This window comes from Hyla sarda, chromosome 1 (assembly GCF_029499605.1).
Source record: "Hyla sarda isolate aHylSar1 chromosome 1, aHylSar1.hap1, whole genome shotgun sequence".
Lineage (NCBI taxonomy): Eukaryota > Metazoa > Chordata > Amphibia > Anura > Hylidae > Hyla > Hyla sarda.
Window position 1 is genome coordinate 447,016,167 of NC_079189.1, and position 72,089 is coordinate 447,088,255.

The window sequence follows — 72,089 nt, forward strand, 5'->3', positions numbered from 1 at the left end:
TTATGAGCATTGTAGTGCACCCGCCGAGCACTTTACATCCACTTTTGGGGTATTTTCTTACTCAGAAGAAATGGGGTTACAAATTTTGGGGGGCTTTTTTCCTATTTTCCCTTGTGAAAATGAAAAATTTAGGGTAACCAGTATTTTAGTGAAAAAAAATATTTTTTTTCATTTTCCCATCCAACTTTAACGAAAATTTGTCAAACACCTGTGGGGTGTTAAGGCTCACTATACCCCTTGTTACATTCTGTGAGGGGTGTAGTTTTCAAAATGGGGTCACATGTCGGTATTTATTTTTTTTCGTTTATGTCAGAACCGCTGTAAAATTAGCCACCCCTGTGCAAATTACCAATTTAGGCTTCAAATGTACACAGTGCACTCTCACTCCTGAGCCTTGTTATGCGCCCGCAGATCATTTTACGCCCACATCTGGGGTATTTCCGTACTTAGGAGAAATTGCATTACACATTTTGGGGGTCTTTTTTTCTTTTTACCTCTTGTGAAAATAAAAAGTAAAGGGCAACACCAGCATGTTAGTGTAAAAAATTTTTTTTTACACTAACAGGCTGGTGCACACCCCAACTTTTCCTTTTCATGAGGGGTAACAGGAGAAAATTTGTAGTGCAATTTCTCCTGAGTACGGAGATACCCCATATGTGTCCCTAAACTGTTTTCTTGAAATACGACAGAGCTCCGAAGTGAGAGAGCGCAATGCGCATTTGAGGACTAAATTAGGGATTGCATAGGGGTGGACACAGGGGTATTCTACGCCAGGGATTCCCAAACAGGGTGCCTCCAGCTGTTGCTAAACTCCCAGCATGCCTGGACAGTCAGTGGCTGTCCAGAAATGCTGGGAGTTGTTGTTTTTCAACAGCTGGAGGCTCCGTTTTGGAAACAATGCCGTACAATACGTTTTAAATTTTTATTGGGGGGGGGGGGGGGAGACAGTGTAAGGGGGTGTATATGTAGTGTTTTACCCTTTATTTTGTGTTAGTGTAGTGTAGTGTTTTTAGGGTACATTCACACTGGCGGAGGTTTACAGTGAGTTCTCTGCTAGGAGTTTGCACTGCGGTGAAAAATTTGCAGAAAACTTACTGTAAGCCAGCTGTGTGAATGTACCCTGTACATTTACATGGGGGGCAAACCTCCAGCTGTTTCAAAACTACAACTCCCAACATGTACTGATAGACCATGCAGGCTGGGAGTTGTACTTTTGCAACAGCTGGAGGCACACTGGTTGGAAAACCTTAGGTTCTGTTATCTAACTCAATATTTTCCAACCAGTGTGCCTCCCGCTGTTGCAAAACTACAACTTCACGCATGTACTGATCACCGAAGGGCATGCTGGGAGATGTAGTTATGCAACAGCTGGAGGGATTGCAACTACAACTCCCAGCATGCTGGGATTTGCAGTTTTGCAACATCTGGAGAGCTACAGTATAGAGACCACTGCAAACTGTGGCCCTCCAGATGCTGCAAAACTACAAATCCCAGCTTGCCCAGACAGCAAACAGTTGTGTGAGCATGCTAGGAGTTGTAGTTTTGTAAGATCTGGAGGGCTATAGTTCAGAGACTACCATATAGTGGTCTCAAACTGTAGCCCTCCAGCTGTTGCAAAACTACAACTCCCAGCATGCCCAAACAGCTGTCTGGGCATGCTGGGAGTTGTAGTTTTGCAACATCTGGAATGCTACAGTATAGAGACCACTATATAGTGGTCTCGGACTGCAGCCCTCGCGATGTTGCTAGGCAACTTACCGGCTTCCGTCGGATCCAGGGAGCCTGCTGCACGACATCGCCGCCCGCAGCCTCCGCAGATGGGTAAGTGGACTCCGGCGCCGGTCCTCAGTTGTTTCCCCGTCCTGCCCAGCCTATTGTGGGTGGGCAGGACGGGGTAAACGAAAGTTAACCCCCCCGCCCCGATCTGCTATTGGTGGTCACGTCTAGACCACCAATAGCAGGGATAGGAGGGGTGGCACCCCTGCCACCTCACTCCTATCGCTTCAGGGGGGTTGTGGGTGTCTTAGACACCCGCAATCCCCCTTATATTCCGGGTCACTGGGTCACCATAGACCCGTAATGACCCGGAATTGCTCAAATCTATGAATTCACTTGCGATTTGCGCCAATCGCCGACATGGGGGGGGGGTCTGATGACCCCCCTGAGCATTTGCGCGGGGTGCCTGCTGATAGATATCAGCAGTCACCCCGGTCCGGTCCCCGCCAGGCGCGCGGCGGGGACCGAAATTCCCACGGACGTATGAGTACGTGTCTGGTCCTTAAGTACCAGGGTGCAGGGACGTACTCATACGTGCCTGGTCCTTAAGAGGTTAAAGGGGTATTTCAGGCCAAAACTTTTTTTATATATATCAACTGGCTCCGGAAAATTAAACCGATTTGTAAATGACTTCTATTAAAAAATCTTATGGGGATATTTTCCCATCATGCACAGCTCCCAGGACGTGACATCATCATTGAGCAGTTAGACAGAAAACTTCAGAAGCTAATAACTATTGGAAGAATTAAGATTTTTTAATAGAAGTAATTTACAAATCTGTTTAACTTTTTGGAGCCAGTTGATATATATATAAAAAGGTTTTGCCTGGAATACCCCTTTAATGATAAGGCTCCATCCATTTTTAGTTTTCTTATGCACGCCCATTCATGTATACTGCACCCTCTTCATGTAAACCACACCCCCTTCTAGACCCCTTTCTATCTCTTTCCCTCTGCCTTGGCGTGAGTGGTAAACAGCCTCAAAAGTTGCACAAAGAAGAACCTTTTTAAGGAGAATATGCAAATGTTGAAAATATTAGCTGCTGGCGTGGCTTAATGAATGCCCCCCCCCCCCCCCCAAAAAAAATAAAAAAATAAAAATAAAATAAAAAAAAAGAATTATAGATATGTTTACATATGTATTAGGAAAATACAAAGATTAAGCAGAAACATTGAAAAGGACAAGGGTGGTGTCGGTTACGTGAAGGAAAGGATGTTTATCTTGTGGAATGCTTTACTGGGTAAAGGGACACATAGAAAAATCTATACCAATTAAAAAAGATAAAATGCTCCTATCTGATAGTATTAACATATATAATTACAATAAAGAAAGTCTGAAGTACGCTGCATTGATTTAGAGAACAATATGATTGTTTTTACTCTTGAGGGGCAACTAAGTTAAAGGAGTACTCTGGTGCAGAGTACTCCTGCTCCGTCCTGCCCGGCTGCAAAAAAAATGAAAATAAACCATCACTTATGTTCCTGGGTTCCCGCTGAGCGCCACTACAGCTGATTGGTCCTCCGGTCCATCTTCTTCATACTTCCGTGTGAACGAAGCGTCACATGACGATCAGCCTATTATGGGCCGAGGTAGAACATCGCGGCGGCCGACCATAGGCTGAGCGCCAAGTGATGCTTCGTTCACACGGAAGTATGAAGAAGATGGACCGGAGGACCAATCAGCTGTAGTGGCGCTCCGCGGGAACCCAGGAACGTGAGTGATGGTTTATTTTCATTTTTTTGAAGCCCAGGCAGGACGGAGCAGGAATACTTTACACCAGAGTACACCTTTAACCCCTTAAGGACTCAGGGTTTTTCAGTTTTTGCACTTTCGTTTTTTCTTCCTTATCTTTTAAAAATCATAACCCTTTCTATTTTCCACCTAAAAATCCATATTATGGCTTATTTTTTGCGTCACCAAGTCTACTTTGCAGTGACTTTAGTCATTTTACCTAAAAATTCACGGCGAAACGGAAAAAAAAAATTGTGCGACAAAATCGAAGAAAAAACGCCATTTTGTAACTTTTGGGGGCTTCCGTTTCTACGCACCCCCAACTCACTACTTCAGACTTCATTTCCTGAGTTTGGACTACAGATAGGCCAGCAGGAGTCCAAAGTCTGTGCAAAAGATGGGGGGAAATGTGCTCTGGACAAGTAGGGAGACAGCTAGTGGCAGCTTTTATAAACACAAATAAAACATATGATAGAAAGCTTCATATAGTTTAAACAAAGTACATTGGAAAGATTCTTTATTTACCTTAAGGAGTACAATAGTAAAAAAAAATTTTAATGAGAGTACCCATTTAAGTTGCCCTAAGGATTTTATTTGTCTTCATCTGAAACAAGTGGTTAGATGGGAATAAGGAAGAATTTGGTGGGCATAGGCATTTTAAAGCAAAATTAACAAAAATGTAAAAACAAAATGGCATTAGGAAAAAAACTAAAACATTTCATTACGCACATTGTGGGAGATTTATCAAAACCTGTGTAGAGGAAGAGTGGTGCAGTTGCCGATAGCAACCAATCAGATCATTCATTTTTCACAGGCCTCTTTAAAAATGAAAGAAGTGAGCTGATTGGTTGCTATTGGCAACTGCACCACTCTTCCTCTGCACAGGTTTTGATAAATCTCCCCCGTTATACATATTACAAATGTGTCTTTACTTACATTTTTTTATTGGCTCAACATTTCCTAATATTAGAAGCGCCAGATGACCAGCTGTAAAAAATAATATGATTTTTGCATTCTCTGTCTGAAGCAGTTTATGCCATGTCTCCATATCTGGTCTCCCACTGGTTGTGATGTGAGTAACATCCAGCCTGTCATGGTTTTGGTAGCATGTCACAATAATGACCCGGATTTACTAGTGAAAACTAAATCTCCATATCTGCAGACTGCCTAGTCTAGAAGTTTAGGACAACTATTAGTTAACTTACTTAAGACCAGAATCGTTGCATTCAGGCCATGTCCCTTTCCCAAAAGCCACACTGCCTTAACTGGGCCATGTCCTTTTGCCAGACCCAGGTGAAAAGTATCAAAGAGTGTCTAAGGGCTTGTTCACATGGGCGGATTTGATTTGGACTCATAGCGTGTTTCCTGCTGCAAGTCTAAATGGGGATTGTCTCTGTGTGGCAGATTTTCCATAGTGGAATTTCCACTACCGAAAATCTTCTGCAGGCCCCTTTGAAATAAAAGAAAACTTACAGATATAACTACCATAAATATAAATTGAAGGGATCATCTTGCTAGTTCATCTTGATCTGACAGTTTATTCAATGTAGTTGCTATGCAGCTGTTGAATTAATGTGGCTAAGGTGATCACAACGTTAGACCAAGCTAGTTTGGAGTAAGGATTTCTGATTAAGTTTCTGGTTAACTTTAAAAGGGTTCTCTTGCCTAAGCCTATTGATGACACCCCATCAATCAGTTATTTGCCAGAGCCGCAACACCGAAATGTACAGTAAACAAAGCTGATGGGTCTATACATTGCCAACGGGTCTATACATTAAATAGTGGACACTGAAGTAAATGGGAGCTGACCTGCAGTAACACCAGCAAAGCCACTGCACAATGGAGGAGACTTATCAAAACCTGTGCAGAGGAAAAGTTGACCAGTTGCCCATAACAACCAAACAGAGCTTCTTTTATTTTTCAAAGGCCTTGTTAAAAACGAAAGAAATGATTTGATTGGTTGCTATGGGCAACTGGACAACTTTTCCTCTGCACAGGTTTTGATAAATCTCCCCCATTGTGTGCACAAACTGCTACTCTTTTTCTGTATATATGAGCTCCATGGTTCTGGCTAATAGCTGATTGATGGGGTGATAAGTGCTGGTACCCCATTGATCTGTTAAAGGGTTTATCCACCATAAGGTCATTTTAGTAAGTACCTGGCAGGCGATAATGGACATGCTTAGGAAGGATCTGCGCTTGACTTTTCTTCTTTTGACTACAAATCCCATAATTTCATTTTCCTCCTTCCCACACATTGAAACATAAATCAGCTGCATCCATTTAAAAGACCTGTGGTTTTCAATCAGAGTGCCTACAGCTGTTGCATTAGTTGCAAATTGATCTCTCTCCCACCAAGCAATCCACCACCCATTGAAGCAGACAGGCTCCCAGTCATCAGCTGACTAGTGAGTTAGGTCTCGGCCGCATTGCAACCTGGGAAAAATCTGAGACAACAGTAATTTTGTATGCTGGTAAAAATAAATATTGGAGTGAAAAATCACAGAAGAATTGTGAGAAAACTGTCACATGCAGGTACAGACAATATATTATGAACTACAGTAACTTTACAGCCCCTGTAGCATAGTCAAATAAAAAAATAAAAATAAAGATAATCTATCCTGAGCAGTCTGTTCTGAGTTAGTCAAGTTGGTTTTTGATTCTTTCTTCTGTATATTATAATTGATTTTATTTCTACCAGTTTTATCTTAGATATATTTTCTGGGATAGTGAGGATCAATGGATTCTGGTATAAGGTCAACACTTAGGGATAGATTTAGAAGAATATTTAGGGAACATTAGCTCAGGCTAAATTTTGCATTTTTTTCTGTTCATAATCTGTGTGTGTTTTAAGTTATAACTAATATGCCATCTTCTTGGTTTATGCCCTCATCTGTTCTCTTAATCGTCCAGGTTTCATCCTCTATTGGTTTGTTACCACCTGCTTATATTGATACATACTTGCTTTATATTTGTTTTTGTGACTTGTTGAAACACAATTTGGTCCTACAGTAAGTCATGGGGATATCTCAGTACTGGGAGCTGTGTTATGACTCCTGTAGGTGAGGTCCAGTTGTGTCACCTTGAGAACAGCAAGCGTTGTTACACTGTGTAGCATTGGAAATCTGGAAATGAATCTTCATATGAAATTTTATACAGTTTTACATCATCAACATAATAATTTGAGAGTGAAGTTAAAGTTGAGATTTATGTGAAAAGCACAATATTATTTCATCTGTAGAAAACTTCTCTCTACTCATCTTCTGTCCCAATGACCAGTGGAAGTATCCAATCATGAGCCACAGTATTTATAAATATAGCTGAAATATTTAAGACTTTAAACTGTACTGGCGGATCCATAGCAGTTCACAATTAATAATTAAAAGGTCAATTCTCCTTAATCAAGTTATTTTGCTTGCTTGTGCTTAAAGCCATAATATATAATTAAAAGGAAGTCAAGTCTGTACTGTCTGACGAAAGATTTAATTAAGTGAAGTTCAAAATAACAAAACAGAACACTATTATAATAAATACCTTTTAGACTTTATGATTTTTTGTTCTCTAAGTGACACTGTTATGCATGGATAATACATGGATAAAAGTGTGTATATATATATATATATATATATATATATATATATATATATATATATATACACACACACACTACTATCATGAATCCTCAAATTTCATCAAAACTTAAAACTTTTATAATAAATAACATTTTAGACCTAGAAATATCTGTGTTTGTAAAGTTACATTTCCATATGTGGCACTGTTCTGCAATATACATGCTATTTACATTGTAAAGATGAAAGTGAGATTTAAAAAAAAATTATAAAAATAAAGTAAATAATAAAAATATATTTATACACAACTATCATGAATTCTCCCCATTTATAAAACCTTAAATTCAGCAAACTTTAAAATGTCTAACTGTCTTACTCAGATCTTCTGGATTTTAGGATTCCGCTTTGGCTTGGCACACTATTTTTCCATCAAAATTAAAGACACCTAGACCTTGGAGGAAAAAAATCCTGCTTGTAGTATTTTTATTTTTTTATTAGCTTAAAAGAGTACTCCTGTAGATTTTATTTTATTTTTTCAAATACACTGGTCCCAGAAGGTTAAACAGATTTGTAAATTACTTCTATTTAAAAAGAAGTAATGGTCGTCACAGGGGCCTGACGAAGCACCAAAGGGTGCGATACAGCTGTGGCCCTGACATCTGATTTCCCCCCGTAACATCTCAGCCTTCCCGTCCTTCTGTCGCCTGACCGCGATGTCACAGACCTGATCCCCTGGAATTGGTGAGCTGCTCTGCAATTTCTTTTTCTTATGTGTGTAGATCATTTACAAATCTGTTTAACGTTCTGGGACCAGTGCATTTGAAAATGTTTTTTTTTCCCTCTGGAGTACTATTTTAAGCTTAAAAAAAATACTGCAGATCTACAGATCTGTTTAACTTTCTGGCACTAGTTGATTTGAAAAAAACTATTTTCCACCGGAGTACCCCTTTAAGTTCTGTTATATATACGTATTCTGCCAATGAAGCTCTGGATGCGGATGGGAACCATCTCTAACCGTGGCTCTTATATGATATGCTGAGCCCATGTCAGCCTACATTAGCAACAGTGGGTTCAAGAATAAAAAAGTTATGCTTTCCTGTGCATCTTCCTTCTTTTCTTTCTTCCTTATATTCTCTTGCTCTCTATCTAGATTATTAGCTGCCCCTATGCCTATTATTTAGTAGTTGTGCGGAATATCTGGAAATTTTTACCCCATTTGAAGTATTAACTATAGTATGAAATAAACATTATCTAACTAGGTACTTCTTCATAATATTTTCTAAAAGTTGCCAGTTCATTTACAGTTGTAGAAAATTGAATAAATGTATTTGCCTGGCTTTAAAATCTATGATATACATTATTGCATTCAACATTATGACTATATGAAAAATTAATTTCACAGTCTCACAGTCACATCATGCCAGAGGAAAGCGCCATACACATGGCTGTACTAAGTCTCTGGTTTTTACAGAGCTTTAAGGCCGGGTTCACATATATCAGTTGTCCGGCATAGTTTCCCTCCGTTCACTTGAATGGGACAGTTCATAATCATACAGCATCCCAATTTTGATGCCGGATGGTTGGTCACGCTGGACAGCAACAATGGACGCCAGGTGCCATACAACTGATGACAACTGTCATAGGCTGAGTTCACCCATTCCGGATGCTAGACATATGTAAACCCAGCCTTATATGGATCCCATTAAACTGCAAAAGGTACTCTACCTGCCTACGCTTCTGATTTGCTGCTGTGATATAAGATGGCTAAAGTGGTGTATGATAGGCTATTTCCATCTCATAAAGTGATGGAACATTGCTGGAGGTTAGACCTCTGGGACCCTCACACACTGATTGTAAGAATGAAGGGGGCGCAGTGCTGCCTTAGTAAAACATTGAATGAACGTACTGGGCATATGCTGCATATATACTGTTTGCTAGAAACATTAAATGACTAATTACCAATGATTCAATCAATTGACAAACTGCAGTTTTATTTATCGACATAATAAAGAACATTTAACACTATGCTTCACCCAGGCTATGCTTTGAATATGATACATCAGAATTACAGAAAGCTGTGAATGCTTTTTGATTAAACAGCACGTGTATTAATGAGTCAATCATATAGATCATCATAGCAAAGAGCATAGAGCACTTAACCTATTAAGATCACAGACCATATGCACAGTAACTAATATGATTTACATATTAGCATGCCATTCTGCATTTCTGTGACTCAAGGCTAAAGAGTTTAACCTAACAGGTTGCCATAGCAACAAAGCGCCTCAAAGAGACACAGCAAGTTTTAGACAAATAATGCCTCTTGACCTATGTGAAGCGACTATTTTTTCTTTTTGCTTACTACAGTAATAATTTCCTTACTAGCCCATAATCAAAGACTATTCTGTTTCTGAGCTTAAAAATATATATTTTTTTTTTAATATCACACTACTAGCATGTCAAGGTTTAAAAAAAATTTAATTTGTTCACTTTAGTTTGGGTTACGATGTTGTGTTCCTGATACCAACCCAAAATACTGGGGCTGAAAGGGACTGATAGGCTGTATGAAGACTCATTTTTTGTATTGTGATCTGGAACTTTTTGATCGTTCACTTTTTCTGTATATGATCTTATCAAATATCTGCATTTCTGAAATTTTTGGTATTTTTTACGTTTACGCTGTTTAACGTGCTGGATCAGAAACATTATATTTTAACAATATGCCATGGAATAGAAAAAGCTGTTATCACTGGTAACTAAGTTGCGGAACACTCAGTCTAATTAGCAGCAAAGCGTGCAGTCTTGAGCTCCCATCATCGCAGGTGCTCTGTCTGGCTAGAGAAAAGACAATCTCATCTGAACACGGTAAGAAAGAAATACCGGGGACACTCACAGTTTAGGTGAAGGGACATGCTTCTGTATTGTTGCGGTATTGGTAAATTCAGATACAGCGGGACGCCAGGCAGAGTGTCAGGTAACAATAGCTATTTTATGCCGCTCCCGGCACATCTTCAGGTCACACTTACCTGGGCGCAGGGGGTGAGGTAAATATTTCCTGGTCACCTACATCAGCAGGTAAGGACGTTCCAAACACTAAACAGATACAACATATTAAAACTTCAGGAATAATTAGGTGGATTCGTACAAGAAAACACTGATAAAAACATAGCTCTGCTCACTTCATACATATAGTCAGCCTTACACAAAAACACTAAGGTCAAGGCGATCATTAAGACCCATCTTGCCTCGCTTTGCAGAAGTAATTTGCGTTTATCCATACCTGATACTGTATTTATTCTCTCTAAACCTAGAAACTTCAATATTTTAGCATTTACCTTGTGTTCATTAATAACGTTTGCAATTAATCTTGTGGAGCCTTTTTTTGTGGTTATTGAATGTATGCGTTCTCTAAACCTAATGTTCAGGGCTCTTTTGGTACACCCTAGATAGAATCTTTTGCAGGGGCAGATGATCGCATAGATTACATAGCTGGTTCTGTAACATATTGCATCTCTATGGATCATCTCTGCTGTTGATTCTCCGCCACGTTTTTCCTCCTCTTTAAAATTTAGTCATATAGCAAAACAGATTTACCCCTTAAGGACTCAGCGTTTTTACGTTTTTGCACTTTCATTTTTCCCTCCTTACCTTTAAAAAATCATAACCCTTTCAATTTTGCACCTAAAAATCCATATGATGGCTTATTTTTTGCACCACCAATTCTACTTTTTAATGACATCAGTCATTTTACCCAAAAATTTATGGTGAAACGGAACAAAAAAATCATTGTGCGACAAAATTGAAGAAAAAATGCCATTTTGTTAATTTTGGGGGCTTCCGTTTCTACGCAGTACATTTTTCTGTGAAAATTAAACCTTATCCTTATTCTGTAGGTCCATACAATTAAAATGATACCCTACTTATATAGGTTTGATTTTGTCGTACTTCTGAAAAAAAATCATAACTACATGCAGGACAATTTATACGTTTTAAAATGTCATCTTCTGACCCCTATAACTTTTTTATTTTTCTGCGTATGCGTGGTAGGCCGTGGTCCAAAGTTTTTAGCAGTAACATTTTTGTATTGATCGGACTTTTTGATCGCTTTTTATAAATTTTTTCATAATATAAAAAGTGACCAAAAATACACTATTTTGGAATTTTTTTGCGTGCACGCCATTGAGCGTGCGGTTTAATTAACAATACATTTTTATAATTCGCAAAATTTCCACATGCGAAAATACCACATATGTTTATTTTTCTTTTTATTTACACAGTTTTTTTTTTTTAAATGGGAAAAGGGGGGTGATTCAAATTTTTATTAGGGAAGGGGTTAAATGCTCTTTATTCATTTTTTTTAACTTTTTTTTACAGTGTTATAGCTCCCATAGAGAGCTATAACACTGCACACACTGATCTTTTACATTGATCAATGGTTTCTCGCAGGAAAGCATTGATCAATGATTCTGCCGTTTGATTGCTCATGCGTGGATCTCAGGCACTGAGCAGTCATTCGGCGATCGGACACCAGGAGGCAGGTAAGGGGACCCTCCTCGTGTCTTACAGCTGTTCAGGATGCCGCGATTCCGCCACGGCTATCCCGAACAGCTCTCTGAGTTAACCGGCAACATTTTACTTTCACTTTAGACGCGCTGTGTCCCAGTGTTATAGAACAGGAGCGGACTCAGGACATACAGGTACGTCCTGAGTCCTCAAGGGGTTAGGCCATACACGATAATTGGTTTCTGATCCAGAATGACGCAGATTTAGCTGAAACAGCGCGTCAGAAACCTATTATCGCGTTCAAGAAGTGTCGGAATTTAAAGGATTCTTTGGTACGGAGTGCATTAGAACTTAATCCCCGAAAAAGCAGCATGGCTGTAGAGAACAATATCCCCTGGGATGCACAAATGTGGCACTTGCAACTGGTGCACACAGGTTTGCACAGACAGAAATGTGGTGTTGGGGGGGAGAAAGACTGATCCATAGAGATGCAATATGTTGCAGAACCAGCTATGTAATCTATGCAATCATCTGCCCCTGCAAAAGATTCTATCTAAGGTGTACCAAAAAAGCCCTGAAAATTAGGTTTAGAAAACACATATGTTCAATAACAAAAAAGAAAGGCTCCCCGAGATTAATTTCACATGTTATTAATGAACACGAGGGAAATACTAAAATACTATAGTTTCTAGGTTTAGAGAGAATGAATACAGTATCAGGTATGGATAAACACAAATTTCTCCTGCAACGCGAGGCAAGATGGATCATTAAGACGAATGCAGAAGGGAACCTGAGTCTTTATGATTGCCTTGACCTTAGTGTTTTTGCTTAAGGCTGACTATATGTATGAAGTGAGCAGAGCTATGTTTTTATCAGTGTTTTCTTGTACAAATGCACCTAATTAGTCCTGAAGTTTTTATATGTTGTATCTGTTTAGTGTTTGGAACGCCCTTACCTGCTGATGTAGGTGACCAGGAAGTATTTACCTGATCCCCTGAAGGTAGACGTGACCTGAAGAAGTGCCGGGAGTGGCATAAAATAGCTATTGTTACCTGACACTCTGCCTGGCGTCCCTCTGTATCTAATTTTACTTGCACCGCAACAATAAAGAAGCATACCCGTTCACCGAAACTGTGAGTTCCCCCCGGTATTTCTTTCTTACCGTGTTCAGATTATATTTTAACAGTTTGGCCAATTTTAATCACAGTAATATCAAATATATTTATTTCTAACTAATAATTTGTGAATATATTCATTCATTCATTTTGTAATATGGGAAAACAGGGATGATTTTAATTTTTAATAGGGAAGGGATTTTTTTCATATTTTAAAAACATTGTTTTAATTGTTCATTTTACTATTTTTAATTCTCCATAGGGAACTATTAGATGCAGCCATTTGAGTACATTCACTGTACAATGCTATACTACTATATAGCATTGTACAGGGAGACATATTCTACTTTAACATAGTGGTAAATTTTCGTCGATACTTGCATCATTTCTTGGTGAAAAATTCCAAAATTTCATGAAAATGTTTAAAATGTAGCTTTTTTTTTTACTTTGAAGCTCTTTGCTTATAAGGAAAATGGATATTCCAAATAAATTATACATTGATCCACATACACAATATGTCTACAGAGGGCATCAGAGGGCTTCAGAGTTCAGCAGCAATTTTCAACAAAATTTTCAAAATCTGAATTTTTCAGGGACCAGTTCACTTTTGAAGTGGATTTGAAGGGCCTTCATATTAGAAATACTGCATAAATGACCCCATTATAAAAACTGCACCCCCTCAAAGTATTCAAAATGACATTCAGAAAGTGTGTTAACCATTTAGGTGTTTCACAGGAATAGCAGCAAAGTGAAGGAGAAAATTAAAAATCTTTACACTCGCATGTTCTTGTAGACCCAGTTTTAGAATTTTTACAAGGGGTAATAGGAGAAAGGAAATACCTCATATGTGTATGTAAAGTGTTCAGCGGGCGCAGTAGAGGGCTCAGAAGTGAAGGAGCGACAATGGGATTTTGTGAGTTTTTCTGAATTGGTTTTTTGGGGGCATGTTACATTTAGGAAGCCCCTATGGTGCCAGAACAGAAAAAAAAAAACAACATGGCATTCAATTTTGGAAACTACACCCCTCAAGGAAAAAGTTGGATGTGTAAATGAATTCTTTTTTCACTAAAATGCAGTTTTTCCCCCAAATTTTAAATTTTTTACAAAGAGTAATAAGAGAAAATGCACCCCAAAATTTGTAACCCCATCCCTTCAGACTCTGGAAATACCCAATGTGTGGATGTCAAGTGCACTGTGGGTGCACTACAATTCTCAGAAGAGAAGAGAGTCCCATTTGGCTTTTGGAAAGCAAATTTTTCTGAAATGGTTTTTGGAGGGCATGTCACATTTAGGAAACCCCTATGGTGCCAGAACACCAAAAAAAAAAAAAAAGAAAACACATTGCATACTATTTTGGAAACTACTCAAGTATGGGAATACCCCATATGTGGATGTAAAGTGCTCTGTGGGCGAACTACAATGTTCAGAAGAGAAGGAGCACCATTGAGCTTTTGGAGAGAGAATTTGGTTGGAATAGAAGTTGGGGGCCAAGTGCGTTTACAAAGCCCCCATGGTGTCAGAACAGTGAACCCCTCCACATGTGACCCAATTTTGGAAACTATACCCCTCACAGAAATTATTAAGGGGTGCAGTGAGCATTTACACCCTACTGGTGTTTGACAGATCTTTGGAACAGTGGGCTGTGCAAATGAAACATAAAATTTTTCATTTTCACGGATCACTGTTCCAAAAATCTGTCAGACACCTGTTGGGTGTAAATGCTCACTGTGTCCATTATTACATTATGTAAGGGGTGTAGTTTGCAAAATAGGGTCACATGTGGGGGTCCACTGTTCTGGCACCATGGGGGCATTGTAAACACACATGGCCTTCAATTTTGGACACATTCTCTCTCCAAAAGCCCAATGGCGCTCCTTCTCTTCTGAGCATTGTAGTGTGCCCGCAGAGCACTTTACATCCACATATGGGGTATTTCCATACTCAAAAGAAATGGAGTTACAAATTTTTCCTTTGCAAAATTGAAAAATGTAGGGTAACACCAGCATTTTAGTAAAAACTTTTTTTTCATCTTCACATTCAACTATCGAAAATTTGTAAAACACCTGTGCAGTATTAAGGCTCACTATACACCTTGTTACGTTACGTAAGGGGTGTAGTTTCCAAAATGGTCACATGTGGATATTTATTGTTTTGCGTTTACGTGAGAACCACTGTAAAATCAGACGCCCCTGTTCAAATCACCAATTTAGACCTTAAATATACATGGTGCGCTCTCACTTCTGAGCCATGTTGTGTGCCTGCAGAGCACTTTGGGTGCATATAGGGTTATTCTGTAGTCAGGAGAAATTGCATTACAAATTTTTTTTTTTTTTGGGAAAATTAAATGTTTGGGGCAACACCAGCATGTTAGTGTAAAAAATGTAATTTTTTTTAACATGGGGTGTAGACCCCAACTTTACCTTTTCATAATGGGTAAAAGGAGAAAAAGCCCCCCAAAGTTTATAATGCAATTTCTCCTGATTACAGAAATACCCCATATGTGGCACTAAACTGTTGCTTTGAAATACGACAGGGCTCCAAAGCGAGAGAGCGCCATGCGCATTTGAGGCCTAAATTGGGGATTTGCATCCTCCACCAAAATACCCCACGGCAGTGTTTCCCAAACAGGGTGTCTCCAGCGGTTGCAAAACTCCCAGCACGCCTTGACAGTCAGTGGCTGTCTGGCAATACTGGGAGTTCTTGTTTTTCAACAGTCGGAGGCTCCGTTTTGGAAACAGTGCCGTACAAGTCATTTTTTATTTTTATTGGGGGGGAGGGGACTGTGTAAGGGTATGTGTATATCTAGTGTTTTACTCTTTATATTGTGCATGTGTAGTGTAATGTAGTGTTTTTAGGGTACATTCACATGGGCGGGGGTTTACAGTGAGTTTCTCGCTGGGAGTTTGAGCTGCAGCAGAAAACTTGCTGTAAACTTTCGCCTCTTGTGAATGTACCTTGTACATTCACGGGGGGGGGTTGGGCAAACCTTTAGCTGTTGCAAAACTATAACTCCCAGCATTCACTGACAGACCATACATGCTGGTAGTTGTAGTTATGCAACAGCTGGAGGCACATTGGTTGCGAAACACTGAGTGTTTGTTACTTAACTCAGTGTTTTGCAACCAGTGTACCTCACCTCCAGCTGTATCCTGCTGACTGCACCGCCGCCACTGCCACCACTGCCACCACTCCTTCTGCTCCTGTCCATCGCCTCCTCGATTACCGCCTGATCACTGCCCAGCAGGGTAGTGATTGGTCGGCCGTTCTGACTGATCAATCACGTGATCGTGAGGTGGCACCCTTACCACCTTACTCCTGCTGGATAAGGGTGAATGGGGCGGTCTTGGACAGCCCCGTTCACCCTTTTTTCTGGGTCACCGGAGACCGGTTTGAGCCGGAATTGCCGCAAGTCCCCGGCCCCCATGGGTTTTTCGCCGGGTGCCTGCTGAATGATTTCAGCAGGCATCCCGGTCCATTCGCCGTCCGGTGAGCAGCAGGGACCTGAATTCCCACAGGCATACAGGTACACCCTTGGTCCTTAAGTACCAGGACGTCAGGGCGTACCTGTACGCCTGTGGTCCTTAAGGTGGTTAAGCTACCGATGCAGAAGTATCAGTGTCACCTGCTCCATAGCTGATGAGACCAGCAGGCCTATGTCTGGTTTGTTTTATACATGTTCTGGCCCCACCCCAGCTCTACTTTTCTTCGCTGACAAGTACCACTACTCTTTTACTCTGAAAACATCTCCTTCTCCTCACCTGGTTCTCACTTCCTGTCTAACACTACATTATCATCATCAAAATCCTTGTCATCATCCCGACAATCCTCTCAGCAATTTCTGATGTCTGATCACGTTTTTTTTCTCCTCCTCATCATATTCACCATGATACCCTACAGTATCATCACCCCACCCATGACCACAGGTCTCACTAGTGATATGCTCGGCCACTGCTTCCACCTCCACTTCCTCTGTAACACACTTCAAAGAATGACTGTCCTAACACAACTTTTCTCCATCACTTATGCTATACGTCTGCTTAGCACTGGGTGGTGACAAAGTAACAGACTGTCTAGGAAGGACATTTGCACTGCAACATGTAACTGTAGACACTGAGGAATCCACTGAACATGCTGAACATCATATTGTGCTGTACTGGGCCTGGGAAAATGGGTAATGCCCACAGTGCTGGTACTGCCACCAACATTCTTACAGACCGCAGGCATGGCAGAAGTGTTCTTTTCCCTTACTCGATCCTGTTCCAATCATTCCTTTTCTGGACATTTTTTATTTATTGGAAAAGATTTGGAGGTTATTATTATGTTTTTTGGGATGATTTTTCACCAGCTAGTCAAGTGGAGGAGAAACTGGCAGTCAGCCTTTACTCTCAATGCTAGAAATGTGTATAAATGTTAAACCAAGCTACAAATGTAATTTTCTTTAAATAATCCCAGAATATACTGATTTATTGGCATAAAATTCCTATTCCATGTTCACTTTCAATGCTATCAATGCATGTTTAATCCAGCTACAAATGCTATTTTTTTATTTTTATTATTATTCAGTAAACTCATGTATTTTGGAGTAAAATGGCTATTCCACATTTACTCTAGAAATGCATATTTATGTTAAGATACAGATCAGCCCATTGCACAATGCTGTGCTCAACTTGTTTATTATAGTGTGATAACTTTTATGGGCTCATTTGCCGTGCAAAACTGGACACATTAATGCCAGTCACTGCGGTCAGCCAACAATGTTTAGCTTAACTTGTTTAATATTGTATTTGTATAAGCTTTCTGGAATCAGTAGTTCCATAGAGAGTTCTTCTTTATCAGTCACTTAAACTTATCCCTATGCTGTCTAATGATTGGCCTAGGAGCTGTATGGCACATGAGGCAAGCAATGATTGGATAAAATGTGGTCATGTGATCTTGCTGCTAGCTGCAAAGTATGTTGGGCTACCCTGACATAATCTCAGTTTTACTTCCTCATCCTATCATGCATTCAGGCATTAAAACACCATGTGTTCCTCCTCCCTTCTTGTATAATAGCGCTGTTGCCAGACTCGAACAAGCCAAGCAAAGTTCTAATATTCGGCGAGACACTTTTCCCCCTAATGTTATGCACAAGATCGGGTTTTCCAGGCTTGGCTTGCTCCTCTCTAATCACATTGCTGGTTTGAGAGTCACCAATAATACTCTAGGACCAGGATGAGGAATATGTCAATGTATTATAGATGAATATTCTATCAAAGAAGATATGACCTGCAGAGAAGAGAAAGTAAAAAGGGTTTGAACTATGAAAAGACATCTACTGCCATAGTAGTTAAAGGCTGTAAGTTAATAAAAGGGAGATAGTGAGAAATCAATGTTCATCCCTTCAAGAACTAGGTTGTCTAGTTCATAAATCCATCACAGTTCTTTTTGTCTCAGTATCCTTCCCTTGTCCCCACCGTTCATCACTGGAGGGACCTGATCAATAAAGCAGAATTTTTGCTGGCTTTTACTGTGACAACTTTCAGAAAAATGTTTTGTAATGTATAGTTTGGTTAGACCACAACATTTTTTAAACTTATGTTTGTTAATCCTTTCTCTGCCTTCCTTGATGGTTCCTTTGGTGGTACCTATGGGCATTGATGTATGTAAATATGAGGTATGTACTGCATATAATGGCTGTAAAATAACAGCCCCATATAAGAGAATAATAGAATTATTATGTGCTACATGCTGAAGATATGACCCCCCAGGAGAACCTTGCTTGTCCCACCCACACTGCATTTTGTCCCAGCCGAGACAGATAGCCAAAAGCTACAAGGACAAGACAGCATTTTTCCCCAAAAAATAATAAAACATTTTTAAACAATGTATATTACAAATATACATGTAAGCTCATTATCTATGCTATATTAAGACTGTAGATATGTCCCTGCTGAAATGTTCTGATTCTAGTCTGAGAGTATAGGCATCCAGGGTCGAAAAGATTAGGGATCTGAACTCCCCTCTTGCTTCTCTCCCTGGATGCAGAAAAGGCATTTGATCGGGTGGACTGGGGCTTCCTACAAGCCACGTTTTCCCAGATTGGCCTAGGTAGAAACATGATGGGGAAGATCATGGCGCTTTACTTTTCACCTAGACCACAACTCCGAATCAACGGCCAATTATCTAGACCCTTCCTCATCCATAATGGCATGAGGCAGGGATGTCCCCTGTCTCCACTTCTATATGTTCTATGCATGGAACACCTCCTTGCAGACATAAGGCATAATCCTGACATACGGGGGTTGTCCCTGTCCTCGTCCCATTTTAAGTGCTCGGCCTTTGCAGATGATCTGCTCCTGTTTCTCTCCTCCCCTATGACATCCCTACTCTCCCTTATGGCTGCTATACGGACCTTTGCTGTCTATAGTAACTATAAGTTGAACACTTCTAAATGTGAAGCTTTGCCTATATTGCTACCAACCCGAGTCCTAGACTCCCTTAAAGCCTCCTACCCATTCCGGTGGCAATCACAATCACTGAAATATCTGGGAGTACAAGTGCCCAACAACCTTACAGATACTTACCGCCTTAACTTCCCCCCTTTCCTACAGACGCTGCGCTCAGACTTGGCCAGGTGGGAAAGCAGAGACATCTCATGGCTGGGCAGGATTAACATATTTAAGATGAACGTCCTCCCTCGTCTGCTGTATCTTTTTTCTGGTATACCAGTATTCCTGCCACGCTCCTTCTTCCGGGAGGTATCTGCGGCTCTGACTGGCTTTGTTTGGGCGCGGCGTCACCCACGCCTGGCCAGAAGGACGCTTTACAGATGTAAATTGGACGGTGGGCTAGCCCTACCGGACATCACTTCATACTATATAGCTACGGCACTCAACAGAGTATTAGATGGGTTCCACCATAGGCAGACCAAACAATGGGTATTCCTTGAATCTGCTACCTCTGAGCTTGTCATTAAGTCTATCCTCTGGATGCCGAAGGGCACCCTGCCTAGAAACCCAAAACCAGACACCCCCCCAGTTACATCTACCCTTATCAGGATATATCACTCTTACCTTGCTCGGGGATTGATTGTGTCTCCCTCGGGCCCGCTTACCCCCCTCTTTCGTAATCCAGTTTTTCTGCCAGCCTTCCGAACTTACACCTTCCTTTCCTTCCGACGGGATGATGCCCCCTCTTTCAGGGACCTCCTGACCCCTGAGGGATTACTACCCCTCCCTGCCCTGGTCAACACCCCTGCACCTACTCCTACGAATACATTCCAACATGCACAGCTCAATCATTTCTACAGAGCGCAGCGAGATCACTTAGACCTCCACAGACAATTGACACCCTTTTAGAGGCTCTGTTCCTCTTCTGCTCCAGTTTCTAAATCTATAAGTAAGTTATACTCACTCCTCTTAGAGAGGCACTCTGCTGAACCCTCAATGTTCTGTGCAGCTTGGGAGAAATAACTAAATTCCCAAATCTCGCTGGCGGAGTGGAATCAGGCCTTCTCTTGGTTCCACAGGTCCTCCACCTCTTGCAAAATTTCAATAAATAAAACTTTTGAAAAAAAAAAAAGATTAGGGATCTGGTTTTGATATTTTTCAGGCCTGTTTTGAGGTAACATATCAATGCTTAGCAATTTTTTACACAATTCCAAAACCTCTAGGGGTAAGGGCAGTCTTGTATTTCTTGTATTTCTATCCATGTGACTCGGCAGAAAAGTATATTCTTGCCTTAACTTTTACATGGAACTGGTAGACTTTCATGTTTGGGAGGAAAGGAAAGGGGGCATTCAAAACTTTGCCATGGGCCTAGCTTGTTCTAGTTATCATCCTGGCTGAACAGTTCTATGTGAGGTGTTTTTCTCTCAGAAGCATCAAACCTACAGTAGAACCATCATATGCCGCCCAATGAATTATGAAATGCATATGGGTCTAAATTAGAAACACGTGATTCATAATTATTATTTTTTTCATATTTTCTCCAATATATTTTGGGTGGTATCACTGAACTATTGGCAAATCTCAAATATTTCTCTATTGTTGTTTGGGCCATCTGCTATGAACCAAACTCATTTGTTCATAATGTGAGCCATAGCTTTAATATTCTGACCTCTTATTTAGTGACCATAATTCTTTCATAAAACAGGCCATAGGGCTTCACTTAATGTCCCTGCCTGTAATTGTTGGAGACAGTTTATAAAACAGTGTTCAGTATGTCTTAGTATTCCTACTTTATTGCTGTCATGTTGTCCCTGTGCTACTTTATTTATCACTTTGAATATCATCCTGCTTTATATTTTTCATCTGTTCTTCCACTCTTATTTTAATCAGTCACTGGATAAACTTAACAGAGAGTTATTGTTAGCCAGTACTTATTCATTTTACACGAATATGTGTAGTTTTGAAAACAACTTCTAAATTTAAATGTTTTTTTTTTATACTGACTGTTTAATTTTTGCTTTATGATGTGTTTGGTATTACTCAGGGCTATTTTATCAAAGTAGTGCTGCTTGGTGAATAAGCCTTTCCACTCTCATTGCTTATTTGCATATTACAAGGGAAGCTTTTCCTGGGGCATCAGAAGCTGAGAGACTTGTTTTTAAAACTATTTTTATGATTTTAAGGTCATGTACGGAGTGACCAAGTATGATATAGGATGTTACACTGCTGAAATGGGTTACAACATACATGACCTTAACCCCTTAAGGACAATGGACGTAAATGTACATCCTGATGCGCTGGTACTTAGCGCACCAGGATGTACATTCACATCATGCACATGACCCAGAGTGACGGAGTGGTGCTTGCGTCATTCACGGCAGGTATCGGCTGCTATCAGCAGCCAGGGACCCGCCAGTAAAGGTGGACATCGGCGATCACACTGATGTCCGCCATTAACCCCTCATATGCTGTGATCAATACAGATCACGGCATCTGGGGCAGTTCAGCTATTGTAATGGTTGATCTTATCGCCTGCAGCACGGCCACAGGGATCAGATCAGCCAAAATTGCAGCAGGAGGTCCTCTCACCTGCCTCTGGTTTTCATTAAATATAACTTATGGATTTTAGAAGGCAAGGAAGAAAAAACTAAAATGCAAAAAACAAAATTGGCCTTAACCCCCTTAACGGCCATTTTTTGCACATCTGAGCACTGTCACTTTAAACATTAATAACTCTGGAACGCTTTTAGTTATCATTCTGATTCCGAGATAGTTTTTTCATGACATTCTACTTTAACATAGTGGTAACATTTTTTGGTAACTTGCATCCTTTCTTGGTGAAAAATCCCCAAATTTGATGAAAAATTTGAAAATTTTGCATTTTTCTAACTTTGAAGCTACCTGCTTGTAAGGAAAATGGATATTCCAAATAATTTTTTTGATTCACATATACAATATGTCCACTTTATGTTTGCATAATAAAATTGACCAGTTTTTACTTTTGGAAGATACCAGAGGGCTTCAAAGTTCAGAAGCAATTTTCCAATTTTTCACAAAATTTCCAAACTCACTATTTTTCAGGGACCCAATTTTTGAATTTTTACAAGGGGTAAAAGGAAAAAATTTATACTTAGATTTGTAGCCCAATTTCTCTCGAGTAAGCACATAAAAAAAAACACATGCCATACCATTTTGGAAACAAGACCCCTTGAGGAACGTAACAAGGAATAAAGTGAGCCTTAATATCCCACATGTGTTTCACGACTTTTGCATATGTAAAAAAATAAAAATAAATTTCACTAAAATGTGTTTCCCCCCAAATTTCACATTTTTGCAAGGCTTAATAGCAGAAAATACCCCCGAAAATTTGTAACTCCATCCCTTCTAAGTATGGAGGTACCCCATAAGTTGACCTGAAGTGCACTACGGGCGAACTACAATGCTCAGGAGAGAAGGAGTCATATCTGGCTTTTTGAGAGCAAATTTTGCTCGGGGGGGCATGTCACATTTAGGAAGCCCCTATGGTGCCAGGACAGCAAAAAAAAAACACATGGCATACCATTTTGGAAACTATACCCCTTGAGGAACGTAACAAGGGGTACAGCGAGCATTTGCCCCCCCCCCCCCCGTGGTGTCTGTCAGATCTTTGGAACAGTGGGCTGTACAAAATTTTTAAATTGCACAGCCCACTGTTCCAAAGATCTGTCAGACACCAGTGGGGTGTAAATTCTCACTGCTCCCCTCATTACATTCCGTAGTTTCCGAAATGGCATCACATGTGTATTTTTATTTTTTTTGCGTTTGTCAAAACCGCTGTAACAATCAGCCACCCCTGTGCAAATCACCTCAAATGTACATGGTGCACTCTCCCTTCTGGGCCTTGTTGTGCGCCCCCAGAGCACTTTGCGCCCACATATGGGGTATCTCCGTAGTCGGAAGAAATTGCATTACAAATTTTGGGGGGCTTTTTTCCCCTTTTACCTCTTGTCAAAATGAAAAGTATAGGGCAACACCAGCATGTTAGTGTAAATAATTTATTTTTTTACACTAACATGCTGGTGTAGATCCCAACTTCTCCCTTTCATAAGGGGTGAAAGGAGAAAAAGCCCCCCAAAATTTGTTAGGCAATTTCTCCCGAGTACGGCGATACCCCATATGTGACCCTAAACTGTTGCCTTGAAATACGACAGGGCTCCAAAGTGAGAGCGCCATATGCATTTGAGGCCTGAATTAGGGATTTACATAGGGGTGGACATAGGGGTATTCTACGCCAGTGATTCCCAAACAGGGTGCCTCCAGCTGTTGCAAAACTCCCAGCATGCTTGGACAGTCAACGGCTGTCCGGCAATTCTGGGAGTTGTTGTTTTGCAACAGCTGGATGCTCAATTTTGGAAACAGTGGCGTACCAGACGTTTTTAATTTTTATTGGGGAGGGGGGCTGTGTAGGGGTATGTGTATATGTAGTGTTTTTTACTTTTTATTTTATTTTGTGGTAGTGTAGTGTAGTGTTTTTAGGGTACAGTCACATGGGCAGGGGATTACAGTGAGTTTCCCGCTGCGAGTTTGAGCTGCCGCGCAAAATTTGCTGCATCGCAAACTTGCAGCCAGATACTCACTGTAAGCCCCCTGCCCATGTGAATGTACCTTGTACATTCACAGGGGGGGGACCTCCAGCTGTTGCAAAACTACAACTCCCAGCATGCACAGTCTATCAGTTCATGCTGGTAGTTATAGTTGTGCAACAGCTGGAGGCACACGGGTTGGGAAACAGACAATGTTTCCCAACCAGTGTGCCTCCAGTTGTTGCAAAACCACAACTCCCAGCATTCTCAGGCATGCTGGAAGTAGTAGTTTGGCAACATCTTTAGAGCCAGATGTTGCCGAACTACAACTCCCAGCATGCTTGGAGTTGTAGTTTTGCAACATCTGGAGGACTACAGTTTGCAGACCACTAATACAGTGGTTCCCAATCTGTGCCCTTCCAGATGTTGAAAAACTACAACTCCCAGTACGCCAAAACTGTCCAGGCATGCTGGGAGTTGTAGTTCTGCAACATCTGAAGGGCCATATGTTACAGAACTACAACTCCCATCATGCCTGGACAGTAAGGGCATGCTGAGGATGTGTAGTTTTGCAACATCTGGAAGGTCACAGTGGTCTCCAAACTGTGGACCTCCAGATGTTGCAACTGTGGACCAGATGGAGCAGTCCAGATCGCTTTACTGCTGCAAAGGTCCCGCAACGCCGCCGAAGATCCACTCACCTGTCGCCACCGCCCTCTCCGCCACCGGAATCCGGGTCTTCAGGGACGAGGTGAGTACCGGGGCCGGGCCCCAGCACTCCCTTGTCCCGAGCCGCGTCATCCGGTCTTCCTCCAGTTCTCTCCGGACTTCCAGGGGCCGGGCAGGGCGGGAGGAAGTAACCCCCCCCTGCGATTGGTCGGTTAGCTAACCGAGAAATCGCAGGGGATAGGAGGAGGTGGCAGGCTTGCCACCTCGCTCCTATACTTCAGCATGGTCCTGGCTGTCTGTGACAACCGGGATCATGCTAAATTACCAGGTGGTCGGTTCCCAGAGATCCGATCAGCCCGCTATCGCCGCAGATCGCAGGGGCGATTTCCCTCGCGATTTGTGGTGATCTCCGACATGGGGGGCAGGCATGGCCCCCCTCAGCGTTTGCCCTGGATGCCTGCTGAAGCATTTCAGCAGGCATCTGCTTCCGATCTCTGCCCGGCGCCGACAGGGACCGGAAAATGCCAGGGCGTATGGATACGCCCTGGGTCCTTAAGGCCCAGGGTGTGAAAACGTATCCATACACCCTGGGCCCTGAAGAGGTTAAAGGGGTACTCCAGTGGAAAAAAAATGTGTTTCAAGTCAGCTGGTTCCAGAAAGTTAAACAGATTTGTAAATTACTTAGATTAAAAAATCTTAATACTTTCAGTTCTTATCAGATGCTGTATGCTACAGAGGATGTTCTTTGTTGTTTTTTTCTGTCTGACCACAGTGCTTTCTGCTGACACCTCTGTCAATGTCAAGAACTGTCCAGAGCAGGAAAGTTTTTCCATGGGGATTTGCTCCTACTCTAGACAGTTCCTGACACAGACAGAGGTGTCAGCAGAGAGCACTGTGTCAGACAGAAAATAACTCAAATTCCTATGGAGCATACAGCAGCTGATAAGTACTGGAAGGGTTAAGATTTTTATATAGATGTAATTTACAAATCTGATAATCTTTCTGGAGCCAGTTGATATGAAAAACCACCGGAGTACTCCTTTAAGGCCAAAATGGGCTTGGTCCTTAAGGGGTTAAAATCAAGATACTGAACGGAAATTTTAAACACACAAGAAAGAAAGACATTTGTGGACAAAATTATATTTTTCTATGATTCTAAAAACAGTGGACTCAATGTAGACTTGAGCTTCTTAGTGCATTATCAAAACTTTTTATAACCTGTACAGGATTGTCATCTCTCCTTTATCTCACAATGTCCTACCTTATTACTATTCACACTTCTGTTCCCCCCTCCCATCCTTATCTGTGTAGTCTATAGTCTTAAAGCAAGACAATTTTATGGCACATCTTAGTAATGATAATAATAATCCTAAGTCTTTAAATTTTCCACCTACAGACCCATATGAGGGTTTGTTTTTTGTGCTACCAATTGTAGGTTGTTATGACATCACTCATTTCACCCCAAAAAATTTTGTAGGACAAACATTTTTTTTCCTGTAGGTCCATACGCTTACAAAGGTACCCAATTTATATCGTTTGGTTAATTTGACTATTTAAAAAAAATTACAACTTTTTGTACAAACATTAGTATGCTTAAAATTGTCATCTTCTGACCCTATAACTTTTATTTTTCCATATAAGGGGCTATTTAAGGGATCATTTTTTTGTGGTGTGGTCTGTAGTTTTTACTATTATTGTTTTGATTGGATTTTTTTAATGCTTTTTATAAAAATAAAAATAAATTCTGCTTTATGAAGTGCCAAAAAATATGCCATTCTGGACTTTGGTATTTTTTTCATTAATGCCATTGACCATACGATTTATTAAGAGAATATTTTCATATGAGGGATTAATAAATTGACATATCCAATAAATATATTTCATGTATATTCATGATATTCTGGCATTAAAAAAAATCATATAATGCTGGGTCACTAAAAAAATAAAGCAAAGCTGTACTTACCTACCTCTGGTCTTCTGTTCTGTCTTCTGTCTTAGCCAAACACTGCATGCAGTGGTGTCGTGTGATTGGCTGAGCAAGTTCTGCTCCGATCTAGGCTCAGAAGCAGGCAAAACATAGAAGCTGTGGAGGACCAGAAGTGGAGGAAACAGGAGCTGCAGCAGGACTTGTGGGCGGTCAGGGGTAGATATGATTTATTTTTAAATGCCCAAATAGCCCTTTAATAAATAAATAAATACACCAGGAAACATGCATTGATAAAATGCCATTGTAGCAAAATGGTTCTGAGTCTGAATCCAACATGTTTTTCCTTTCTTTTTTTCATTTTATATAGCAGTGGCATTTTTGTTTTCTGTGTAGGCAATTGTTTTCAGGCAAGTAGAGCTTACTTTTTGGGTGCATTTGTAAAAAGGCATCATAGGAAACCACAGATTAAGTAGAATTTAAAAGGGATCTATCTTCACAAAAAACTGCTTCAAACATTTATTTCATCTATGTGAATTAATTTTCTTACACTTGTTGTCAAACCACATCAAAGTCAGACAGGCATCATTCAATGTTATGTCATTTCCACAGGCTCTCTGCCACCAGGGATGTATTTTGATGTAATGTTTATAAGATCACGTATCTTGTACATACAGTCAATTGGCATTCAGAGGCTAGCTGTTCACATAGGGCTGGTGACTCAGCGACATTGTAATACCAGCTAATTGTTAGATCTCTACTGCTAATCCTTATATTGTCAAATTCTGATGTGAGCCCTACAGCTACAGCAGTTCACTGAAATACTAATCTGAGAACTGAGTTCATATAGGCTGCTATTTTATTAGACTACCTAAGGCTTTCCTAAAATGTTAATAATATAAATCAGAAGTAAGACTAATAGAATCTGCTATAAAGGTAATATATATATATATATATATATATATATATATATATATATATATATTTTTTTTTTTTTTTTTTGATCTGTTTGACTGCATTCCTTTAAACTCTGTATTTGTTGACTTTTACACATATTATTTACAAACTAACTATTCCAACACAAGTTGAAATTTCATAAATATCCATTGAAGGCAATTTCCCATTACAATAAATAAGTCAAAACTTATTAATATTATACAATTGAACATATTTCAAATGTACAAGAGTTTTTGTGAGAGACATACACGTACTAATCCCCCTTGTGCCTGTCTTCACAATCTGTTACCCTTGCTTGCATCCACTTTAAGGGTATGTTCATACGTACTTCAGGGATGTATGAGGGCTGTAACACTCACGTTTCAGAAGACAGGAACCCCAGTGGATGTGGATTCGCTGGACCTGTGTGGCAGATGACTCGGATCGTACCAGGGAGTGGAGTCTAAGGTATCGCTGGTTTTCACCAGAGCCCGTTGCAAAGAGGGATGGACTTGGTGCGGCAGGCGGCACCCAGGTCGCTACCCCTGGCATGGCTCGACCACACAGGCAGCTGAGGAGATGCGAGGTACAGGAGGGATAAGACAGCTTCTAGTCAGGATAGCAGAAGTTCAGGGCAGGAGGCACAGTAGCGTAGTCAGGAACATAGCAAATGGTCAGTAGGCAGGCGGCAAGGAGCAAGGTCAGGTCACGGAGCAAAGGATCAGAATTTATCAATGAGCCACAGGTGAATTACACTAATGAGCGCACTGGCCCTTTAAGCCTTAAAGCTCCGGTACAAGGGTGCCGGAGCAGAGAGGCAGAGGCGGGGGTAGGAGAAGCACCAGGTGAGTGATGGACTGGGGCTCGCATGTGGGCGCGTTTCGCGATGCGAGTCCCAGCCCCGCCAGCAGCAGCAGGTAACGGGACCATGTGCTCACTGCCAGCAAGGGCTAATTTTTTGCACCATGATCTGTAGCCATTTTTGTTTTGATGGTGCCTTTTGATCACATTTTATTCATTTTTTTCCTAGTATATGAAGTGACCAAAAATCAACATTTCTGAACATTTCAGAAGTTTTTTTTTAAGCTTTTGCCTTTCATTGTGATTGTAATTTAATTTACATTATATTTTATTAGTTCATGCATTTATGCACGCGGCAATACCACATTTGTTTATGTTTTTTTTTTTTTTTACATTATTTTATTTGAAAAATGGGAAAGGGGGGTGATTCAAACTTTTATTATAATTTTTAATCCCCAAATGGGACTATAACATGCAATCTTTTGATTAGATACACTGATCAATGCTTATCGGTGCTTTATTGCTTCAGCCTAGCATGGCTGACTGCAAGTTTGGGCACCAATCAGAGGGCAGGGAGGAAGGTAAGAGACCTCCCGCCATCCTCTCAGCTGATCGGGATGCCGTGGCTTCGCCGCAGCAGTCCCTATCAGCCCGCTGAGCTAGCCGGGAAGGGGATTTACCATATTTAGAAGCCGCAATGAACTTTGACCCTTGAAAAAGGTTGGAACGCAACTTACGTTGAGGCGATACATCCTACACTGACATGGGTAAGCACATATGCCTAAATTGAGAGTTTACAATTCTATTATGGAGTGATTGCTGCATAAGGGCATCTGAGTTTTGTACGGTGGACAGAGTCATGGGTGTTATATTGAAAGCATATATAAGATTAGCCTAGGTTCCTCTGTACTGAGAGTACACATTTAGACCCATTACTTGTCTCAATATATTATATATTATCTCATCATAGTCGGCAGTAACCCTGTTTTTTGTACTAGTACTTGACCTTAATTCCCCTTCCAATTACTTTTATGCGTCTTTTCACACTGTTTTTTAATATGATACAATAAAACATGATTTTATTTAAGGTGTTGTCTGAACTCTTCTTTTTCTCTGTATACATGGTTTTGTGAGTTCCCCTGTATTCATGCAGGAATCAGTGTACCCCCGAATGTATGCCAGTAAGGCAAGGGGTTACCATACGCATTATATGCTAGAACCTGTATTAATAATCCTCTGTAATTGAGTACGTAAACCAGGAAGTTATATGCAAATAGGGCTATGTGCAATTGATCTGTCTTCTGTGGTGATGTGTCCCCTTATTTCCAATCATTTTCTCTGAAGCACTTTCTATTGATGGTACTGTATATATAATAAAAAAATTTGTAATCAGTTTTAATAAAATGTATTTGTTTAATTCTTAAGTGGTTTTTGGAACTCATTCTTTAGAGGTATACTAATCAACATTGATTGTGGCGTCTAAAGAGTTAATGCCGGATATCAGTCTGATCGGCGATGTCCGGCATTAGCCGTGGGTCCCCATTGCTGATATACCCACCGGATATAATGCATGCCCAGTTGCTGGAACCCGCAGTGGACGTACATATACGCCCATTTGTTGGACGGGATTAAAAACTGCTTAGAAGTCCATAGATAGGCTCCTAGGTGACCGAGCCGTGTTATACAGCTTTTAGCACTACCAGACAGTGTTATACACATGTTATTTGGATTGCTGGTGCAGTACAAGTTCAGACAGACCTAGTTCGGTCAGAAACATACCTGTGGTGTGTACAACTGCAGTCTTCTGTCATGAAAACAATGACAGTTAGTTTCCACTAAGCATTCAAGCAAGGTGGACTGTGGGAAAGTGTGTGCAATGTTGCGTTGTGCACAGCACAGACACAGTTCGAAGGAGAAACCAGGATATATTTGGGAGACAAACAGTGATGCAGTTTTACTTAAAAATAACACCTTTGTATTAAAGCATTCCAGTATAAAAATACCATCTTACAAAACAGAATTTTTATACATCTGGTAACTGTATTCCATTCTCTAGTCTCAGTGCACGTCATCCCAACTTAACCCTGCTACCTTGCATAAAAACATTAGGCATTATTCTTGGAGTCTACCTGACCAGTTCCCTCTCAAGCCTTTATTTCAATTATTGTGAATAACCATGACACTTAGGTGTTTCAGAAGACTAAGCTCTGTGCTCACTATTGACAGATGCAGTCAAAAGGAAGTCATTTGGAGCAGAAAAGGGCATAACACGAGTAAATGACTACAATCATGTTCAAGGCATATTTTATATGTTACCTAAGCGACATGTAATTGAATAGAGCGTAGCTTTACCCATTCCATTACATCAGAAAGTCATGGTCACATTAAGACATTTATACAAATGTTTTCTTTTTAGCACATACAGTACTTGACAAACAAACCTTTTGCTTCACATGTTCTTTCAGCCCTTTGTGGTGTCTCCCAACCGCAGAGCAATATGAGTAAAATATGAGTAATAACTGGAGCGCTAGCAATGGACCTTTGCAGTAATTGACACCTGTATGATTTCACATCAGAATATGTTGCTGCCCTTTTAGACAACCATTCTACCTCCATATAAATCTGAAACACTTTGACCTTTTGATTCACAACATAAAACTTAGCTAGAAGGTCAGTGAAAACATTCAAGGATCAACATAAATGTCATGCAACACTTTTTTTCAGTATTTCCAAGCTTGAAAATAGGGTCTAACATTGTAACAATAAGATTTTCAGAATAACTTTCACTATGAGACATTTTTTCATTCTGTACCTACATTCCCTCTAAAACTACATACAATTATGCAAAAGAAAAGAATGTAGCATTATTAAATATGGTTATTGGTCTTATAAAGAGTAATTGTGCACATTGATATAACTAGATGTTTAGAAGAAGAGTTTTCATAGTATAAAGTGATGACATGCTAGGTGAGTGTCCGATCTTTGAGATTCTCGATCCTGAGGAAGAGGAACTGGCATTGTGCTGCATCCTATTTTCTCTTTAATTATGTATTGTAGTATAATATCTTTGTACTTGGTTACTTCATTGGTTACTTTTTGTCATATGGTACCTGCTGTCTCATAATACAGAGCAATTAAAAAAAATTTGAGAACATGACACAAATATATTACCATGAAAAGACACACTATCCATGAATCTATCGACTACAAATGGTCAAAGTGATTTCTATTGGTGACACAGCAGATGTCTAGGCTGTAGTCCAGTTCTGTCACCCTCACACCAGTATATCCTCAAACATGGACTTCACTGTTTCAATGATGAGTTGTTTCAGGCCTTTCAGATCCTGTGGCTTGGGGAGCACATTAGTGAATCATTGTTTCCAACACAGCCAATCCAATGTTTTAGTAGAGTTTTATTCAGTTATCAGCAAACAGCCAAATGGAAATGTCTGTGAGTGGCCCAGACCTTTCCCAGTGTAAAATGCAGTTTCTATGTGCATGGGCAACTCAACTAGTTTTTCTTTGATTTTCAGTCACTGTAGACATCTTCATATGGGCTACCTAAGAGGTACAATCTCCTGAATCATCATGTTTCTGATATTGTCAATACTTTTTATGCTTTTAAATATCTGTAGCAGAGTTTGGGCCATTTTGCCTACACTCAAGATGGCGCCTGGCTTGGGAGCACTACTGTCAGCTTTTGTGGTGGGCATGGGCTGGGTGGGAGAGCATTCCCAGATTGCAGATGCTGTCACATGATGTCCTTTTCTGTGTTTGTCTACTTCTTCCCTGGGCACTTATGGCAGCAAAGAGTGCCATATACAGTACGAGCTGGGTAATTTGATTTTGATCTGTAGGTGATAAAGGTTTCTATGTGTACTGCACCAGGCCTCCATCTCAGTACTCTCTGTTGAAGCTCATGGAGCAAAACAGCGTTGGAGTTTGATTTGGAGGTCCCATTTTCCAGACCTGTAGTTCCAGGATATTGTTTTATATTAGTTTTTATTTTATAGACTACACTTTGGTTGTTGAGACTTTCTGAGTATTACTGTCTCTTTTACTGGTATCAGGGTGCATGCAGGTAGTTATCATATATATGGTGGTTATCATATCATTTATATACTTACATTTGCTCTACCATATTTGGCTTGTACCAGGTTGCTGGTTATTATGCTCTCAGTAAATTGTACCTGCACACCCAAGTCCTTATTTTCCATACACTTTGGCACTTAATTAATAACGATTAATAACATTTTGTAATTTTTTGCATTTTTGTGTGATGTGTCATACATTTTCTAGGCTTAATGCAGTTATAGGTATGAATATAATGATATGATCACTTAGAGCTGGGATCCCCTCTCTCCAAGGGACCCATAGATGTTGTATGATCTTCCTTGATGTTCACTCCTCTTCAGGGATGTGTTTAACTAGTGATTCCTTAATTTGCAGTTTCTGCAGAAAGAATTAGTAATGCTGTTTGCAGGCACTGTGATGTGGGTTACATGGTTCTCATTAATCTTTGCTGCCTGCATTTGTAATCAGTTTGTAGCATCACAATAACCCTGCCAAGTTTTTACTTATCACTTCCTCCTAATCGGAGACCATAGGAATGAACTTATATTCCCCTCCTTGTACTCTGCATGGAAATGTACATTATGTGAATCATTGCCAGAAAAATCAGGAGGCCAATAATGAGGAAACAGCTAATAATGCATTTTTATTATGAACTACACTAACTTTACAGCCCCTGTAGCATAATCAAATAAAAAAATAAATCCTGGAATACTCCTTTAATCTCGGGTGCACTTGTGTCCTGCAGCAGGACAATCATCCAAAACACACTAGACAGTCCACCTCTGAATCTATTTTGATACTACCATAAATTGTGCAGATTTTATGCATGGAAATTTTGTGCAGAAAATCTACAGCATATTTGCCAAATTAATACACTATTATCATTTATTTCAAATAGAAATGCAATTAAATGTGGATTCTCTTCCACAGAGCGCACTTCTTTTTATGCATTTATTGAAGTTGATAATCATACTTTATATCCTTTATCTTATGCAAATATGCTGGAGGAAGAAGACACACAGGCTTTTTGCACAGGAGTTTTCAATTTTCTGGGCATATAAAAGTAGAAGGGGAGGGAGTTAGAGAAGTTCTGTATACTAGCTCTGTCTTTGCTGTTCAGGGAATATTAGCAATGGTACCTATGTACAGCCTGAATCTCTGGAACTGGACCATTGGTCGGGGTGAAGTATATCTTTTATTAATCAGATTCACCTGCACTAGAACCCTGTTTATTGGGTTTAGTGCGTGTGAACAAAGTGTCTGTTTCCTTTTTTAGGGAGGGTTTTTATTATTGTGCATTTCTAACATTTAGTGATCATGTAACAATGGTCTGTCTATTTTGGTAGAAATGCCCTTTTATTCAACGATAAAAACACTTTACACACTCAGCTTTAAATGGTATTTGTCATTAGTAATAAAATTTATGTTATAGATTGACCTATTTAAAATACTTTTCTAATATACTTACTAAAATGTTGTAACTTTATGTGTTACATTAACCCCTAAATGTTTGGCCACCAAGGGTCCTTTTTTCTGGTTCTGCCTGCAGTCCTGCTTAGGCTGAGTTCACATATATCAGTTGTCCGACACAATTTCCCTCCAGCATGCACCGGAGGGAAACTGATGCTAGAACTGATCCTATTCATTTGTTTGTTTTCAAATCCTTTTTATTGAAATTTTTTAAAGTTATAACAAAGAGAAGTACTGTATAACAAACAAAGTATTACATATAAATATGAATCTGCACTTATCTATGTAATGTCCACATATGTTAACTTATTAAGCAAAAAAGTTGTCTTAATTTGAAAAGGACAGATCACAATTAGAGATGAGCGAATCGAAGCAGACGAACTCAAATTCGTTACGAATTTAATGATTTATTCGGTTCACAACAAATGTGAATATCGCCATGATTCTATCGTGCGAATTGCTTCATTTAACTCCATTTAATAGTGTTCCAGGCTCCGGGATACCTAAAATGGCACATCCCTATGTCAGTACACGGGGCAGGGGAGGCTTGGAAGGCAAGGCGGGAAGGGAGGCAGGGGGATGACCCTAAATCACATGCAGGTTGCAGCCTATCAGCATTCATTGACCCCTATGATGTCACAGCCCTATATAATCGGCAGCCATTTTGCTGCTGCTCATTTCATGCCATACACTGCACAGAGAGAGGGCGACTGCGTGTCTCTGTGTGTTACACAGACACGCTGAATTGCTTATACCGCAGCGTTCCACTTCTAACTGCTAGTCACATCAGCATTGTGGACAGAGAGCAGTGCAGTGCTTTGCTTGTTTTCATTGAGAAGGATTTTACGCCATAAACCTACCAGTCACTTTATTCAGCATTTTATCAGAGAGGGGCAGATAGATTTTCGTTGCCTCATACATTTTAACAAGCTGCCTGAACTTCATGAACCTTATCACAGGAGGCAGGAAAGAATTTTCAGCTCAATTCTGTGTATTTTTTCCACAAGAAATCATCTGCTGCTTATACTAGTCTGTAGACGGTATAAAAACAAGCAGTTCACACCATTATTAATACTCTGTGACAATTAATAATGGTGTGAACTGCACACCAATTTTGGGTTTAATACACATTTTTCTTTTTTTCTTTTTGTGGTGCTGCATTGTTGTGTCCTGCTGCTGTGCAAAAATATGTTTTTTCAGCAGGCTGTAGTGCGTTTTTCTGCCCTCATACATGCATACCACATACCTACACCAAAGCAGTCTACTATTTTGTACCTGTTAATCTGTCAAGGGCCTACATACTGTGAAAGGACAGCCAAAAGTATTAATCAGCTGATGTTTTACAAAACTTGCAGAGTTTTTAGGCTCATTGTAGTGCATTTTTCTGCCCTCATCAGTGCATACCGCATACATACATCTAAGTAGTGTACCATTTTGTACTTGTTAATCTGTCAAGCGCCTACATACTGCCAAAGTACAAGCAAAAGTAATCACTGGCTGGTGTTTTATGAAAATACGTTTTTCAAGTGTACTATAGCAAAATTTTTTGCACTCATACGTGCATACCACATACCTACATCTAAGTAGTGTACCATTTTGTACCTATTAATTTGTCAAGGGCCTACATACTGTGAAAGTCCAAGCAACAGTACTCACCGGCTGGTGTTTTACAAAAATACAGAGTTTCTTTGGCATATTGTAGCGGATTTTTAAAATAGTTTCAAACGTGAGGGCTTTGGACATTTCTCACCAACATTTTCCCCCTTCTATTAATCATCCCCCTAAAACTAATCTTTGTACCGTTTTTTGCCCCGCTTTTCATCACATGAAAAATTATGTGTTGACCGCTGTCTAAAATCATATGAGTGCAAAACTCTTAACATTAGACTAAAACTCTCTTCTCAACTTCTATGGCCACTAAAGTCTTTCAAGCAGGAAGTTCCCTATCAGATATCCTTAGGACAGCTAATTAGTCTTCAGAGTCCACCTTCAGAACCTTTTACTTTAGACCAGATTCTCACATTTCCATGATGGTTGTTTAATGTTATATATGTATACTTGTTGTTGTATCTTGATTGAATTATATTTTACAGGTTTTGAACTGACATCATAATAGGAGCCTCTTGATTTGTAATAAAATTGAGAGGCGAGTATTATCCTTTCCTCATTTATCCACCCCTATAAACTTGTTTCATTACTCTTTTTTTCTTTCATAACTTAAAAGGACTCCTTCATCAAAGAACCAACCTCAGTTGATGCACCTATTGCTGTTGATCCTTCCAGGTTTCCTTATGAGATGCTTTCTACTGCTGTTCAGGTTTATCCGCACCAAAGAAAGAGGAAGATGAAAAGACGCCTATTCCTTATATAACCTGGGCTGCATGCTGATTGGAGAATACCTACCTGATTGTATACCTGTTACCACCTGTATGCACCTGAAAGTTTTTTTTCTTCTGTTCTATTAACTCTTTTGCTGCTGTTTTTCAGTAAAAGAAAGATTTGGCATCATAATACTAGTTTTCAGCTTTTGAACATAATTTAATGGTGCCATCACTCACAACTCACCAGTCACGCCCATCTAAAGGATGTCAGACTAATGAATAAAAAGTGCTTTAGCAGCAGGCTCCATGAAAAGCTGCTTTTGGCTGTACCTAATTAGTAAACACAACTTTATTCTAAATGCGGAAATTTTTTCTCCCGGCACCCTCTTATCCACAATATGTCATTTTATACACGCTGTAAAATGCCACATGTCTCCCTGCATCAATTATCAAACCATGATCTGCCAATTTGTATAAAGAGTCATAAGTATTTTTCAATGATCTCTTTCAGGTCTATATATCTCTTCTGTGTTTTATCCAATTATTGATGTATTTTTGTTTTTATTTTTATTAAGAAAATAAATAAATAAATGTTGCCGTTAATATAATGAATCATGCTGGAAGCTTGAACAGAAATACCATCAAGAAAATGTTCTATTCCTTGGAGACAAATATTGATTGCAGAATCTCAAATTCTAGAAAGAAATACTACTAATTAAAATAATGAGAAATGCTTTCCTCCAAGACCTTATGATAATGAATAGGGCTCATAAATATTGATCTCTGTTCTAGGAGAAACAAATGTAAATCATGTTGAATGACAAGTATGCAAAACATTGGAGAACATTTCATTAATCAAGGTTAAATACAAATACCTTGAACATTCCCATCTGGAATTCCGCTTGATAAAAACATATAATAATTGTTTTTGACTAGTAGACTAGTCTAGTTTCATCCAATAGGAATGTACTACAAAGTTTATGATGAACTAATCTTGTGTAAAGCCTATTCTATAGTTCAATAGGTTCCCCCAGTTGGTGAATGCCTTCTAAAAAGGGGGCAGTCATTATAATGGTTCCAGTTGCTTAAACCAATATGGCTGCAATGTACATGTAAAACCTGATAGTGGGTCACCACACTATCCAGGCTGTACATGTACTTGCAGACATATTAGGGCCTATGCATGGTGGCAGTACTAAGAGTTTTAGTGCTTTCAGTCCCCAAGAAGGAGATTTATCAAAAACTGTGCTGAGGAAGAGTGGTGCAGTTGCCCATGGCCACAAATCAGATAACTTTTTTCATTTTTAAAGAGACCTGTGAAAAATGAAAGAAGCAATCTGATTGTTTGCCATGGGCAACTGCACCACTCTTACTCTACACAGGTTTTGATAAATCTCCCCCCCCCCCAGTGTATCATAAATAGCAGAAGTGGAACCTTTGGCCCTGCGTGTCTGGTAAATGGTAGATGTTGACAGTGTAATGGCACGACAGTAGCCAGACACAAGTTTAAAGTGTCCCTGTCATTTAACAAAAGCTTTAACATGTAACAGAGACATATCAAAAGTTTTGTTTGGTTTGGATGTTCAGACCTCCACTGATCATTAGAATGAGCTGGCAGAAGTCAATAGAGCCCATCACTTGCATCTATATGCAGATTGCAGTAATCTGGGGAGTGAAGCACATAACCTCATACTTCCCCTTCTAATTGATGCTGGAAGTCTAAATACCCAGATCTTAACTGATCAAAACTTTAGACATGTCTGTTGACACAAGTTAAACAACAGGAATACTTTAGCTGAACAGATTTTTACAGAAGAAAACTAGACAATATAAATTCTCTTGTACACAGTAGTGCAAAAGTACATATGAGGAGGTACCCATTTTAGCTGCAGTGCAGTAAGACTTATGTGAGGAAGGTTAAGAAGATAAATCACTCCTTTAGTCTTGTGCTGATAAAAAAGAAAACATTCTGAGAAGGAATCTTCAATGGTTGGCTTCCAGTGGGTGAATTATGAAGAAATAAAGTACTCATAAAACTTGAGCATTGGTGTCCAACTGCAGGATTCCAGGAGTGAGGAGTGCTTTGACTCCTCTACTCCATAGCTAGACCTAAACTCCTTACGTGAAACTGCATGGAGATAACCACTTGACTCCTGTGATTTTCGCTCATTACTCCACACAAATAGTTTTCAAATCTTAAAGGTTCTGTGGGCCTCTTCTATGAATCATGATCTTCAGTTCTTTTCAGAAATTTTATGGGATTAAAGTCAGGTGATTTGCTGGGCCATTTTAGAAACTTTAGTTGTTATCTTTGAAACCATCTGAGAGTTTCCTTGGCTGTGTGTTTGGGATCATTGTCTTGCTGAAATGTCCACCCTTGTTTCATTTTCATCATCCCGGTAGATGGCAGCAGATTTCTGTCAAGAATGTCTTTGTAAACTTGCCCATCCATCCTTTCTTCAATTATGGTAGGTTTGCCAGTACCATTTGCTGAAAAGCAGCCCCACACCAATTGTTGGAATGGTGTTGTTAGAGTGATGTGCAGTGCCTTGTATTGTTTCTATAAGTTCTTTACCTTCAGGCCTATTGCACAAGGCTTCTTTTTTTACTTTGTTTTCCACAGAGTTCTAATGATCACACATAGAAGTGCATTCTATTTTTACTGCAACTCTGTATGCTGCCAATTTCATTCAGAGGCATTGTCGTGCAGTAATAACTCAATTATGAATTCTGAATTATGGTCATAAAAATTATGAATTATGAAAAATTAAAAATTATGAAAATTAACTAAAATATCAAAATTATGACCTGGTGAATTGTAGACAAAGCCAATCAATACAATTCACATGTGAGTCTGACTATTTCCTCAGATATCAACAAGTTCTTTATATGACGGGATGACATTAACGCTTAAGGATGTAGTTTTGCAATATACAATAATACACAGGTATTATAAGTATGCAGATTTATTGGTTATAGGGTTATAAACTAATAATAAACACAATGATATATGCAAATGAATATCAATTAGAAATATTAGTAAACATTACAAGTTTGTTAATTGACTACATATAGTAGAACAATACATGTGAGTAGTGAGTAACTTGTTAAAATAAAACAAAAGCTAATAGGTTAGGAATATCATATAAGAAAAAGGCTACATATCACTCTATCCAGAGTAATCTCATGATATCAAGATGGGCAATATATAATTATAGACATATCAATATGGAATGCTAAATACACTCCCTGCCCCCTTCTAACCAACTACAAATCACATGACTCCATGAATGGGGAAATCCATCTAAGGAAATAAATATGGAAGAACTATGATATACTTCCACCCCATTCTGAATTATTTTCTATACATGATCTTGGTAAGACATTAAGGCAAATAGCAGAGTTTTATGATCTCGCTATACTATATTTTAGGAGGAAGAACTTGAAACAAGTTTCCTGTGTGGGAAATATACTTATAACACAACTTGGCGAGTATGAATTCTATCAATATCTAAGCAATTATTTCATGCTTTGATAGATAATGAGTCTTGATTCTTCTGCAGTTAGAATGAAGTCTCAATATCCTAAAACTATAAAATCAATATGGAGATAATTCATTATTTTATTTAATGAATTTATTTGCCAATCTAAATGGTATAATTCTATCCACATTATCCCAATTAGTCTTAATTAAATGGAATACCATTTTTGTGTCTCTTACCAAGTCTATGTAAGAACCTCGCTTCGGCTCTTAGGAACACTGAACAGTCCATCTCATTGTCAGGGACAGTCATTGGTCTGGTACCGTGTGATCAGTCTGACTGCTGGGATTTCACATGGCTTTCATGGCTTCCATATTGTGGACCTCTCTCCTGTGTATTTGTGTGTTCTCTCCAGCCTACAGTCTACAGTTCAGAGTCCCTAACATCTGGTTTACCAGACTGTTTAATTAGTTAGACACACCCTCCTAAATTGGAATTCCCCAATGAATTCAGGTTGGGTGTGTACATATGGTAATGACTATGACATCACTATACTACCCAGAATGCATTGAGCATATCGCCCGTAATGTCTTTCCTGTCAGTGTAATGTCACCCACCCATCCACTAGGGGGTGCTATTGCATAAGCGATATAGTATCATTACCATTAAGGATTAACTGTCAATAACTGGTCTTAAACCCACATTCCACACTTGACAAATGGAGCCATAATTAACAAACAGGGATTATTTTTGACATATAAGTAATTAAAACCTGGATTCTCATAGACATAGAGTCACCACTTAGACATTCAAATTTATTGGAAAGATAACAATGGATGATTCTCTAACACTGATGTGTGAATGTCTAGAGAATGTAACTGGCCCCCCTTATCTTGTCTTATCCAAATAGTCATAAATATCTAAAGAGATAAGAAGTATTCTACTCACAGACTGGCACTTGAATTTGAGAACTTAGAATACATTGTGGTCTATATAGAACATACACAAAATGGCCAACATCATGCTATTATGCTATGAAACATATTAAACATAGTGATTCATTTTTGGGGCACGGCAGCATCTGAAACTAAATGTGTCATGCACCATCATAAACTTCTAAAGGAGAAAGCTTTAATCCAAATGCCAACCACAGAACATTGTATGGTTACATATAAAGTACCGTAGAACTCCATATTACAAAGCCAGACAGACCAATTGTGCCAAGATCTACATGTAGACAGTAATTCCACAATCCCTTTTAAAATATCAAAAAAGCCTGTGTGAACAGAGACTAAGACTACTAAAAAGGTAGCATTGAAAATGAGTTATTAGAGAATGTATTGTGGTAGTTAGGAAGGGTTTTGGCGCCACTGTTGGGGAAGATAGCCAACCACAAATAGTGCTTATTACATATGATGAATTACAAAGAGAAAACTTCATCTGTACTGAATGAGAATTAACATAGCAGGTCAATGAAAGAACGATATGACCCTTTTGCCGTCATATCCATAAAAGTGTATAGCCTTCTCTATATTTACTAGAGCAATGTTGATTTCCCAATAAAATCATTCTTATTATTGTAACAAAAACATAAAACAGTAAAATTTGAAGAAAGCATATTGAAAAACTAACATTATTCATTTTAAAGTACCTGTAATAGCAGGACACTGCACATATGAAGAATGGGGTTAACTAAATAGCCTAAGACCTCCATCTCTACGTGATGTAAATCAACTTTCAGATAGAGACAGTGAAGGCACATAAAGGGAAAATTGCTCTCTAAGAGCTTGCCTTTAGGTGTCACGTTTTAAAAAGTAGCATCCCTGCAACCCCTAAACTGTTGTCTATGTGTAATTTTGCCTTTTGACAGGGATTCTGGCTAAAATCTTCAGTAATGTTTTAAGAAATGTTGGGATATATTGAGTCTAGATCCTGATATAGTGGTTGAAGGGTGAAAACCTGGGAAGCCCTTGGATTTTGCTTCTTAGTTTAGCCACAAGTCGAATCTGGCACAAGCAGAACTTATTTATGAATGCAGAATAAACACAAATAAGCATGTGCTCATATGTAGTGTTGCTCGCGAAAATTTGCAATGCAAATTTTTTTCACAAATTCGCGAATATTCGCGAATATAGCACCATGTATTCGAAATTACGAATATTCGTTTTTTTTTATTTCGTTTTTTTTCACAGTACACATCACAGTGATCATCCTTCTCTGCTTCCAGCTTGTGTGGTGTAAAGAAGGCTCTAATACTACTGTGTGAGACTGGCGTACGAATTTTCGCATATGCAAAAATTAGTAATTTTCACGTATACAAATTTCTGCATATGCACATTTTCGCATTTGCCGATTTCCGCTTATGCTAATTTTCGCATATGCGAAAATTAAACACGAATTTTACGAATATGCGAATTTAGCAAATATATGACGAATATTCGTCCATATATTCGCAAAATATTGCAAATTCGAATATGGCCTATGCCGCTCAACACTACTCATATGTAGAAACGAATGGGAAATATTTCTTATAGACCATTTATGCATCATGTAAAGCAATATTTGCATAAAAACACAGTAGAATTTCTTTGTTTTTTACAGGAACCAAGAAATATTATTGCTCAGGCAGGGAACAATAGGAGATGGATCCTTAAAGGGGTTATTGAAAAACACAACAGCTTTCTTCCAAAAACAGCACAGGTTGTGTGTGGTATTACAACTCTACTCCTTTTGCTTTGATGAAACTGAGATGCAATACCACACACTAACTGAGGACAAGAGTGGTGCTATTCCTGGAAAAAATAAGTGCTATGTTTTTTTTTAATCATTTTTCTTTATCCTGGATACCAATTTGACGTAACCTGAAATGTCAGTGCATTTGCTGGGAAAGAATAACTTTGGTGTGCACTGGTCATATCAGAGGCATAGAACTAGTGCATGCATGTATTAGGTGCCCCTAAAAGTTAAAGTTAGACTGGGTTCACATATATCAGTTGTCCGGCATAGTTTCCCTCTGGCGTGTACCAGAGGGAAACTTATGCTAGAACTGATCCCATTATTTTGAATAGGACAGTTCACAATCATCCACCGTCCCATTTTGACGCCAGATGGTTGGACATGCTGGAAGGCACCAGACAGCAAGCTGCGTTCCCTTGTCCACTGTCTATAAACAATTGACGCCGGATGCCGGACACAATTGAGGCACGTTGTCATCAGTTGCGCCAACATTTAGGCTGGGTTCACCTATCTCGGACATAGGTGAACCCAGCCTAAGAGGAGAATAGTGGTGGGTTGGATGCCATGCCGGAGGCCAGGAGAATAACATAAATTTAGAGTAAAGCAGGGTTGGGAGTAAGAAGAGTAGCAGCTGTATATACTGTATATATATATATATATATATATATATATATATATATATATATAAATATACACATATATAATGTCAAAGACAGGGTTAGTCAGCATATCCAAATACTAATGAAATAGTGCATGCTGTAGTTGCCAAAAGCATTCAATATCAAGATGGTTGCACTGCTCATCCAGTACCAAGACTTATTTAGTGGGCCGATACCACTATAAGGCAGCTAAGGCAGCTGCTTTAGCCCGCCGGCAGGGATGGGGGTGTCAGCAGAAAAATCTGAATCCCCAGCCACTGGCAGTGGATTAGGCTCTTGATCCCCCCCCCCCCATCTCCCCCCCACATTGCCACTCAGTACAGTCCAAGAAAAGCAAACATGAAGCCCTTCTCAAGTACAGCATATAGGTGATGCTCTGCTTACCCTGCATGTGGAATGATGAAGCATAAGCAGAGCACCACACAGCGTAAGGAAGTCCAGTGGAGGAAGAGGAGGCCCTGATGTCATAGTGAGAGTGGAGGGAAGTTGAGTGGGATTTTTATTTAAGAAAGGCTATATACACCTAACTGCCTGCCTGCACTATATATCGACCTATGTATCTGCACTATATACCTACCTACCTGCCTGCACTATATACCTATCTGCCTGCCGCACTATATACTGAACTACCTGAACTATACACCTATCTGGCTTTCTTCACTATATGCCTACCTATGTGCCTACGCTGTTTACCAATCTGCCTTCACTATATACCTATGTACTGGCCTGCCCTATGTACCTACCTGCCTGCACTATATACATACCTACTTGCCTACCTGCACTATATACCTACTTACCTATCCTATGTGCCTAAATATATACCAACCATATCTACCTGACTGCACTATATACCTACATGCCTACACTATATACTTACTTGCCTGCACTATGTACTGCAAATGTCAAGAGCCTAACATGTTTTTCTGGCAGACTCTTTGGTGGTGAGTCATGGTTGGAAGAAGTCTTCATGGAGGTCTGAGCAATATAGAGAAGAAAACGAAGGAGAACAACTCCACAGAGACGCCCCCTGTGAGTCACTAGATGTAACTTCACTGTAACATATTTGTACAGTTTGCAGAACCTTAGTAGAACTGGGGTCACCACTATATGAATATGAGAGGATATCGGTTTGTGCACAGTTTTATTAGTATGGTGTTATTATCCAGTCCCTTTGTGGAGGTAATGGTAGTGATCATGGGGTGGTGCAATTATATGTCCCTTGTATAGTGGTGATATTGGTCTCTGTATAGTGGATTTTCTTTATTTTTTTTCTCAATAAACTATTTATTGCTTTCCAAACTCTTAAAACATAGAAGTTCAAGTTTACAATTTTGAGGAAACATTCCATAACATTGATAGCTGTGCATGACAACATATGCAATAGATCATGCAGGTTACAAATTGAACCTCAGGAGGTATCATGCATAAACAAAGTGGATAAACTGGGGAAGAGAAAGAAGAGACAAAGAGAAAGGGTAGAGGGGGGGGGGTAGGAAGAGGAAAGTATAGAAGGGAAGGGGGGGGGGGAGGGGGGGGAATAGGACGACATCAATGGTTGACCTGGTGTAGCAGCCACGGAGACCAAATCCGTAGATATTTATCATGCGTTCTATTCGCTCTATGGGACATCTCCTCAAATTGACAGATCTGATGAACCTTAGCCTTCCACTCGTTCAGGGAAGGTGGGGTAGGACTCAACCACTTTAAAGGTATCAAGGACTTTGCGGCCGCTAGCAGGTGAGTTAACAAGAGGTCTCTGTGAGGACGGTACAAGTCGGATGGTCTACCTAGGAGAACCATCTCTGGGTTCAGTGTAAGCGAGGTATCCAAAATAGCGTTGAATTCTCCCTCAATCTCCAGCCAGTACCCTGCTATGGTGGCGCAAGTCCACCATATGTGGGTGTGGGTGCCCGTGTGCTTCTCACATCTCCAGCAAAGCCCGGAGGAGGAGAGACCATGAAGGTGCAAGAACTCAGGAGTCCTATGCCATCGAGACAGCAATTTGTAATGCATCTCTCTCAGCCTAATACATCTGGAGAAGCCTTGGGAATGAGTGAGAATGTATTCGGTCTCCTCGGTGGAGAGAGAAATGTTCAGCTCCCTCTCCCACGAGATGAGGTAGGTTGGTTTAGTGGTCGTCAAAATATCAGCTAGTAGTTTCCTAATAGAAGATAATTTGTGTAGTCTCGCTGATTGAGCAGTGAGAGATCTCTCGTGTTTCAGTGTGCTCCCTAAGCCTTCCCACTGTTCGCAAGAAATGCGTACAGCAATGTTTCATATGTACTAGATGAAGGAAGGAGAGACGGCAAGAGGGTAGGAGTGATCGAAATTCATCTGTTGTCGGAACCCTCCCGTCCACAAAGACTTGTTCGACTGTGTAAGAATTTAATTTCCCCCATAGAGAGGCATATGTCGAGTAGTTACAACCTCCAATCAACGGTATCAGACCAGCGGGGAGAATAGGAGAGACAGGAGGGGAGAGAGCTGGAGCTAGAGAGTGCCAAACAGATAAAAGACCAAGAAATAGGTGGGAGCAGGATGACCGAGAGAGCTGTTTGTGCTTGGTGACCCATAGCGCTTTGATGAAGTCGTCTCCACAAACCCAACGGGCCCACTCCCACTCAGAAAAGTCATGTGAGTCGGAGGAAGTCCGGAGATGTGGTTGGTAGTGAATCCATCTTCTAAGCTGTATTGTTTTGTAAATGGCTGAAATGTCGGGAATCCCTATTCCTCCTTTAACAGATGGTTTGGACAAGAGAGAGTGTGATAGTCTAGGTGTTTTGTGTTTCCATAAGTATGAGGAGAGCAACTTCCTGATTGCAGAAAAGAAGGCTGGGGGAAGGGCTATCGGAAGCATTTGGAGTTTATATGTTATTTTGGGAACAACATAAGTCTGGAGGACATTTCTCCTTCCTATCCAGGAGATGAGGGGAAAGTCATATTCCTTCAATCGGGCTTGGATATCCTCCAGTAGAGGTTTAAAGTTAGCATTGTACAGTTCAGCTAGTGTAGGAGTTACACGAACACCCAAATACTTCAGGGAGGAAGGCGCCCACGGTAATGGGGAGAGCAGTTTGAGGTCTTTGACTCTTGCGGCTGGGAGAGTAATATTTAAGAGTTCCGATTTAGTTATATTGATTTTGTAGTTAGATATGCGACCAAATTCTGTGAATAGCGAGACCAGGCAGGGGAGACCCTCCTCTGGACAAGTTAGGAGGAAGAGTAAGTCATCTGCGAATGCTAGGGTTTTTAGTTCACCATCAGGTGTAAGTACACCCCTCACCCCTTCATGCTGTCTTATTTTTTGAAGAAGGGATTCCATAACTAAAATAAACAAAGTAGGGGACAGGGGACACCCCTGCCTGGTGCCGTTGGTGATGTGAAAGGGTAGGGACAACGTGTCATTAACCATTAGAGAGGCATAGGGGCTAGAGTACAGGGAAAAGATAGCAGCAATAAAGGGTGGGGGGAAGCCAAATTTCCGGAGAACATCCTTCATAAACGACCAGCTAACTCTGTCAAAAGCCTTCTCGGCATCTACACCGAGAAGGACCAGAGGTATACGTTCGTCATGAGCATGTTGTATGGAGGCCAAGAGCTTGAAAGTGTTAGACCTACCTTCGCGGCCTGTGACAAAGCCGGACTGGTCCGGTGCAATCAAGTGTGGGAAAAGCTTTTTAATGCGCATAGAAAGTAATTCAGCCCATATCTTCAAATCTATGTTGAGGAGCGATATGGGTCTGTAGCTACCACAATCGCTCGGGTCCTTGCCCTCCTTAGCGATAAGTGTGATGTGGGCCTCTTGCGACTGTTTTGGCCAAGATCCCCCTCCCAGGAGTGAGTTACATGTGTCAGTGAGATGTGGAAGTAAGGTATCAATGAATTTCTTATAGTATATTAATGACAGGCCATCGGGTCCAGGGCTTCTTCCCGGTGGAAAAGATAGTATCACCTCTCTAACTTCTTCGGGGGTAATAGGGTCTAAGAGGGTCGATGACATTGCTGAGGGCAAGGAGGGCAAGTCCAAGTCAGCCAGGAAGCGAGACCGAGCTTCCGAGAGAGTCTGGTCAACATCTGCACCCTGAGGGGGTTGAAGGTTATACAGGGATTCATAAAAGCTGTGGAAAGCCTTCGCAATAAGGGGAGTGGATGTCTGTGTTAAGCCATTCCTATCTTTTATTTCATGTATGTGTTGCTTGGTTCTAGCCTTTTTGATGAGTGTGGACATTAGGCGGCCTCCTTTGTCTCCGTGTGCGTATAATTTATGTCTGTGGTGCAGGTATGCCTTAGAGGAGCGCTCATATAGATGTTTAATAAGCTCCTCCCTCAACGCCCTGAGTTCTGTCAAAGTGGCCTCTAGCTGGGAACGTTTATGAACCCTCTCAAGAGTGGAGATGTCGTGTAATAATTTATCTAATTTCTTCCTGTAATCTTTGTTTAGTTTGGATCCCCAGGAGATGAGGATGCCTCGTATGTAGGCCTTGTGGGCCTCCCACACCATCGGCGGTGGAGGTCCGGAACCTGCATTTTCAGTAAAATACATCTGCAGATGTTTTAGAATGTCAGGGAAAGCTAGTGGGTGCTCAAGGATCCTCTCGTTCAGTCTCCAGGTGAAAGTGGGAGGAGTGCTGTTAGTGAGAGATATAGTTAGAAAGATAGGGGCATGGTCTGATATCGTGATCGTTTCAATACCTGTGGACACAACAGTCGGCAGGAGGGAGGTGTGGATGAGCAGATAATCCAGTCTTTGGTATGTCCTGTGCGTAGCCGAGTAATACGAATAATCTTTGACGGAAGGGTTCCGAGTTCTCCAGGGATCTAAAAGGGATAAATCAGACAGTTTAGTGAGCAGTCTAGCTAGCAGTCTCTGTGAAATGTGGGACACACCAGACGATGAGTCCAAGCAGGGGTTCAGAGCTACATTAAGATCCGATCCCAGGATGATTGGCCCCTCTGCGTACAGTTTGAGGTCAGCTAAGGTTTGAATCAACCAGGGGACCTGAGCGTGGTTGGGGGCATAGATGTTAGCCAGCGTGTACTTAGACTGGTGTATCTGGATACGTTGAAAGAGGAGTCTACCCTCCGAGTCTGTATGCTGATGAAGCACCTTAACTGGCAGGGATTTGTGAATCGCAATTAACACCCCTTTAGACGCTGAGGTGCCGTGGCAGGAATGAAACCATTGGTTATAATATTTAGTGGGTAGTTTGGGGAGTTTATCCCTTCTAATGTGGGTCTCTTGGAGAAAAGCTATGGAGACCTTTAGTCTTCTAAGCTGATCTACAACATGGTGGCGTTTTTCAGGGGAATTCAAGCCTCTGACATTATAGGAGACTAGCGTGACATCAACCTTTACACGTCGACAGGAGGGATTGGGGTAGGGGGGGGTGGTGAACAAAGGGCAGCAGGCAGAGGGTCAGGGGTAGAGAGGGGGAAAGAAGCAGCAAAGGGTCAAGGGGGGGGGGGTAAAGGAGGGGGGGAGTAAAGAAAAAGGGGGGGGGGGAAGTAAAGTAAGAGAAAGATCCCACTCGTGTGAGTGGGGTGAAGAGAGGCAAGTAACTGAGATACGGTGAGTTACCTAATCTCAGGGGGTGGCAACAGGTACGCCTAGTCTGTGATAGACTAGAGAAATGTGCACCTTAAGGCACTAAGTGGTCAAACACGGTCGTTGTTTAAAACTGGGATACCCGATCCATAGTGTATGTCAGACTGCATTGCCGAGTCCACGGGGCTGTAATAAATCTGGATGGGGAAGGCGATGGGAGGTTGCATCAGGTAAGAAGTCAGATATCAAGGGGTAATGGGAAATATAGGACTCCAGAGGAGGGGTCTATGAGGGGTGTAGTCGAGCTGCACCGTAGGACAATGGGATATTGGGACTGGTTGAGAGAGAGGGGGGGGGAGATTAGGTTAGGGTCGGAGGGAAGAAGGAAGGAGAGATAGGGGAAGTAGGGAGAAGGTGGGGAAAAGGGGGGGGGTTCAGACATAAAGCATTAGAAAACACCTCGAACCTAATACAGTACGTGGAATAAGCAATAGTATACCAATAATCTCTAAGTGTCGTCTGAGAGCTCGAGGGTAACCTGCAGTTCGAGCGTGTATTACAAGCAACCAATCTAAGACGTGAGGAGGGAGGAGGGGGTGGGGGGAGGTGGGGAAGGGGTAACATGGGAAAGGAAAAGGGGGGGGGGAGGAAAGGTATCTATTGCGATGTATAGCAATATGAAAGTTAGTGGGAATCAACTTGGCGCTCGAGTGCAGGAACAACCAGAGAATCTGGTGTGGTGCACAGAGCTATCCTGCTATAAAAGTAGCGAGAGAAAGGGAAAAAGGGGGGGGGGGAGAGGGTGGTGGGAGCTACGGGAGGGGGGGGGTATAGTACATTTCACAACATTTGACAATATGACAATAGAGCTTGTAGCAATCAACTGAGGTATCAGGCGACATTGCGTGCATTTCAGTCTAAACAGCCGATCCACCGGACAGCGGACAAGTTTGAAACTCAGTTCTGGTGAGTGAAGAGGGTTGGGGAGGGGGGGGGGGGGGGTAGTAGAGGAACGTGGCACACCAGATACACACTTATAAATACAAATATAAGATACTTATACATCACAAATGGAAATAGGCCCCATCTAGGGTGAGGAGTGAAAATGGTGGTCGAGGGTGGGTGTGGGGGGGGGGTCAGGAGAAGTCTCTGAAGGAACGGCAAGTAGGTATCCGTATCGGTGGTAAATTTCAATGTCTCTGTCCATCCTTTGAATGTCCTGCATGAGATCACCGAACAGGAAAAGGGGGGGGGGGTTCAGGTAGCGGGGTGAAGGAGATGCTATTGTGGGCTAAAAGGGGATGGGGGTGATGGCTGAAGCAACCAGACAAGTGCTGTCATATGCAAAGGGGCAGCTCCGGTGGGTAATAGGATATGACCAGTTCAACCAACAGGTAAACAGCAAACAGTTCTCCCCAGGTGAAGGGGGGCAAGGTGAGCAAACCTTAGCGGCACCAGCCGCATGAGTCACGTCCAACGGAGATTCTCGAGGTTCGCGTCGGCTTGTGGGATAGAGAGAAACCAAGATCCCTCAGCAGGATTCAACGCGGTGGAGGGGTCTCCTTCTGCGGGGTCTTCTTTAATTTTCCTGCTTTAGTGCGGGAGACCACCTTCCAGTCCTCTGGTGGCGGCAGGTCCGGGAGAGGGCGCAGATCAGAGATCGGGAGCCAGGAGGGAACCTCGACAGGTGGAATGTCTAGGATGGCCCATATCCCCTGCAGGTCTGCCGGGGTTCGTACTATGAGTCTACGGCCATTGTGATTAATAGATAGCCCAAATGGAAAGAGCCACGCATATTGGAGGCCCCGGGCTCTCAAACTCTCAAGGAGCGGTTTTAGCAATCTCCGCTTTGCAAGGGTTGAGGGAGCAATATCTTGGTAAAGGGCAATCTCTTCTCCTTCATATTTCACTGGGTGTTGTACCCTGGCAGCTTGGAGGATGGCCGCAGTGTCCACGTAGGACAGGAGGCCACAAACAACATCCCTTGGTGGGTCTGCTGGTCTTGGCTTCGGTCGCAGTGCCCTGTGGATCCTCTCTATCACAATATGGTCTGCCCGCTCCTTCCCTAGGAGAGTCGCAAAGATTTCAAGCGCGACTTTACGGAGCGCCTTGTTAGCCCAGGTCTCGGGGATTCCTTTAAATCTAATATTCTTCCTGCGACTCCGATTCTCCTGGTCTTCTATTAAGGCATATGCGGAGTTGATGTGCATCTCCAGTTGTTCCGTGCGGTATGCAAGGGCCGAGGAGTGCGAGGCGAGTGAGGAGCAGGCCGTCTCCAGCGCCTCCGTTCTGTGGCCGATCGATAGTACTTCTGCCTTGATATCAGCAAGCTCCGCAAGGACCGGCTTCACTGCCTGGGCGAGGGCCTTCTTCATGAAGGACTTTAAGAATTGCTGGGTCACCATCGCAGGAGAGGCTCCCTCTGTGTCGGTGTCTTGTTGCGCCTCCTCCATGGAGTCTCTCTGGCTGCTCGCGTCCGGCGCCATCTTGGGCTGCCTGGCGGGAGAGATGCCTCCTTTCTTTTTAAAGAATTTGGCCATCTCTGCCTGTCCTCTTCCAGGTCTGGGCGAGTCACCAGGGTCAGCAGTGGCTTGTTTGCCGTATTTGACCATCGCAGGCTAGAAATGGATGGAGTTATAGGTGCTTTCTCTTAGTCGGACGAGAGAGCTGCAGGCTCAGACGTCCATACCAGTCCGCGGCTAGGCTCCGCCCCCCGTGGATTTTATTTAATAACAGTATGATGGTATTAGTCACTGCATTAGTCACCAAAATGCCCCTTTGCCTGCTTAAATAAAAATCCTTGCATTGGCCGTGCTTATCTAAACCATAACTATACTTTATTTTGAATTGCATATATATATATATATATATATATATATCTCAATCAAGATATTAAGTACAGTACAAAAACAATATGCAGCCTGATAAAATAATTTCCAATGTGAAAATCTTTACTAAAACAGCGGAAATGTAAACTTGAACAGATACAGATCATTAATATTCCAATACTTTTGATTGTCTAAATTTAATTATGTTTCTTTCTTTAGTAAATTTAAATAGAGAATGACCTTTTTACTGGAACCGTTACAGCAGAATTAGCTTCCATGATGTCACTTGCATTGAATGATACATTGTTGTTGAGTTCCTTCCCAGCTGTATCATACTCTATTTGAAAAATTAAGAAACGCAAAGTTGTAGACAGATCAAAGAGAAACATCCCAATAGTTTAGAGCTGAAATCTCTCACTTTGCCATGCCATCCCAGTAATCTGTAACTTTGAAGTGTGAGATTTGCAGAGAATGAAAAAGAACCACTGACAAGGTTAAAAAGCTTTATCTCCAAGGCGCTTTACAAAGATCTGCCATGCTCAGTGTTCTGAAACAGACCTTGTGGCAGCGAGCAGAATGGATGATGAGGCTTTGGCATTCATCAAATCAGGTTCTCATCAAATAGAACTTCCACTTTTTGGTGAAAAAAGGGCAAAGCTGCAGAATAAATCCTAGGAGATGGAAATAACAAAAACATAAATGTGTACATCACCCCTTTTTCTTCACATCACGGTATGAAGGAAATGCATTCTCAAAATATCATCGTAAAAACGATACACTACAGGTAAAATAAATGTTCCAAACTCAACTTTCTTAAAAGATTATGTTGAGACACAACGGCCCCCATTTATCAAAAGTGTCATTATTTTAGCCAACTTCTGAGTTAAAGCGCAGCTAGTATATTGACTTATGTTTTGATAGATTTATGACTACATTTGCCTTCTTTTTAAACAATAAATCTGTCACAAAATACATTTCTGCCATTAACTTTTGTACTGGATAAAAGTACCTAACTTTTTCTATGCCAGTGTCTGTATGAATTACACGTGTGTCTTTTTCTCTATGACTTCACTTCAGCAAGCAAGCTACAAGTTAGAGTTCATGAGAAAATAGCTTTGATTTCTTGCATACAAATTCAAAGCATCTCTGTATTTTCATAAGATGTTGTTTCCTTTTTCCTGTATTTTTCATCTATCCCAGGCCACCATGATAACTTCCCAACTCTTCACACCTTCACGCCACCCACGACTTATCTCTTCATAATCTGACAGACAAACATCTTAGGGTTCTCGCATTTCCATGTCCCTATCTATTCTCCACCCACACAAACTACTATTAATAGTGTCCCAAGCGGTAATAATGAGAGTCCAGGCTCTTGTACATTATACATCAGCGCATACCATATAGACTGCAAAGAAAAGTAGTGATCATATGCTCTGTGACCCCCGGAGCCACCTAATTATTTGCAGTTTAAAGCCGGCATGGTGCGGTTTGCTGCATGTGTTCTTGGCTGGCATGGCCTTTACACAAAAGTATGCAATTTTTGCCACTGAAACCATGCCCAAACATGCCCACTGATACACATCTTACATACATGAAAATAGTATTTTACATGTGGCTATACTTCAAACCAAAATTATACACCCATTGACTATATAGGATGTATAGCAAATGTACAGATCATACTGTTCTATAGCATCCTGTTCTAGTCCTAGTCCCTCTGTCTCAGGGGACAGACGTTGAGGCCGACTTATCTTTAGTAAGGGGGTTTGTGGTGTCCCAGTACCGCATTCTATACGCTACTTGTTTATTTATGGGTCCCCATAGCCAGAGTCCCTAGGACTTAGGGATCCCTCTTAGCCAGTCTACCCCTAGTCGCCTCTATTCTAGTGTATGAATCTCTAATTTATGCATAGGTTAATGTAAATAGGATAGTATATGTAAATAAATGGTTAATTACTTGTTTCCATGGCGTCGCAGGGCCTTCGGGTCATGTGATGCGTTCCAAGCCTCACTATGGATGCGTTCCAGGCCTCATTTTGGTATTTCTAGCCTCGTTTTGGTTTTATTATGTGTATAGGACCTGTATAGGAAGTCAGATGATCACCCAGAAGCCTGTGTGACGGTGAGTGACAGCTGACCTTGGACCTATCAAATAAGGCTCCGCCCCCTGTCCATATAAGGGACGCGGCAGCCATTTTAGTTCTCTTTGTTCCTGGGTTGCCAAGCGAGCAACATCTCTCTATAGAACCTGCGCTGCTAAAAACCGTGAGTTAGGCCCAAGCCTCGCAGCAACGGCCGATCCTTAGCAAATATAGAGTGTATCAATCCCCAAACACTCTGCGGGACCACAGGACCTAATCTACCCCTAAATCCGGACGGATCCACGCACCAATTACCTTAATTCTATTAACCTGCAAAAGACGCAAGGTCCGCAGCAACTGTCAGTCATTGAAGTCTATAGAAGTGTATTGCAGAGACTGTAATTGTATTCTGAATGTACTGAAAGTTCAAGAGTAAAGCTTACTTCAGTTCAAGTTTAACTCCAGTGTGGGCCTTCAGTCATTACCTGCATACGCCTGTAGTTTCTGGGAAGGGTGGCGATAGGCCGAAGCTGTACCTCAGTAATACCAGCCCTCACCCTGGCGTCATGAGTGACAGGGTTAATATCAACCCCTCATATACCGATACCACCACCATACACCCCCCCAAGGGCTACCACACATTATTCTCCCTATCTATTCTCCACCCACACAAACTACTATTAATAGTGTCCCAAACGGTAATAAAGAGAGTCCGGGCTCTTGTACATTATACATCGGTGCATACCATACAGCCTGCAAAGAAAAGTAGTGATGATATGCTCTGTGACCCCCCGGAGCCACCCAATGATTTCCAGTTTAAAGCCGGCATGGTGCGGTTTGCTGCATGTGTTCTTGGCTGGCATGGCCTTTACACAAAAGTGTGCAAATTTGCCACTGAAATCATGCCCAAACATGCCCACTGATGCACATCTTACATACATGAAAATTGTATTTTACATGTGGCTATACTTCAAACCAAAATTATACACCCATTGACTATATAGGATGTATAGCAAATGTACAGATGCAAAAGATGCAAGCGCATCTTATGTGAGAGGCACAGGAACAAGTAAGAAACAGATATGGTCATGTGATTGCAACAGGTATATACAAAAACTGTGTATGTGTTCTACAAAACTTAAAATATATCAAAATATACAAAATGTAAATATATCAAGGGAATATAAAAGCAATTTGACGCAGACAATACAACTATTATAAAAAGGGGCTAAATTCATACCTGTCATTAAAGCCGAGAGCTCCTGTGGCATCGAGCTTAAAGGGGTATACCAGGCCAAAACTTTTTTTTATATGTCAACTGGCTCTGGAAAGTTAAACAGATTTGTAAATTATGGGAAAGACTAAAGCATGGAGGTACTCTATCTACCACACAAAAATCTGACCGAGAATTTAGCCAAGGAGTGATACCCTCTTAGCACTCCAGAAAATAGTAGAAATAGACAATCAGTGGTTTGGCTTCTTCTCCAGGGCTAGATATGCTACGAGTGTGTTGGGCTGTATTGGGTGGGTGTATGTATTTATGAGTAAGTCAATGTGTATGTATATAAATGTGTGAATGACTGAGAAGAGAATGAATGAGAGTGACAATATAGTTAATCTGCTTGTGGTTTAGAGGATGGTGGTTGAAAATGTATTGTGGGTTAGTTACAATGTGACTATGTAGAGGTGTGGAACTATGTAGGTGAAAATGTGGTGTGACTCTGTATCAAATAAAATAAATGTCTATGTCCAAGATATGAAAAATAATAATTTTATTGAGCTACAGTATAAAATTACATAAAATGGGAGTGCAGGATCCTTGCACTCACTAAGGCAATTACACTAATCAGATACAGTAAGTTGCCTAAGTTAGAATTAATAAAACATATGCGGCAAGTGTGATATATGTCCAGATAATAATTAGTACCAGTGGAGTGTGGTAAGAGCGCACTTGCAGGCGCTGGAGGCCCCCTATTTGGAGCCCACTGTTCGTGCGAAGAGCAACTTAGTTCAATAGACAAGTATAGTCAATAGGTTTAGCTGAATCCACCGGCCCTCTGGGTCACAACAGCGCGGCGGCTGTATAATAAGGTGAATATATGCAGCACGGCAGCTGTCAATGACAAATCACAGCACGGCGGCTGTCATGAGATGAAGTCCAGCCGGTACACAGTACCGCTTACCCTTAGATGGAGGATGTGGCAGTCCTCAGTGTTGGAGTCGGGTACAGCGGTGCAGGGTCAGGTTCCAGTGGTCCTGGAGCCGGGCAGTAGTGGAGTCGGAGGATATGGCAGTCCTCAAAGATGGTGTCGGGTGCAACGATGCAGAGTCCGGTTGCAGCGCTGCTGGAATCAGAGGATATGGCAGTCCTCGGTGGTAATGTGAGCCCAGCGGCGCAGGGTCCGGGTGCAAGGGAGCACGTCCCCGAGTCCAGATGTAGGTCTTAAGTGGGAACGCCCGCTCCTAGGTCTGGTGCCTATGTGGAAGAGCGGTGCGTGCGGTGGAAATACAGCTGTGATGCCGGTCTGGGTCCCGGTGCAGTAGAGTGAGTTGCAGGGTGCTTCGCTGATGGTGGTAATATTATCTGTGTATGGATCAGACGCGTTTCGGTCCGCCTAGGACCTTCCTCAGTGATTTTTTCTACCTCTACTTACTTAGATCTGTATATTACTTCTATTAAAAAATCTTAATCCTTCCAATAGTTATTAGCTTCTGAAGTTGAGTTGTTGTTTTCTGTCTAACTGCTCTCTGATGACTCACGTCCCGTTTACGAAACAGTGCTGTTGTTCCTGACAGCCGCTCCTAGTCTCCTTGCCCGGAGCTGCTCCCCCTCCCTGCACTCGGGTGTTTCTGTCTTATGCTTTTTTATGGAAATCTGAAGAATCCAATAAAGCGAATCATTTGATATGGCATGGTGAGTGCGGACATTTTTCTATCTTCGTTCTACTAATTTACAAATCTGTTTAACTTTCCGGAGCCAGTTGATATATATAAAAAAAGGTTTTGCCTGGAATACCCCTTTAATGATACAGCGTGCCTCCTTCTGTAACAATATTGTATGTCTATCACTGCCATCTGTGGATGGGTATACTTGTTTTAAACCTGCAAACTTAAATAAGGTGGTATCACTGTTATGAACCTCGCAGATGTGGGGGATAAGACGTGTAGCTCCTATGCCAGTTCTAATAGATCTCAAGTGTTCGCGACGAATAGTCTTACCTATGTAATGAAACCTACATGGGCAGATTAGTTTGTAGATGACAAATGTAGTTCGATATGTTATGAGTTGATTATCGTCACCAATGTGTTCTCAGAAACCTTTGGCTTAACGTCTAGGAATTCGAGCTCTGATTTGCCAAACACAGATGTGAGCAACATATTTTCTTTATTAACGGTGTTCAAATATGTCACAAATTCTTGAAATTCCATCTCCAGGCCATCCCAGATGACCAAAATGTTGTCGACAAAACGAAGGAAGAGTTTAATATACCAAACTTAGGGGTTAACATTGGAAAAGATGTATCAGCATTCGAAAATGGCGAAGAACAGATTGGCATAGGTGCAGGAGACCGGCGTGCCCATTGCAGGTGTCGGTCTCCTGCCTATACCAATTCTCTCTCTCTTTAAACTCATTGTGTGACAAGATAAATGCAAGGGCATCACATACAAATTAAATGAATGCTTCAGTTTTATCAGTCTCTGTAAGAAACTCTCGAATGGCCTATACACCCGCATCCCGAAGGATGCGGGTGTACAAACTCTTGATATGAATGGAAGACAATCTATTGTTAGTATGTAATTCAAAGCTTTCAAGATGCATCAAGAGATCCCCAGTATCTTTAAGGTATGTCGGTATATGTCTCAGTAGGGGGTTTAACAGCCATTCCCCATATTGGCATAGGTACTCAGTCGCAGAGCCAATCCCCGCTACGATTGGACGTCCAGGGGGTGGGCTCTGTGACTTATGCACCTTAGATAGAAAGAACCACTTGGCAGGTTTTGGAGAGTTGGAAAGTAATTTCTCTGCGGGGTTAGAAGAAATCATGCCTTGTTCAGATTTTTAAGAAAAGAACGTAACTGATTCAATGTTTTATGTGTAGGATCTGAGGGGAGGCGTACATACATGGTGCTATCTGCTATCAGGCACTGCGTTTCAGATGTGTAGTACTCAGTGGACATAAACACAGTACTCCCACCTTTATCTGCCCGTGAAACTTTCAAATCTGGTCTGCAAGCAAGCCATCTAAGTGCATGTTTCTCTCCTTCAGATAGGTTACTAGTTGCTTGTGGATACATCAATGCCTTCACATCTTTACGAATGCCTTGTATGAACAGGTACGGAGGGCTGCCCGGGGAAATCGGAGGGGAAAACTTGGAGGGATTACCTCCTTTAAAAAAATAAATTTCGGGCTCCTGGGTGGCAATATGTGAGTCAGGCAGAGGTGGATCCGAATACATACTAGGGTAAATCATCAGCCAAATGACAAAGATCTTGGATAGCTTGTCAAACCAATATCAGTGGCATTACTAATAGGAGAAAAGCCTAAAGGGCTTATCATAGCAGGATATTCCCCTTCTCTACAATGTTGTTGTCTGCAAGTCGGAAGGTTTTTATTAAATAATTTAAATAGGTTGATTTTCACAGTGGCTTTGAATAATTCAATTTCAAACTGTGTGTAGGCAAAAGTCTCACACAGTCCAAAATGTAAGCCCTTAGACAAGAGAGAGATACACTCATCTGACAGGGGGACATCAGTAAGAATAATGACATTAGAGGACTAAGTAGTATTATTCAGTCTCTCCGTGATACATCCTTTCTCTTGGTAGAGCCAGTTGGGTCCTTTCCTTTTCCTTTTGATATATTTTAAGTTTTGTAGAACACATACACTGTTTTTGTAAATACCTGTTGTGATCACATGACCATATCTGTTTCTTACCTGTTCCTGTGCCTCTCACATAAGATGCCTTTGTGCACACAGAGATGCCAGGTGTTGGCTAGTGGAAGAACGCTAAGCATGCAAAACAATACTGTTCCGTTACCACCTCTGCCTCCAACTTCATGATGCCTGTCCTGCACGTTGTATTTATGCATTATGGACAAAAGTAAAATTATGGTCACTGGACGGTGAGTGCAGTCTCCTTTTTTCTTTGCTACATTTTCATATTTGTCTTATTAAGAGTATGCACGCCAGACCCCAGGATCAGGCTAGGTTCCCTGCAGTCAGTTTTCAGCTGAGAATTTAACCCCCTTCAATCGTGCTAGTGCCTGTTCATTTGCCTCTCTAGTCATTTATTATATGTTTGATGTGCAGTTGATGTGCATGCTAGTGCATTTAAAAGAGAATTTTAAATATACCTGAAATACAAATAATTTACACAGAAAGTATTATTCTCATAGACACACAATTTTATTTATAGCGTATTCTTTATTAATTTGCTGTAGCTACTCTTGTTTTCCTTAAGAAAAAAAGAAATAATATAAAAAAGAGTGTATCTTAGTATTCTTACCTTAGGGTTCAATTAGTTCAGAATTATGTTTTCATGTTATAAAACCCTTTTTAATTTTTTATATTTTTACTCTTCTCTACGGATATTTTCCCAAAACATATTCTCTAATTTGCCAAAGCCTTCTCCACTGTCACTGCACATGTGATGTTCTCCAGATTTCTCTACTTCATCACATTTGGGAATATTTAAAACACAAATGGAGCAATTATGAACAAAACTGTTATTGTCTTCCTGGTGTAATGTGTATGATTTCCTTCTCAATCTATGCAATTGTGCACAAGGAAAGATAAAGAATTGAGGAAGAAAACATCTACATGTAATTACTTTGAAGAACAAGGATCATTTGAGTTTACATACTCTTATGTAACTTCACCAAAACAACTTCACATAAGTTGTGTTCCCCTAACCGCTGCCCTCCGGCATGTCCAACCATCCGGCGTCAAAATGGAGATGCTGGATGATTGTGAACTGTCCCAATCAAACAAATGAAATCAATTCAAGCTCCAATTTACCTCCAGTGCATGCCAAAGGAAAACTCTGCCAGATGCCTGATATATGTGAACCCAGCCATATCTATCTCTGTGGTGCTGCAGTGTTCACAGGCACTTTTTCCCATTCCCCCATAGTTTTGAATTGCATACTGTAATTTGATGCTTAAATGGCTGGATGTGTTTTATCAGATTTTCAGAGAGGAGTACATTCTGACAGACGTAAAAAAGAGACGAAAGAAACCTAACAACAGGATAAAAAACGAATTCTTGTCTAATATGATATATAGTAACGTTTCTCATACTCCCTTGTACTATTGATCTATGCAAAGTTTGTTGAAACCACAGATACACTTTTAGCGAACCCCCTTTGTTGGTGACTTCTATCATAATGAAGAAGAATTACGTTACATACATTACATTACTTACCCAAAGGGGGTAATTACAATCCTGCCTTTCCAGGAAACTTCTTCCTGGATCTGCCTAACCTATCCAATCGTGTCTGATCTTCAGTCTAAACCAAAATGGAAATAAAGAGATTCCCGCATCTGGGGCAGATGAATAGTATTTGGGATTTTTGGCAATGCTTCACATGGTGAAGCAGATTTAAGAACCTGACCATATTCTTTTTAACAAAGCCCACTTTGTTTTGGTTTAACAAGAAGAGCAAAAGAAGGACAATGTGACTAACTAACAATTTAGCAAACAAAATTCAATCCACATTAGAAAGAATATAGGTCTCAAATGTCCGGGAGTATGTCCGGGGGTTACCCGTAAGGTTACCCGTAAGGTAATCATCAGGACTGCCTGGTATTCTTTAGGTAGGGTTACAGAAAGAAAGGGCGTCATGTTTTTAGTGCACTAAAAAATAATAAAGAAGTTCCTGATTCACTGCACACCGGAATGCTGGGTGTTTCTTCTTGCACCAAGTATCTACAATGGTCATTTCTGTTCTGGGCAATTCCTCATACTTACACCAACCCCAGGAGTCTACTCAGCAGGACAAGGCTACATGGGAATGGGGACAGTGGAGGGTTGGGGAAGGTGAGTATAGGATTTGTTTTCTATTTTCAACCAGCGTGAGTCTAATTATTTAGAATAAATACTGGATGGAACAACCCTTTAATTTTTTTCATTCAATCTCTATGTTTTCCTCTATAACACAGCATATGGCAGTAACTTCAGCCTCCTTTAATATATTGCCCAACAATATTGTTTCATAAACACATTGCTTTCATTTCCTAGCTCCCTTTTTCTGTGTTCTCTATAGTCTTATATCATTCTGTCAGAATTATTTCTTTTTGTTGCTATTGGATATGACATATAACTGCTCTGTGAATACATTTATTACCAATACTCATAATTGCAAGTTGTAGGGCAATGAAAATGAGCAATTCTACCTACTCTTTGCTGCCGAACATAGGCAGAAGGCAAAGGAAACATAACATTATGGGTTTAATTAAAGTTGTAAGAGAGAATGTGTAAACCTATTCATTGAGGCTGCCTCAATACATGGAAACCTTTAACATATAAATGTCTCTGTGTGCATGTCTAATATTTCTGTTATTTATACCTTAATTATCATCTTACACTTAAAGTATTTTTCTAAGCCTGCTTTATGACGGATCTAACAGAAGTCTATTGCTCAAAATGATAATTTACTGAGTGCTTTTAGTCCTTCCAGTAAGTGCTAGGCTGGTTATTTTATTATGTTGCACACTCTGAATCCCAAAGGAATTCCATAAGAAATTGCGGTCAAGCTATATGTACGACACATATTGCCGCTGGCTATAGCATCAGCAAGTAACATATGTGTAAAGTTATATAATTGTAGGCACAGATTACAATATTTTGTTTACAGAACTGCATATTAAATGGAGCGCGAATCAAATGCGTAATGAAAAGACACTTCTTATTCCTTCTCCGAGCCAATGCATCAAGTGTCAAATGAAGGTTTTCCTTTGCTAGAAGATGAATAAAGATCCCCATAAATTGTGCTCATTCCTGCTGACAGTGTTCTCCCTCTGACTCCAATCGAATTTAATTTAAGCAGTTTACTGACGCTCCATAACTAATTGGCAGGTTCATTAATTTACTGTCCACTTTCTGTAAGTATAACGCTCAATATGTGAACTCAACCATTCTTCGGTTCATTGGATCGCATTACTGAATTCTTAAACTTTAGCATGTACCCCGTAATATGCAATATATAGCTTGAACATACACGACCAACATGACAGCGGGTCCGTAAAACTGTTTAATTGCATATAATTTGTGTCATCTATGTTATCTGCAGCGTATTCACCTCTATAATGACAACTTATTATTTTCTGCTTTTCATAATTGATGCAGAGTAGCTGTGTCAGGGTAGATACCGGGATAAGCCTTAAAGGGGTACTCCGATGGAAAAACATTTTTTTAAATCAGGTGGTGCCAGAAAGTTATACAGATTTGTAAATTACTTCTATTAAAAATCTTAATCCTTCCAGTAATTATCAGCTGCTGTATACTACCAAGGAAGTTGAGTTGTTCTTTTCTATCTGACCACAGTGCTCTCTGCTGACACTCTTTTTATTATAAAAATACAAAACTTATCCAATACAACAAAAAACAAGCTTAACCAGCTATAATATAAATCAAAAACAAAACCCTGCCTAACCGGCCAGCCCAGCTTTACAAAGCAAAAAGAAAACAAACAAACAAAAACACACTGACACACATACCAAAAATGAACATAAAAACAGCACAACTTGGCCTAAACTTAAACATAAAATTAGCACTACCTGGCTGTAACTCAAACCATCCATACTCGGGGGGGGGGGGGGGATAATAATAATAATAATAATAATAATAAAAATAAATAAATAAAACTAAATAAATAAAAATAAACAGCACAACTTGGCTTAAACATAAACATAAAATTAGCATGTATGTGACTCAAAACCATCCATACTCGGGAAACAAAACAAAAGGGGAAAATAAATAAATTAAAAATTAAAAATATAAAAATTAAAAATATAAATAAATAAACAAAAACACATAACACAACAACTGGTCCGACTGCCATAACTATAATATGAGACAATATAAAACAATGTAGATACAAAACCAAATAGATACAAAATCACTAATAGAAATTAATAAAATATAGTATATAAACATAAATATATGCACCCTATTTACAGAAACCTACAAAAAAAAAAAAGAAAAAAAAAAAAAAAAACAGGAAATCCCTACAATAGAACTGTGCCCTCACCCACACCACCCCTCCTGCACATGGGTCAGAGTCCATACCGTTCCTCTACAGTTTACAAAGTTCTGTCCTTAACTGACCCATGTCAGGTCCACCAAAAACACGAAAACACACCACAACCCACAAATACACCCTCCCCACCTAGCACTCCACCCAACCAACTTATACACAAACTTATACATACTAACTAACAAACACTCAACCACAACCCACTTTAGGCCCAAGTTTGGTCGCCTGTAAGCCCTTCATGCCATATCAGCTTAAAACAAAACAAAAAAGCTAGCGTGCACATGCATTAGCCCACCACCAGGAAGAAGGATGGCAGACTTGATACATCAAAATAATTTTTAACTCTTTTCCTAACTCCCCCTACAATTCTCCCTAATTCTATCCCTCCATTAAAGCTAACCCTACTCTCACCCTATCTCTATCCCTATAACACTTCCCCTATCCAAAATAAAGGTACTCTACCCAAAAGATCTAGTACCTAGGGCACATCAAAAAGAAAACCCTCTCCACAGGAGAGAAGCCCTACTGGTACCAAGACTGCCATACTCCAAAGACCTGATCTTCCCGAGGTCACCGGTGATATTCCTACAGACCTCCACCTCGGAGAGGATTTTCTGCTGGGTCGACACTAAACACCGCGCGTTCCACGTGTAGTACCCAACCACTAAACTAACTAAGAATAAAGTGCCCCGGTCTCGGCCACCCAGTGTCCTGAATGCCCCATAAGCCCACTCCGGGTAGGTAAGGCCGGCAAGCTGACTCCAGCCGATGGAAGCACCCACCCGGTTGTAAACCCCTATATTAAAGGGACAATGAAGCAGGAAGTGGTCCATGCTTTCCAGCATGTCCCCACACTCTTCTCGGGGACATCCTTGGTCATCAGAGTTCCTGCACTTCAGGTTGTCCCTTACATATAGCTTCCCCTGAAAGCAGCACCAGGCCAAGTCCCAAAACTTCTGGGGGATCCTTTTCATGTTTAAAAGGTACAACCCAACCCTCAGATCCCGACCTGGGCAGTCCCTGAGCGCCAGAGGCCTCTGGAAGTGGGTCAACAGAACCCGTTTGTCAAGGAACTGCCTTGACTGGGTCCTGATCTCCCACACTCCCAGACCCCACCGACGTATCGCCTTCAGAGTCGGGGTAGCATAAGCCGGAAGATATCCATGCGGCGTACGGAGGTCCTTCACTTGCCCTCCTGTCTCTCATTCCTGGAAGAAAGGCCGAAACCATTCCCTGCAGCAGAGTACCCACGGAGGAGCCCTCTCTGACCAGAGGTTTGAGATGTTAGATTTTAAAAAGGTGTTCGTTAAGAACACCACAGGGTTTACCATAGATAAACCCCCTAGTCTCCTCGTGCGGTACGTAACCTCCCTCTTGACTAGGTTCATCCTGTTCCCCCATAACAGTTGGAAAAACAGGCTGTAGATCCTAGTGTAGTAAGCCTCTGGCAAGATACATACGCTGCCCAGATAGATAAACAAGGGGAGCAGGTATGATTTGATCAGGTGTACCCTTTCCCTGAGGGTCATAGACCAACCCTTTCACTGGTCCACCTTCTGAGTGGCATCCTGGAGCTTACCATCCCAGTTTTTGGTGGCATAATCATCCTGGCCAAATGTGATGCCTAAGACTTTTGCTGATTCTTGGGACCCTTGAAGGGTGTCCTGTAGATCAAACGTGGGATCCCCCCCTCCCAGCCAGAGACTTTCACACTTATCCCGGTTGATCTTAGACCCGGATGCCTCCGAGTAGCGTTCCACCTCCGACATCACCACATCAACCCCCTCTCTCGAGGAGACGAAAATAGTGACATCGTCGGCGTACGCCACTACCCCCTGGATGGCCCCCGGCTCCGCCAAACTCATCCCGACTCCCGCCAACGGTCCGCAACTCACCCTCCTAAGGAAGGGATCAATCGCGAACACATATAACAGCGGGCTCAAAGGACAACCCTGACGGACTGCAGACCCCACTCCAAAAGAGTAGCCAGACCACCCGTTCACCAGTGGGAAACTCTCTGCCCCTGCATACAAGATCTTAAGCCAATTAACAAAAGTACTCGGTAAGCCATATCTCAGGAGGACGGACCAGAGGTACTCGTGGTTCACCCGATCAAATGCTTTGGCCTGATCCAAGGACAGCAAGTACCCCTTCCAGAAACCCGCAATACTCCGCTCCACTGCCTCCCTGACACTAAGGACAGCACTTAAGGTGCTTCGGCCTGGAACAGTGCAGTGCTGGGCCTCCGAAAGGAGCCGGGGTGCAAACTTCACCAGCCGATTAAACAGTATCTTGGCCAGAAGCTTCCTGTCCGTATTGAGAAGAGCTATGGGTCTCCAATTCTCAATACGGCTGGGATCTTTACCCTTTGAGAGAAGAATCAGGGCTGACCTCCTCATTGACTTCGGCAGAGTGCCCGAGGAGAGACACTCATTGAATACCTCAGTCAAGAGGGGAGCTAAAGACTCCTTAAAGGTCCTGTACCACTCAGATGTTAAGCCATCCGGACCTGGCGACTTCTTGGGGGCAAGCCCCTCGATCGCCAGTCTCACTTCCTCTTCCCTGATCTCTTCTGCCAAAACGCCGAGAGGGGTCTACCCCTGGCTCAGGAATGGTTTCAGCCAGGAAACCCGACATCACATCCCGATCCAGATCCTTCCTTCCCAAGAGGTGAGAGTAGAAGGATCTGATGATCTCCAAGATCCCTGATCTGGACCGATTCAGAGATCCTGTACTATCAATCAGTCCTGAAATGACTTTACTACTCACTGACATCTTACAGTTTCTGTAAGGGTCGGGCGAGCGGTACCTCCCGTAATCCCTCTCAAAAACCAAAGATGCGTGCCTATCGTACTGACACCTCATCAGCAAGGATTTCACTCTGGAGATATCCTCTCGGCTACCTCCAGTCGAGACGAGAAGCTCGAGTTTCCTCCTTAGACCCTGATACAGGCGATACCTGTTCAGGGACCTGAGGCTCGAGAGCTGGCGGAAGAACCCCGCAACCCGCTTCTTGAATATCTCCCACCACTCTGACTTACTACTACATAGGCCCAGTAAAGGTACCTGACTCTGAAGAAAATCCTCAAAGGACTGTCTTATCTCCGCTTCCTCCAGGAGGGACGAATTCAGCTTCCAATAACCTTTTCCCATCCGGGGGGTTTCTGAAACATTCAGGGAAAACAAAATCATACAGTGATCGGAGAACTCCACCTCAACCACCGACACTGCGGAAGAGACGGATTCCTCCTTTAAATAAAACCTATCTATCCTAGACCTGCGACTACCTTGATGATAGGTGAAACCCGCGTGGCCCGAGGGGCTCCGGATGTGGGCATCCTCCAGGCGAGCTTCTCTAGCTATGCTAATCAGTGCCACACTATCGCAAGTCAGCGGACTATTGGAGCCTCTCCTATCTTGGGACCTCGTGACATTATTGAAGTCCCCTCCAAAGATCACTTGCCGACTTGTAAAAAGGAAAGGCTTAATCCTCATAAAGAGATCTTTACGGCCCAGCTTAGTTTGCGGGGCATAGATGTTAATGAGCCGGAGCTCTTGTCCCTTCATGAAGACATCTAAGATCAGGCACCTCCCCATTTCTAATTCAATAACCCGTCGGCATTCAACAGGAGCGGTAAAAAGGACCGCCACCCCACTATACGGCTCAGCCGCAAGAGACCAGTGGGAGGGACAATGCCTCCACTCTCTTCTGGCTTTTACCAGAGAGGCTAGATCTGACAACCTGGTCTCCTGTAAAAAGAAAATGTCGGCTTCAACGCGGCCGAGAAAATCAAAGGCTGCGAATCTAGCCGTATCCGACTTTATGCTGGCACAATTAATAGATGCCAGCGTCAATGGGGTGAGTGCCGCCACACAGGGTGATTAAATTAGACGGCCACACCCTTTACTTTTGTTTTCCCTTCTTTTTTGCCCCCTCATCCCCCGAAGAAGACGAGAGGGAGGGACCACTCTTGGATCTTTTTTTTTTATTCAGATAGATCCATATTATCCCCGTCTCCGTCCGGCCCCGGTCTAGCCCTGCCCTCTGAGGAAGGTGCCTCATTAGGACAGGGCCCAGTTCCTCCCAGAGGCTTTTTCTCCCTAGGCACCTCGCCCTCACCCTCCCCAGCCAAGGAGGGAGAGGAGATGGTATCGAGGACGAGGTACCGGTTTGACAGGTCAACCAGAGGGGGGGCAGTCAGGCTTCCGTTTTGAACCTGGCCCGTAGTACAAGGAACAGAGGGCTCTGACCTCTTCTTTCTCCCTTTCCTTTTGCCCTTGTCTTTCTTTTTAGGCCTCTCCCCACTCTCCTCATCCACACTTTCATAGTGGGAGGAATCGGAAGGGTCGGTCATATTGCCTTCCTCTCTGTGAAGCCTCCTGATCTCCCCATCCAGCACATCCTCCTCCAGGGCTTCAGCGGTTACAGGGCCAGCTTCAGGAGCAGAGGCCGGAGCTACCCCCGTCACCTGGGCACTCTCCAGCTCCCTACTCCTTCTACGATTTTCCTCCCGCCTTAGTTTGGCGGGGCCCTTTTTCCTCCTCATGAGCCCTGTTGCACCCCCATCCCTGCCCATACCCTCCCCGGCCGAGGCAACTTCACAGCTCTCCTCAGCCAGAGCGGCCGCTGCACGGGCGAAGGCGCTAGGACAACGGCTAAATGGGTGCCCGAGGACACCACACAGGTGGCACCGGATCTGCCTACAGGATGCGGCCAGATGTCCCACCCCACCACACAAAGCACAGACCTGTACAGTACAGGCCGCGCTAAAGTGGGTGGGGCTGCCACACCTGTGACAGACCTTAGGCTGCCCCTGGTAGAAGACCTGGATCCTATCACGTCCAAGGAAGGCGGCTGACGGAATGTGGGCAACCGTACTCCCTGAACGCTTGAGTTTGACGGAAAACGTCCAGGCCCCGGACCAGATCCCGTGCTCATCCAAGTTTTTCTTGGGCATGTCCGTCACATCCCCATATTGTCCGAGCCAGGTCATGATGTCATAACAAGAAAGTGACTCGTTACGGGTCAAAACGGTCACCTTCTTGACAGCATTCTGACGGGAAATCGCCTTTACGGCGAAATCCCGCCAGCCGGGCTCGTTTTTTGCCACTTCGTAATTCGACCAGAAGAGTTTGAGACCCTCTGGCCGAACGAAACTGACGTCAAACTCAGACGATCCGTAGGGGTGAATCAGGGCAAAGATGTCACTCGCCCTGAATTCCATCTGAAAGAGGAGCTCAACCACTTTAGCGCGAGGTGGGCACGCATCCTCGCCTCTCCAAATCAGACGGACCACATTCCTACGGTTATTGTCCTGCCCGGTTGTCTGGAGGGACCAGACCACCTCCCCATTCCGCTCTCGGAAAGCCCCCAAACCGTGCCTCTCTATCCAGAAAGACAGGTCGACCTCACCCCTTCCCTCTACCTGGATCGACCTGTCACCCCTGCGTAGAGCCTCCAGGAGGCGCTGTTGCAAATGGCCCCCAGGGCCGGACGGAGACGGGGACCCCCCTGAACCCCCGGCAGCGACATTAGCATAGCTCCTAGGAGCAGTCACTGCCGGGGGGGGGGCAGCCGGACCAGACCCAGAGCCAGAACCACTTACAACACCATTCACACCGCAACTCTCAACCTCTTTATTTCCAGCCATACAACTACCACTCCCATCAACATTCACTCCACTGACACTCCCACATACACTCCTCTCACCCACAACACTACTACACCCATCAATATCACATCCTACATTCTTGTCCTGACTAACAAATTCTGGGCTGGCTGGGACTTGTAGTATGGCTGGCTTTAGTAAAGTCCTTTGTGCTGGCTTAGCCGCTGCTGGGGTCGACGCCGATGGTTTCTCCTTCATGGCTGATATCATATCTTGATTCTGGGGCTGCCCCACCGGGCGCACCCCAGCTCCTCCCACAGCGCCAGCACCTGCTTCACCCAACTTCACAGGCTCTGTGGATAATCCTGGCGCCCGGACACTCCCCCCCCCCTCACAGGGGAGTGCCCCGCAGTGCCGGTAATGCCCACAGTACTCGGGGAACCGCCCCCCGAGCACAAGGGGCATAACTCGCGCTGCCCACCATGAGCCCATCCTGCCCCTCCCTACCGGCAGGATGGTGGGCTTCACATCTATTGCGTCTGCAGCTTTTACTGACGCCATGCTGTATCCCCCATGCTGGCTCCGTTCCACCACAGAAACGGAGTCTGGCAGTTTAGAGGACCCAGCAGCCTGAACCAGCTTTGCAGCTGGCCCAGACTGCTGGAAAGGACGGAACACATAATGCACAGTTTCCTGGGTCTTCTGTTTTTTTGCCTTTCTCTTTACTAATGTGTCATCACACTGGTCATCACCAAATGTAAAATTCTGGAGGTGGGCTGGGGACTCCTGCATCACTATAGCCCTCAGCAATCCCCCAGCCTCACTCTCCACATCATCATCCTCACTATCGCTTAGCGGTAGTGCAACCTGATCCGGCTCTATGTAGCTGTCCTGAGTCTTAGTGGTCTGGGTGTCACAGGGAGTAGGGTCAGGCAATACATCATCCTCCACAACCTGTACACTTTCCTCCAACTTCTTTTCCTCCACCTCCTCCTCCTTTACACCAACACCACCATCCTCTCTTTCTTCACCGCCACTACTCTCCCCATCATCCACCTCCACCTTACCTGGGGATTTCATGGCGGCAAACCGATCCTGGTTCTCCATCTTCTCCCGGAAGAGACCGCTCCCCTCCAGGATCTCTGCTCTCCTCTCCTCCATCTTTGCAATGTCTTTCTTCAGGGCTGCAATCCTTTTTTTCAGTTCCAGTTTATTCTTTTTGGACCCAGAGCATGCCAGATTCTGGGCTCCATGCAGGTCCTCTCTCATCAACCTAAGCTCCCTACCGCAGCGGTCGTATTCCGCAAACCGTGCGGTCATGCGGGAGCAGTAGGTCTCGCTGGACTCTTCGGGCCCTCTCTCAGCCCACAACTCAATACTTTGCCTCCTCGCCTTCCTTCCACTGGATCTCTGGCTGGCACCCATTGCCGGAGGAGCTGAGCCTGCATTGCTGCAGACTCTGCCAGATCTTCTTCCTCCGGCCGGAAAAATGGCTGTCGCTGTTTTCTCTCCACCCCCCCGCCAGCCTGGAAGAACGGGGAGTGGAGGCCAGGGGCTCCATGCAGGGAAACTCTCCCAAGGAGCCTGCCACACCCCTGGGAAAGGTTGGTGAATCACCTGCTCTGCCTCAGGAACTCTGGAGAAACACAAAAAGGGACACACCCAAAGCTGCTTCACACACAACTGCTCCTGGCTACTGTGTTCCACAGGAAGCGCTCTCTGCTGACACCTCTGTCCATGCTCTCTGCTCCAGACAGTTCCTGACACAGACAGAGGTGTCAGCAGAGAGCACTGTGGTCAAACAGAAAAAAACAACTTAACTTCCTGTGGAACATACAGCAGCTGATAAGTACTGGAACAATTAAGATTTTTTAACAGAACTCATTTACAAATCTGTTTAACTTTCTGGAGCCAGTTGGTATGAAAATAAATGTTTTCCACTGGAGTGCCCCTTTTGTGAATCAGACCCTTTAAATTCTGTGTTATTGCAAATGTACTCATTGAAAAGCTACCTTTTAAATATACACGGATAAGAAAAAATAACTAGAATTGACCCTTTTTTTTTTTACATAGTCTCGTTGATCTTTTGCTGGCCCTGACACCCTTTCTGTTACTCTTGGTTTTTTTCAGTTTTTTTTTTCTTAGGATAATTATATGATGGAAATGAAGGCTAGTGCATGTCTGGGAGGATTGTCTGTAATGTGAATTGCTGAGTTGGAGGGTGTCAAGGTCTACTGTTTCCTTTAGAGATGAGCGAATCGAAGCTGACAAACCCAAATTAATTATGAATTTCATGAAATATTCGATTTGCAAAGAATTTGATTATTGCCGCGATTCTATCGCGCAAATCACTTCATTAAACTCCATTTACTGCGGTTCAGGCTCCAGGTCATCTAAAATGGCAGATCCACATGTCAGTACATGGGGCAAGGAACGCTGGGAAGGCAAGGCGGGAAGGGAAGTAGGCGGGAAGGCCCGGAATCAAATGCAGGATGCAGCCTATCAGCCAGTCACCCCTTAAATGTTCGGCAGTGATTTTGCGGCTCGTCATATCATTCATTTCACTGCATAGAGATAGGATGGACATTGCTGTTTGTGTGTGTTGCACAGAAAAGCTAATTCCAAAAGTGTTTCACATCCTAGTCACATCAGCGTTCTCATGGATGGAGAGCAGTGTTTTTTTCACTGGAAAGGATTTTTACTGGAGCTGCAGCCATTAACCTCCCAATCAATTTTTTCAGCATTGTATTACTGAGAGGGGCAGATAGCTGTGTGTTGCCTCATACATTTCAACAAGCTGCCTCAACTTCATGTACCTTAGCAGAGGAGGCCAGAATAATTTTTCTGCGCAATTTTGTGTCTTTGTTCCACAACAAATCATCTGCTGGTTATACTAGTCTGTAGACGGTATAATACCCAGCAGTTCATTCCTAATAGTCTTTGAAATTTTGTGTTTAGAACACAGCTTTTTTGTGCTGCAGCACTGTTGTGTACTGCTGGTGTTGTGCAAAAATACTTTTTTTAAGTGTACCGTTCCAAATTTTTCTGCCCTCATAAGTGCATACCACATACCTACATCTAAGTAGTGTACTATTTTGTACATTTTAATCTGTCAAGGGCCTACATACTGTGAAAGTCAAGGCAAAAATAATCACCAGCTGGTGTTTTACTAAAATATGTTTTTTTTAAGCATGCTGTATAGAGATGTAGCGAATTGTTCGCCGGCGAACAGTTCCCGATGAATTTAGCTTGTTCGCCTCGCCTTTTTTTCTTTAAAGCAACTAACTACTACAGTATTCAAAGGGCTGAAAGATATCAGTCCGTGTGTTTTGCAACAGCTGGAGGCACCCTGGTTTGGGACCACTGGTTAAAGGGGAACTCCACTGGCAAGCTTTTTTGCTCACACTAGTGCAAATCATATTTGGTGTGACAGTTGTGGAAATTTAAAAAAAAAACATTTTTGGGCTGTTAAATAAAACCAGTCACTGTCAGTTCACGTCACAGTTGCCAGTTTTTTTTGCCTGCAGGGCAAATTGTGTCACCCTAGTGCAAATCACATTTGGTGTGACACTTGTGCAAAAAAAATATTAAAAAAACTTTTTTGGCTGTGAAATTAAATCAGTCACTTCACTTCACACTTGGGAGTCTTTTGGCCCTTAGGGCTCATTGTCACACTAGTGCAAATCATCTTTGGGGTGACCGACCATAGTGTAAATTTGAAAAAAAAAATCCTTTTTTGGCTGTGAAATAAAATCAGTCAGTTCACTTCACACTTGGGAGTTTTGGGCCTGCTGGGCTCATTGTCACACTAGTGCAAATAATTTTTGGGGTGTCCATAGTGTAAATTTGAAAAAAAACTAAAAAACTTTTTTGGCTGTAAAATAAAATCAGTCAGTTCACTTCACACTTGTTTTTTTTTGGGCCTGCTGGGCTCATTGTCACACTAGTGCAAATCATATGTAGTGTGACATTTGTGCATTTTTAACAAAAAAATTTTTTTTTTACTGTA